At 48.2% G+C, this 71,116-nt stretch overlaps 4 protein-coding genes and 2 long non-coding RNA genes across 6 annotated transcripts; 4 read left to right on the top strand and 2 right to left on the bottom strand.

The window, feature by feature from the left end:
- Window positions 1-9,725: 9,725 nt before the first annotated feature.
- LOC109753576 (flavanone 3-dioxygenase 3-like) lies at window positions 9,726-12,400 on the top strand. The gene is made up of 3 exons (XM_073509316.1): window positions 9,726-10,008; window positions 11,241-11,479; window positions 11,575-12,400. Exons 1-3 carry the CDS (start codon window positions 9,841-9,843, stop codon window positions 12,152-12,154), a joined length of 987 nt encoding a protein of 328 aa, XP_073365417.1. The 5' UTR covers window positions 9,726-9,840; the 3' UTR covers window positions 12,155-12,400.
- Window positions 12,401-15,311: 2,911 nt separating this feature from the next.
- On the top strand, window positions 15,312-16,968 carry LOC120974749 (uncharacterized). Its single transcript, XR_005770092.3, has 2 exons — window positions 15,312-15,578; window positions 16,494-16,968. It is a non-coding gene; the product is annotated as an uncharacterized lncRNA (long non-coding RNA).
- A 24,339-nt stretch (window positions 16,969-41,307) lies between these two features.
- On the top strand, window positions 41,308-41,856 carry LOC141041362 (uncharacterized). Its single transcript, XM_073507501.1, has 2 exons — window positions 41,308-41,575; window positions 41,714-41,856. Exons 1-2 carry the CDS (start codon window positions 41,308-41,310, stop codon window positions 41,854-41,856), a joined length of 411 nt encoding a protein of 136 aa, XP_073363602.1.
- Window positions 41,857-42,961: 1,105 nt separating this feature from the next.
- Window positions 42,962-45,157, top strand: LOC109753588 (flavanone 3-dioxygenase 3). Its single transcript, XM_020312512.4, has 3 exons — window positions 42,962-43,241; window positions 44,064-44,302; window positions 44,409-45,157. Exons 1-3 carry the CDS (start codon window positions 43,074-43,076, stop codon window positions 44,977-44,979), a joined length of 978 nt encoding a protein of 325 aa, XP_020168101.1. The 5' UTR covers window positions 42,962-43,073; the 3' UTR covers window positions 44,980-45,157.
- Window positions 43,775-45,913, bottom strand: LOC141041832 (uncharacterized). Its single transcript, XR_012203553.1, has 2 exons — window positions 45,424-45,913; window positions 43,775-44,878 (listed from the first exon to the last, which is right to left on the bottom strand). It is a non-coding gene; the product is annotated as an uncharacterized lncRNA (long non-coding RNA).
- Window positions 45,914-47,602: 1,689 nt separating this feature from the next.
- Window positions 47,603-60,453, bottom strand: LOC109753594 (2-oxoglutarate-dependent dioxygenase 21, chloroplastic-like). The gene is made up of 4 exons (XM_020312516.2): window positions 60,292-60,453; window positions 50,202-50,440; window positions 49,740-50,118; window positions 47,603-47,827 (listed from the first exon to the last, which is right to left on the bottom strand). Exons 1-4 carry the CDS (start codon window positions 60,451-60,453, stop codon window positions 47,603-47,605), a joined length of 1,005 nt encoding a protein of 334 aa, XP_020168105.2.
- Window positions 60,454-71,116: the final 10,663 nt, after the last annotated feature.

Here is a 71,116-nt window from a genome sequence, read left to right on the forward strand (position 1 = left end):
ATTTTCATGAGATTTTAAAAATACATGAAAACGTTAAAATTTGTTCACCAAATTTGCAAAAGAAATATTCATACCATAAAAAAAAGTGATCATTACATTAAAATAATATTCGTGCATTTGAAAAATATGTTCGTGATTTAGTTTTAAATAGTATGAAATGAAAAAACTGTTCATGTAATTTAAAAAAAACCATTCCATTCAAAAAAATATTCTTGACATTTAAAAAATTATTCACATGTTTAAAAACATGGTCATGATATTTTTGAAAGTTATTCAACATGTGTTTATAAAATATTGAAGGTGTATTTGAAGAATGTTCAACATGCATTTGAAAAATGTGCAAGTTGTGTCAGAAAAATGTGCAACGTGAATTTTAAACAAAATGTTGGCATGTTATGAATTTTTCTGCATGTATTACAAAATCGACTTGTATCTGTAAAAACTATCACATGTATTAAGAAAAGAAAAGAAACAAATGAACCCAATAGTGAATAAAATAAAAACGTGTGGAACCTTCGCAAAACTGGGCGGAAGACTCGTAAAACCAATCTGTACCGGTCTATGGAAGTTTCGAAAAACCACATTGTGGGCCAGTCCAGTAAAGAATACGTTGTAGGCGTGGCTTTCTTTGGTCTCACAATAAGCGAAAGATAGAACTGACGAAGGCTGTGTAGCCCAATTCTAAGACATGCAGTTTTATCGGGCCGGGGTTTTCTACTCGATAGAGGCCCAATTTGTTTTTCACAACTCTTGTTCTTGGGCCCTTTGATTGGCAAATTAATTCACCGCAATTTCGTCTACGACATGTCGTACTCCCTCTGTTCCTAAATATAAGTCTTTGTAGAGATTTCACTATGAATCACATACGGATGTATATAGATGCATTTTAGAGTGTAGATTTACTCATATTTAGAAACGGAGGGAGTACATTTCATACATCTCAAAGCGAAACAGTCTGATCTATCCCCCAAAAGAAAAGCAAACTTGGTAACAAACCAAAAAGTACCTACGGGATGTGAAGATTGGCTTTGTACCTGACACAGACTGATTTAATAAGGGATCCTTCATGGTAGGGGGAGCATCTCTGTAGATCATATTCTTTGCAAGATATATATATCCGTCGTTCTTCTTTTTTATGTGGAGAAGATATTCGTTGTTCTCTATTTTTCTGTGGATAAAACTTTCATGGTAGTTATCATCATGGTGATTCATAAAACGGGTGACGCTCATGCTATGGGACGAGCTGCCTGTTGAAAGGTTTCTTCCATCATGGCAAATTTGCCGGTGGGGGCAATGGCAAAGACTGCATGAGCGGTCTGTAGTGATGGAAACAACCTTCAACGAGGCTGCTCGGCCAATAGCATGAGTGCTACACCGTCCATCCATGAATGCACACCACTGGACGGCAAGGATTAGCGCAACTGAGTTGTTCTTAACCTTGAGCATTGCCAGTTGACGTATCAAGTGGTTAAGGCATGGTTTAGGAAGATGCTACGTGTGGAGGCTTATGAAGATGGCCATTGCTTAGAATAGGAGATGGTCCATGAAGACAACGCGAGGCCACGAGAGCTTCACGGGTATTGTGTGGTGGACGCAAAATTGGCTCCATGCATACATCTCTAGGTGTATGGGCCACCGTTTGGCCCGCCGTATTGACTAAGAACGCACAAGTGGACATTGATCAGATGCCCTTAAGAATTCCTAGGAAGAAGGATTACCATCCATCTAGATAGGCATCCATAATTAGTGAGACCGTTTTGCTCTTGTCTAGATGTACACACTTTTAGGTGTGAGGTCGAAGTGAACTGAAACATCTTAGTAGCAAGAGCAAAAAAACTTAGTATTTATTCCATTGATTATCTGACTGGAATTCCTTCAGTTAATCATTCTAGTCCTTTTCTAAAAAAAGTTAATCATTCTAGTCCTTGTTTGTTTTTTTGGTGGGACCATTCTCAGGCGAGGGTCTCGTCAGAGTCGTCTTGAATTCCGATGCGCTAGTTCCACCGTAGGAAACCTAACCATATAAGCTAGCTTAGTTCATGAAATTATCTAGTTATAATATAAATGCCATCACAAAGGAGCTAAATAGTAATGTTACAACTCATAGTTCAAACGGAAAGAAAGAAAACAAAAAATTGGGAACATCAGTTTTACATAAATGGATACACAAGGCACACACCTGTTAAGCCTTGCCCGGAGTCAACTACCTCACGATTCGCGAAGTTGTTGGATCCAGCACGAAGGGCACAATAAGTTAAGTTTTAATCGTTGAACTTATGATTTTGCATATGAAAAAAATTGATGTTCTTGGTCATGGGTAGCAAGTTTCATTGTTGAAACTTTAAGCAATTTTTTTTGTCGGTCACAGGTACTAAAGTCGTGATTTTATCAGTCGCTTGTACTAAGTCTCAAGAGTTGAATTTAATATATTTTTTCAAAATTCGTCAAAATGTATTTAACATGGATCTTATTTGAAATCTCTCATCACGAAAACCACGAATATGGAAACAGAACTTAATTCGGACTTCTTATTCAAAAGATATGAAAGTTTGAAAAATGAAAGCCAAAAGAAAAAGCACGCGCGAGGGACAAACAGGCACCTGTGTGCCTCAAATCCTCTCCCTATGACCTCTAGGCACAAAACGGCGCTACATGGTTGTGACGCCCCCGATTCAATCGTACACTAATCATGCACGCAAATGTGTACGATTAAGATCAGGGACTCACGGTAAGATACCACAACACAACTCTACAACATAAATAAGTCATACAAGCATCATAATACAAGCCAGGGGCCTCGAGGGCTCGAATACAAGTGCTCGATCATAGACGAGTCAGCGGAAGCAACAATATCTAAGTACAGACATAAGTTAAACAAGTTTGCCTTAAGAAGGCTAGCACAAAAGTAGCAACGATCGAAAAGGCAAGGCCTCCTGCCTGGGACCTCCTAACTACTCCTCGAAGCCGAACTCCATGTAGAATCATCCTCGGGATCTCTAGCTCCTGGACTCCATCATCTGGTTGCGACAACCAGATATAGAAAGGGGAAAAGAGGGAGAAAAGCAACCGTGAGTACTCATCCAAAGTACTCGCAAGCAAGGAGCTACACTACATATGCATGGGTATATGTGTAAAGGGCCATATCGGTGGACTGAACTGCAGAATGCCAGAATAAGAGGGGGATAGCTAATCCTGTCGAAGACTACGCTTCTGGCCACCTCCATCTTGCAACATGTAGAAGAGAGTAGATGGTAAGTTCACCAAGTAGCATCGCATAGCATAATCCTACCCGGCGATCTCCTCCTCGTCGCCCTGTTAGAGAGTGATCACCGGGTTATATCTGGCACTTGGAAGGGTGTGTTTTATTAAGTATCCGGTTCTAGTTGTCATAAGGTCAAGGTACAACTCCGGGTCGTCCTTTTACCGAGGGACACGGCTATTCGAATAGATAATCTTCCCTGCAGGGGTGCACCACATAACCCAACACGCTCGATCCCATTTGGCCGGACACACTTTTCTGGGTCATGCCCGGCCGCGGAAGATCAACACGTCGCAGCCCCACCTAGACTCAACAGAGAGGTCAACACGCCGGTCTAAATCCTATGCGCGCAGGGGTCTGGGCCCATCGCCCATTGCACACCTGCACGTTGCGTACGCGGCCGGAAGCAGACCTAGCCTAGCAGGCGTTCCAGTCCAATCTGGCGCGCGCCGCTCCGTCGCTGACGTCAAGAAGAGCTTCGGCTGATACCACGACGTCGAGTGCCCATAACTGTTCCCGCGTAGTTGGTTAGTGCGTATAGACCAAATGGCCAGACTCAGATCAAATACCAAGATCTCGTTAAGCGTGTTAAGTATCCGCGAACGCCGACCAGGGCCAGGCCCACCTCTCTCCTAGGTGGTCTCAACCTGCCCTGTCGCTCCGCCATAAAGTAACAGTCGGGGGCAGTCGGGGGCCCAGGCCCACCTCTACCGGGATGGAGCCACCTGTCCTTTCAGCCCCCTCATCAGAATCACTTGCGGGTACTCAATGAGCCGACCCGACTTTAGTCACCACATGTTTCATGTATATAAAGTATATAGTATATACCCGTGATCACCTCCCGAAGTGATCACGGCCCAGTAGTATAGCATGGCAGACGGACAAGAGTGTAGGGCCACTGATGGAACACTAGCATCCTATACTAAGCAGTAGGATAGCAGGTAAGGGTAACAACTGTAGCAACAATGACAGGCTATGCATCAGGATAGGATTAACGGAAAGCAGTAACATGCTACACTACTCTAATGCAAGCAGTATACAGAAGAATAGGCGATATCTGGTGATCAAGGGGGGGCTTGCCTGGAAGCTCTGTTGTACAGGAAGAAGGGTCGTCGGTGATGTAGTCGTACTCGGTGGCATCAGCACCGGTCTCGGGGTCTACCGGAGAAGAAGAGGGGGAAGAAACAGTAAATACGGAGCAAACGAAGCATCACAAAACATAACGAGGAAATACACGGTGCTAGGTATGCCCTAACGCGGTAGTAGGTGATACTGGCGAAGGGGGAAAACATCCGGGAAAGTATTCCCGGTGTTTGACGTTTTCGGACAGACGGACCGGAGGGAAAAAGTTCCATGTTCGCTATGCTAGGGACGTGTGGCTGACAAACAGACTACGTATTCGGATTCGTCTCGTCGTTCTGAGCAACTTTCATGTACAAAGTATTTTCATCCGAGCTATGGATTATTTTATATTAATTTTTAAATATTTAATTCATTTTTTAATTAACAGAATTAATTTAATTAGAAAATGCAATTATGACGTCAGCATGATGTCAGGGTGATGTCAGCAGTCAACTAGTCAGTTGACCTAGTCAAATTGACATGTGGGTCCCACTGTCATTGTCTGAGACTAACTAAGCAGGTTTAATTAGTTTAGTTAATTGATTAGGTTAATTAAACTCAATTAATTAAGTTATTTAATTTAGTTAATTAATTAATATTTTTATTTATTTATTTATTTATATCTTTTTTTTCATTTTCGTTCTTAGGGCGTGGGCCCCGTTTGTCATTGGCCCAGCGGCCATACAGGGCGCAGGCGACGGGTTACGGGCGCGCCCCGTTCGGGCGCACGCCCAGGGGCACGCGGGCGTGGGCGCTGGCGGCCACGGCGGGCCCGGCGCCGACCAGGGATGGGCGCAGGGCGCAACCCGCCCAGTGCGGGGGGAGGTTGCCGGTGACGGGGGAGGCCGTGGCGAGGCGGGCAGTCGCTGGTGGGGGACGCCGGGGCCCTAGCCGTGGAGGGCGCGCCGGCGGGGAATGTGGTCGCTGCGGGCGAGCGGCTTGGCGAAGGCCAGAGGGCAGCGCGCGTGGGCCGCCGTCAAGCAGGGGTGCGCGGTTGCGGGCGCGAGCGTGCACGAGGGAAGGAGAGGGCATGGCACAGGGTGGCAAGTGCGGCCCGGAGCGCGAGCTCCGCCACACGGGCTCGGCGATGTGGGTGCGGCTGTGGCCGCGCGAGGGGCGCGCGCGGTCGAAGCCGCCGGGTGGGGCGACGGCATGGCCGACGCTGTGGTGTGCGTGCGCGCAGTCGACCTCGAGCAGAGGCAAGGAAGGGGGAGGACGAGGCCTCACCGCGGGAGCGCAGGGTCAGGGGCAGTGGGGCGCGGGGAGCGACTTGGGGAGAAGGACGAGGACGACGGGGACGGAGAGGAGGCAACGGCGAGGTTGCTCCGGCGACGTCGTCGTGCGGCGAGGGCGAGGCGGCGTCGGTGTTCGGGCGGCGAGCGGCGGCCTCCTCCTCTCGATCCCGATCCAATCGGGGGAGAGGTGGGAAATATTTTCGGGGGAGTGTGGGGTGTCGGTGGCGTTGACCAGTGGAGTGGGGGGGGGGGATTATGGAGAAGGAGTGGGGCGCCGGTTGGGCCGGCCTGGCTAGCCAAGTGGCCAGCTGGGCCGAGGCCCAGTCGGCCAGGGGGCCTTTTCTCGTTTTATTTTTTTGTTTTCTGTTTTGTATTTTCTTTTTCTTTTATTTATTTTCTTTTCTGTTTATTTCAATTTAAAATATTTACGCATTTTCTAAACATGTGTTTTCTTCTCCATAATTAACTATGTAATATTTGGCACAAACCGAACATTTTTGTTTTAATGTTTGAAAACTTTTATCGTTCGACTTAAACTTCAAATTTAAATTTGAATTGGTTTTGAACTACGCGAGATTAACAATAGTAACCGGGGTGACGTGGCATCGTTAACGTGGGATTACTGTAGCCTAATTATCCGGACGTCACAATGGTAGGGTAGATGTCGGTCGGCACGGCTGTCCGTTGAGGGCGTATATCGTGATCCTTTGGATTGGGCGGTGGCGGTGCCTCGAATGTCGTGTCCATCTTGAAGGCACCACTTTGGAGCCCATTTCTTGTCGCGTTTTGGCATCCTCTCTTCGCGATGGCTTGTTCACGATTGAGGGCTCCATTGAATCCATAGTGATGCTTATTATCGAATGACATTTGCTTGGAGTTGTATCGGGTGGTGTTGCCGTTTTTCAACTTCTATGGTTCCAACCTTGGGTGTGTGTGTGTGTGCTTGTGTGTGTTCTGGTGGGTATGTTTGTATCGGGTCATATGATGATCGATGCATTATCTATAAAGCAAATTGAAAGTCTTTTCGATGGATCTGTCTAACCTTGGTCAATGTTGTCGCCGCAGTGCTCTGTCCTTCAGCTTGGCCAACGGCATCCAAAGCTAAAAAAGGACACCGATCTGAACAAGTAATCAGCAGGTTGGCTTGGATCACTTTCTCGATAGCATCCTTGTTGCGGATAAAGCCAAAGTGCCTAGGATTGAACCGCGATAAGACGCCACACTATACATTGTTGCGTTCCTACTGGGGAGGATACTATGGTAGTCGGATCGACGCAAGAGGAAGGGTTCCACGTACACCACAGTCCTTGACGGGCACAGCTCCCTTGGATGGATGGCAGTTGAAGAGGATGTGGTCAACATTTTACTCAAGGCCACATAGGACACATTTGCCATCGCTAGGGCCCTGCCTAACCAGGATATTGGCCGCCACTGGGAGTCGATTTCTCCAAGCTTGACAGTTCGCTGGGAGAGGTTGGCAGTTCGAACATTTTTTCTGACAATTTTAGTTGTTGGGGGTGGGGAGGGGGGGCAGAAAATGTCATGTCGGTCTGAAGAAACTGCCACCTCACACACAACTAAAAATTTCATCAAAACATTCGCAAATGCCACCCCCTCGCAGCGAACAGTCGCCAGATAAGAGGGTCCTAAATTTAAGAGGAATCGGCGCTTTCCAGAATTGTTTAACATGTGTAATAGTAAGACCGGGCGATGGTTTGGCATACATCGACTTGATAGAGAACTTGCCCGAGGGCTCTAGGATCCACAATATCTTGTTGGCGGGGTCATTGAAAACCACCGAGTTCAATTCTCTGCTGAGCTCGACAAAGCTGCAGACGTTCATCAGGGTGCAAGTTGTGCTTGGAGTGGATGTGAAGGTCATATGGAATTGGTTCAACTCTCTTTACTTACTACTACTTAATAAGAGAGTAAGCTATGTCTCTAGTCCTTTCCTTGGGACTAGGAAAAAACAAGATGCCCTAGACCAAAATCAAACATGGGTTCTATCCTTACACCGGCTCCAAAAACATTATGGGATATAAATTGGTATACTAGATTCAGAAGAAAGCGGATGGTTTTATTGAAGAAGAAATCAGTATCCAAATTGGAAGAAAAAATGCTCTACAACCTACACATTACACCACAAGGAAACTGCCACTTGAGGGTATATGTATGCATCCACTTCATCGGATGATCCAACGCAAAAAGTATGCAATTTCTATTCTCTAGCACCTGTCATATATAAAAGGTATCTAGCTCGTCCCTCTAGCGCTCATAAAAGAAAAACTTGTCCAAGAAGGCAGCAGGCAACAACCATCTCTCTGGAACCAGTTGCAAGGCACCAACCCCAATTTGACCGCCGCTACGAAAGCAAAGCATGATTCAACCTTGCGTGGATCGTGGAGACACACACACACCTCTACTGCTCACACGCTCACTTGTATATGTATCGGAGCCACACACACATTTTTTGCTTGCATGTTAGATAGTGCTTGTAGATAAAAATCACCGAGGGCACCAATTGGGGGAACTAGAATTAAGATGCAACTATGTTCTTGATAAAAACAACCGAATTGAAATACAAGGCAAACCAAAATTAAGATACGAGAGGATCGCGACGAGACTAAGCACCAACACCAACACCAACAGATACAAACTACTGCACATGGCCCAAATTTTCATAAACGGCCAAAGTTTTCGTGCCAAGACAAGTGGACAACCCCCGGTGCGGCGTCCTTTCCTGGCACCGTCGCAGAGGATGCGGATAGAGCGAGAGGCAACGAAACACTTTCGTCGCAGAGGACGCGGATGGAGCGAGAGGCAACACAGCACTTGCAGCTCATCTTCACCAGGTAAAAAAAGAAGCAGGAGAGGAAGTTCCTCAATGCTCACATGTACCTGCTACACGCCGAGAGTAGTGGTAGGGATGATGGCTCTTATCCAAAACCAAGCAAAGACGCGGCTCATCCGCGTCCACCCTCTCTGGCCAAGCTATCTGCTATCACAAAAGTATATAACATGGCAGCCTACGAGAACCACCAAAAATAGCCCTTTTCGCCGACTGCAACTGCACCAATTAACTAAGCCAAGCTTCCATTCAGATCAGCAGCAGCAGCACTCCACAGTCTCCATGAGCCCCTCCTGGTCAGGCTGCACCCGAACCACCAGCAGCGAAGACCACTTGCCATACAACATCATCGCCGCTGCACCTAAGAAAATCCCAGCTGCGCCGCACGCGTAAGCGGGGTGAAAATTGCGTGACAGGACATGAGAGGCGTCGCCCTGTGGGAACCGACAAAACTGAACTTTTTTGGGGACCATCCAAAGGGTTTTAACGAGTAGCCCCAGGCTGCGTCTGGGATTCCAGCCTTCATGATCACCCACTGGATAGGACAGCAGCGAAAAAATGGGCAGAAACAAGTTGCATCAGTAAGATATTTTTATTATTGCTGTGTCTCCTAAACAAACACCAGTTGCATAACAGGAACAAAGGAAAGAAGTAGGCGGCATGGAACGTAGGATTAAGATACTCCCAATTTGCTGACACTGCAGGGATAGCCGAAGTTTCCAATGAGGGAATCCATCCAGCCTCTCCATGAAGCAACACCCTGGACAGCACCAGAAACATTGGCAGAAACAACTTGTGTCCGAGAGATACCTTCATTATTGTGCCCTAAACAAAAACCAGTTGCATACCAGGAGCAAGAAATATATAGGCCAAGACACAACTTCATAATTGTGTCCTAAACAACAGCCAGTTGCATACCAGGACGATGGAGCATGTGTGACGAAAGAGCGAATGAGTGGCCCAGAGCGCGGTATTAAGATATTCCCAATTTGCTATGCGGCGGCACACGGGCGACATGAATGAATATTCACATTTTGTCGGGCTCTTCCTGTTCCCGACGTAGGCCCCGCGTAGGAGCTTCCCATAGACAGATAATTATATATATATTGCCAAGTGCATGCACGCATGGACATGAATGGCTTGACCACTTATTTGGAATGAGCAGGCACTGTCCAAGTGAGAAGGATCAGACCATGTAAGATACCAATACCGCTATATCTGAAGAGCGATGCAAAAGAGTGGTTTTCTGCGTTACCTGGAATGAAGCTGCCTATAAGTAGATGCTGCACCACAGAGGAACACTTCATCCTGTTTCTATTCTGAGTAAAGTGGGATACTGCAATTGGACTCTGGTGCTTGTACAGTACTAAGTCAACATGTCTGATGACTCGAGGACTGTCCCTCAGGAGCAGCTCCCGTCTGATGACCTCCACCCGCCGCCAATGCCAGTGATCAACCTGGGTCATCTCAACCTTGATCCAGCGATACGAGCTTGCGTGGTTGAAGATATCACCAAAGCATGCCGTGATCTAGGATACTTCCAGGTATACTCCTTGATAACCTTGCCACGCCTTCGTGTCTTTTTCTTTTCTGCCTTTGCCTTGGCATGTATCTTTTCCAAACTGCAATGGATAACGTTGCCACTTGTGTCCACAATGCTGACCACAGAAGACGACCATACAGGCAGATAAACAAGGAAACCAAACTAAATTTGTAGTTGAAGAACCACTGCAAAAGAGTGACTACAGGAAAATTAGGAGCTATGACGACCTTCGAAATCCCGCGGCTAGCTGTGATAGCATCGTATGTTAGTACTAGTACACGCACCGTAGCTTAGGAGCAAACTGACTATGCTCAGCTAAATAGTTTGATGAGCTCCATCCTCCTTTTGGCCCCCAAAATGAAGAGTATGAGCTGTGTAAACAGTCTATATAAAGTATGCTAGAACACATCACGTGACTGTATGAGGCAACAGGGAGTGGCAAAAACTGTACGATACGCAGAGGACCAGCTACATTTTGTCACTTGGTTAAATGGAAACTGACAAATAACATGAAGCTAACAAGTTCAGTCCCCATTTCGTCCTTCAGTTATCACCGCAATGACATCAGTACTACATTGAAGGTCATTTTAGCACTTGACGGTTGTAGATAATCCCTTTTCCTGTTACATTCTTAATCTTTTTTTATGATGTAACATTTCAGTATTGAGTGCACTTGTGAAGTTTTGATCTGTAATTTAGTCTTCATAAAATTTAGAAAAGATATTCTGAAGTATCTACGCAACATGTATGCTCAAGCATCTCAGTTTCCTTCATTCTTTGTAGTTGTAAATCTGTAACAGGGCCTAAGCCTACTCAATATAAATGTCTGGTTCTAGAGCAACAGGGAGCCGGGGTCGGCCTAAATGGCTTGTTTTAACAACTGCATCATTGTCCTATGGGTACTTGTGGACATAGCAAGGCAGCAAACAGTATTACTAAGGCGTGTTCTCTGACAGGGTGACCTCTCAGTACGAGAAATTACAAATCATTTATACAGGGGGTGCCTTCTGTGCATATAAAATGTTTCCAGCTTCAACTCTCAAATATAAGCAATATCAAGGTTCTCAAGGACCACTACTAAAATTGTAAAACATTAGAGGAGAACTTAAGGCTATGTAGCTACGCTAGAGTTAAGGTATGGCCTTTCATGAACCCTGCTTGGGCACTCTGTCTCTACTAACAAGCAGGTGCAAGGGAACAAAGAAAGCTTACTTGCCTATCTCCATTTTGCAGATTATAAACCATGGGATCAGTCAATCTGTCATGGATGGAGCTGTTGACGCAGCTTCAGATTTCTTCAAACTGCCAAGTGAGACAAAGGAAGAGTTTGCATCAGACGACCTCCGACGGCCTGTTAGATATGACACCAGCTCAAAGGACGGCATTAGTATGTCACGGGCATACCTAAAGCATTATGCCCATCCCCTGAGTGAATGGGTGCAATATTGGCCGGAAAAACCCCCAATCTACAGGCAAAATACTTTCTATAAATCTTCTTGCAATCCTGAACTACAGCACTAATTGTGTAATGTCTGACATAACTCTTTTGTTCATGTATTAAAAACAGGGAGTATATGGGAAATTTTGCTACTGAATTAAGGAGGGTGGCCTTGCAACTAATGGAAGCCATACTAGAAGGCCTAGGATTGGGCAAGGATTACCAGCATGAGAAATTTGAGCAAGGACTGCAGCTAATGTCAGTGAATTGCTACCCGAAAGAATCAGAAGGTGATACAGCGATAGGGCTGGCGCCGCATTCCGATTATGGATTCCTTACCATCTTGTTCACAAGTTGTCGAGGCCTGGAGGTCGTCGACCGCAACAGCAACAGCTGGAAAGTGGTCCAGCCACTCCCACATGCATTGCATGTCCACGTAGGAGACCACATGGAAGTCCTGAGCAATGGCAGAATCAAGACTGTTGTGCACCGAGCTGTTCTGAATCCTGAAGAGGCAAGGATCTCCATGGCTAGCATTAATGGTTTCGCAATGCATGAGAAGGTCTCCAGTGCCAGAGAGCTCGTGAATGAGCAGAATCCTGAAAAGTACACCGCGAGCAGTTTTAATGACTTCCTCAACTATCTCACAAGCAATCTGGACAATAAGCACCGGAACTTTCTTGAGAGCCTTAGGGTGCGAGGAGCATAAAAGGGGGTAAAATGATGAGCTCTATGCCTACAACAGTGCTTCATCCCTATGTGTTCCGGACTACTTATCTGTTATAGTGCTATGTAAGGAATCTGTATTACTTGCCTTGATCTATGAAGTTGTTGTTTGCTGTCCTGTTGTTTTCCCTTTTCTGGGTCTGTAACTAGGTAATGAGTTATTCTTCACTTCATTCCAATCCTTTAATTACAGAATGGGACATATGCCACTGCTGAGATTGGAATTCCAGAGCATGCTACTTGTAACTGTGTAGAGTGCATTATTGTGTCATTCTGCCATTTTCTCCTATTCTAGCTCAGTCTCCGGTTTAGTCGCTTACAGAATTATGACATGCCGGAGGGGAACAAATCCACAGTTCAACGCTGGAAAAATTCAGTACGGAAGCAGTTGGGTGAACCCATCAGATCCAAGCTCGCTGCCCAACTTGCGCCTGTTGCAGAATCAAATTAGCAAGGCCAAGGTCGAACTGCGGCTCCTCCATGGGAACGAGATCGAGATGGAAGAGGAACCAACCTTGGCAGCGGCAGGTAGGAGCCCAAGCCCCTCTCTGCTGCGGCGAGGACGAGGAGCTCATGCGGCGGCGGCGACGAGTAGAACGTGCGAGGAGATGTCACGCGCTGTCTCTGTCAGCTCTAGGCGTCTACAAGGTTGCTCTGCATCACAAGTCAACGTCAATTATAGCTATGTTGACAATTACTCCCATCGTCCAATAAGATATTCTTTTTGACGGGTATAAAAATGTCTTACATTATAAGATGGAGGAGTAATTTTCTTTCTTTTTTTAAAATGACATGGATCTATATAAAAGTTCATATAGAACACCCAAATTACATTGAGGTCATGGATCACCGAACAATTGCCACCGTTGCCGGAACGAGTGTCAATGTGTCACTCTCATTGCTGCTCTACTGAAGGCGGTTAGTATACTCAAGATGTGAAACCCTAACCTCGCCACTCGAAGTAGACGACGGAGCTTTATCGACACTATATCGACGGACGAACTTGATGATGATCGAAGCTGAGAAGGCCAACTTGAAAATGAAGCATCACCATCCGCCTAGGCACGGTAAAGACTAAAAAAATCTTAACATAAACTAATATTTGGAACCAAGGCATCGAGATCCCTTCCCAGCCACCGACCATGAGAGCGGCAGATAGCAGGGAACCGAATTCACAGCCTCATCGACAGATCTTGGAGGGGACGAGTTCTTCGCCCTAGCCATCGTTTTCACATGAGAGGGAGCGAAAGAACTCTCTTGGCCATTGTTGGTTCTATCTAGTATGAGATATGTGTGGTGCCATGTATACTTATCTCAACTTCAACGTACGACTAGTCAACATAGTTTCGCCACAGATAGTAAACGATACCTTGCACATTGTTGCAAGGACGTCTTTTTGCAATATATTTCAATGAGATATGATTGAATGGAACATGAATATTTGGAGTAATAATATGAGAACTAAAACTAAAAGTACATATGATTTATTGCATTTGATTCATTAATGTTTAAAAAATCATTAAATGTAAGTAAAATAATAGGATGGAAAATATCATACTTGATGAGGTGTCTTTTTCCTATGCATAGTCCTCTGTTGTGGTGGACCTTCTCCATGCATGTTGTAAGTTAAGATGACATGCATCCATGTTGACAGAAATATGTAGTGTGGTTAGTAATTTGGATATAGAAGATATGGCATGCCAACATATGACTTTGAACAAATACTTCTTGTAATTCTTTTGGTACATATATCAAAATTGAAAAAATGAGATACCATACAATAGTTTTTCCTTTATTCTCTTGCTACATACATCAAATTTTTAAAAAAGAAGCTACCATAAAAGAGTTTTGCCTCTCCGAGATTGTTTGGTCATCCCACGTGGCACCTCCTATGGTGGCACGGGGGTCAAAACCCTAGCCCACCCCCCCACCCCCCCATGTGACACCCTTGTTGTCGTCAGCTTCAGTCGTAGTGGTGGTGGGCCTCGCTCCCAAATGGACAAGGGTCTTGTAGGATCAAAAGTATGTCTAGAGGGGGGGGGTGATTAGACTATTTGACAAAATAAAAAATTATCATTTTCTAATTTTAATTGTAGGCAAGTTTTAGCAATTCTATCAAGTCAAGCAACACCCTACACATGCAAATCTAAGAGTTAATCAGCGGAAAGTAAAGACTTTGCATATGAACGTAAAGGAGAGATCAAAGAAATCAAACACAATGAAGACACGGTGATTTTTTGCGTGGTTTCGATAGGTAGTGCTATCATACGTCCACGTTGATGAAGACTTGAACCCACGGAGGGCTCCACCCACGAAGGGTTCACGAAGAAGTAACATTGTCTATTCCATCATGGCTTACGTCCATGAAGAACTAGCCTCACTCGGGTAGATCTTCACGAAGTAGGTGATCTCCTTGTCCTTACAAACTACTTGGTTCTTTTTTTTGCGGGAATACAAACTACTTGGTTCAACTCCACAAGATCTTGGAGGCTCCCAAGTGACACCTAACCAATCTAGGAGACACCACTCTTCAAAATGTTATGTAGAAGAGGTGGAGAAGATTAAAAAGGTCATTAGAGGGGAATAACTGTGGTCGGAGCCATCCATGTGGGATCGAGAGCATCGCACTGGCCTGAGCTGTCGATTCAAGCGCTTTCAGCTATACAGTATTTGCATATAACCAAACAGCCCAACATAAAAAAATACTACATCCAGCGGATCTGGTTGGAATATATGTTGTCTACTAAACGCGCCCCGTGGCTTGGATTTGACTTCCCAGAACCTGCATGTCTATTTTACTGGCAACCAAACACGCTCTAAACTTCTGTGCCAGAACAAGCGGACCGACGAGTTGAATGGTGGGTGGACCGTGGACACATCTGCTCCAAGATAAGCATGGATGGCACACTCCTACTCACCTACATCCTACAGAGTTTATTTAAAAAAATGGTAACTGGACAACCTACGATCCAGAACCTGCCACAACAACAAACAAGCTAACCAACGGGAGCAACTACAATAGAAAACATGCTTGTGGTAGAAAAATAGAAAAAATAGATCTAGACCACCCGATGGGAGACTGATGGCCCAGATTTAGGTGGAGCGATCTGTCTGCATAATTTGCAAAAAGGTCCTTTGCTGCAAGCAAATTCAGTCTCGATGGCTTCGTCGTTCAATCCCAATCGCATACAGAGCGGCATCCCCAACGCTGGCGGCCGCGGCGGCGGCGGCCCAGATCCATCCTCAAGCTAGGCGAAGTCAGAAAATCTCCGATGGCTCCTGACTGTCATGTCGCCGGCGGCGCGGTTTGAGGCAGACCAAATCAGATCTCCTCCGCTACTATGCTCCACCCCGCAGTGTGCTCGTACAGGCTCGCAACCTCTCATCTGAATCTTCGGTAGCTGTCGGTTCGTCGCCTCCTCTCTCTCTCTCTCTCTCTCTCTCTCTCTCTCTCTCTCTCTCTCTCTCTCTCTCTCTCACGCACCAGGATCACCTCGTGTCCTCCTCCCCCTTGTCAGCGGCAAATAGATGTTAACTTTGTTTGCTATTTGTGTTGCATCCCAGTTTAATTTATCTGTACAGTTCTATTTTCCTGCACTTGTTCATGTCAAATCTGCTTGTGTGTGCATGATGCATTTAGTAACTTCGATTTGATGGTGTATTGCTCCTGTTCTTGGTGGTTTCGTACTCTAATTTGGAAATTTTGTTTCACTGTTAAGTACTCTGTAGAACTAAGTTGGAAGGTTGAGGACGGTTGGATAGTCTTAGGGTCTTGAAGTTTACGATAATTCACTAAAAATTTCAGTACCCGCAGTTTGATATACAGAGTCATTAGCTTGACAAGCTTGAAAGGAAGTAAACTGATTGTACTAGACAGAAAAAAAATGAAATTGGTCCATTTATCGGCATATCCAAATTTGGATTCATGGTACTTTGGATCTTTCCAGTAATAACATGTTCCAGTTATATGTAAAACTAGCTCTCAAAGTATTAAAGATGACGGTATACATCCATTTTAATTGTGAGTACACACTTTGAGAGCAGTGCCAAGTAAAAATGACAACATTAGCACGCCAGGACCGGCAAGTAAGATATGTGGGCCATGCATTTCTTCATAAATCATAATCAACATTATACTGTTTTAATACAGATTAAACAAGGATATATGTAGCTGATGTGCTATACCAAGCACTAATATTTGAGAAAGCAAAACATAGTGCACAAAAAGTATTTTAACAGGGAACAATAGGAAGTGTCCTAGTATATAGATTCTATTTCTTGCCTTGTGATGTAAACTATAATTGTTTTTCTTGTATTTGTAGATGGATGATGCTCTGACAACGGGAAACATCAGGACTACAGATGGACAAAAGAAGATTTTCTCAAAGTCTTCCCTTCCTTAAGATTGCAAGAACTTCTCTGCATACGCCGGTTTGTAAGGGCCTTTTGTCCCGGTTTTCGAACCGGGACTAAAGGTCGTTACTAAAGCCCTAACCCTTTAGTCCCGGTTCTTACATGAACCGGGACAGAAGGTCCTTCACGTGGCCGTTGCTGCCAGCCCAGGCAGGGGGGCCTTTGGTCCCGGTTGGTGCCACCAACCGGTACCAATAGGCAGGGCCTTTTGTCCCGGTTGGTGCCACCAATCGGGACCAATAGGCATCCACGCGTCAGCTTTTCAGGGGCTGGGGTTTTTGTTTTTTTTTGAAGGGGGGGTTGGGTTTTTGGGGGGTTAATTTAGGTGTTTCATATATTGTGTTAGCTAGCTAATTAATAGAGAGAAGTGTCCTCTCTTATCTCCGTGCTTGGTCGACGCTACGTACTATATACGTATGGAGAGGACTAGACACGCTAGCTAGTAATCAAATGAAGGAAACAGAAGATCGTCATGAACATATGCATACGGAGAGAAGTGATATCGACCACCTCTCCTTCTCCGAGAGATTGGTCGAACAACAAGTTCTCGTATATCTATCCGACACTACCGGCTACATATATACAATAATTATCTCTTACAACACAATCTCCTAATTAAATTGTAAGAACACAGGGTCCACATAGTATTCTCCGTTTTCAGCGATCACGTGGTGAAGGAAGAATGCCGCCAATTCCTCTTGAATTGCTCGCATACGATCTGGTGCTAGGAGTTCATCCCGCTTCCGAAACATCTAATTTGAAGAAGGGGGTCAATACATATATATATGAATAAATGAAACTCAACAGAAATGATGGTAATAAAATAAAATTGTGAATATTATTGCTTACGCACTTCATATTGTTCGTCAGAGTAGCCTCGCTCACAGGTCGTGTAGCGGATAGACTCGCAAACGTAGTATCCACAGTAATTATTCCCGGCTTCCTGCCACAACCACTTTACAAGAAATAGAGGTCAATCAAACTGATAAGCAAGCATGCTAAATGGTATTGATGAAACTAGCGCTTGAATCACTAGGAGATGCGCGGAACATGCTACTATAGTACTTACTTTCGGGTGTTTAAATTGCAGCTTCTTCGGCAGTCCCGGAGCTTTTGTGGTGAATTTTCTCCAAACCCTGCCAGACAAAGAAAACAATTACTTGATATCAGGAAATGAACAAAGTTGCTGATATGGTGGATAATGATTGATTTAACTTACTTCTCGAGCATTTGAGTCATGTTCGCATAGTCCTGGGGATCTTTTCGTCTCGAGTCTAAGACGTTTACTACTCCCTGCTCAAGCTTAATCTCTAGGAGAATATAGTGGAAGTTGCGCATGCATGCATAAGTCATCAATACATTACCATAACCTGGACTAATAAGGGAAACCGAATATGCACAAGACAGTAACACTCACTTGAAGTTGTAAGGAAAGAGTATTATATCTTTGTTTTGATTTAATACCAACGATCGTAGCAAGTTGGCCTCGGCTTCTTTGGCATGTTTTTCAACCGTATATGCATCTATGAGATTTGTGTTAATGAACCCAATATCACCGATTTGTCTTTTCTTCAGTTCGGCGATCTTCAATCTGCATAATATAGTGAGGATAATTATAAATACATGCAATGAAAGAGCTGACCTATATAGAGAAACTTAATGACAGAAGTAGTACTACTTACAGACAGTAGCAAGTGATCGTTGTTTTATCGAGGGCCTTTTGATTGTAAAACTGGAAGAAATCCTCAAATGGAACATTCAGCAGATCAATTCCAACGAGGTCATGCTCCGGTTTAACTCTCAGCGTCAATGTATTCATCCCATCAGACTCTCTGCAGGTTTTCATGTACCAATCATGTAATCTTCGCATCATCGTTGATAGAGATCTTTCATCTTTGACGAGAGGCTTCCCGTAATGGTATTTGTGTTCGTCGACCTTCATGATTTCATAACGTACATCGTCGGACAGGTAATCTCCAAGATTGCTATAACCGGCCACCATCCTCGGATCATTAGCGACGATGTCGCTAGACTCCTTGAGCGGGGGGCACGATTGGTTCGCTTGTTCGCCGAGCTGGGCAATTTTTTTCCCGGTTCGTCGTTCTTTTAACCTTTGATCACTGACAGTACTTTCCGACCGCTCCGCTCGGCATATGTCTTTGCAAGAATGCGCTCATAGTTGCCTTTCGGCGGAGACTTCGGTGGTTTTGTCAGGGCAGCCAGAGTGCGCTTTGCTTTCACCGGATCTACCTTCTCCTCCGGAGGTGGATGTTTCTTTGCTTTCACCCCTTCAAAGAAGTTTGTCACTTCGGCTCGCACGATCTTCCTGGTTTCCTCCTCGGTCCTCTCGTATGGTAACTTCTCTGGAGTCTTCAGAGAAGGACCGAATCTGTATTGCCTCCCGCCTCTGGCAGCTGTACTGCTAGACGCCGGCAGAGCAGACGGAGCGGCTGCGGCTGTCATCTTTCCTTGCTTACGAGGCGGAGGAGAAGGACTACGACGCGCCGGAGCAGGCGGAGCGGCGGCGGGTCTCTTCCGCCCTTGCTGACGAGGCGGAGAAGGAGGAGGCTGGCTGCTCTGGCGCGCCGGCGCAGGCGGAGAAGGAGGCGGAGTGCCGCCACGCGCCGGAGAAGGAGGCTGAGTGCCCTGATCACTCGCCGGAGGAGGAGGCGGAGGCAGAGTGCCGCCACGCGCCGGAGAAGGAGGCTGAGTGCCCTGATCACTCGCCGGAGGAGGAGGCGGAGGAGGAGGCGGAGTGCCCTTACTCGCCGGAGCCGTCCAGTTCGGAAGATTGATGAGCTCCTTCCGCCATAGGCATGGAGTCTTCAGAGCAGAACCCAGCCGAGTCTCCCCTTCACCGGTAGGGTGGTCAAGCTGGAGCTCCTCAAATCCCTCCGTTATTTCATCCACCATCACCCTAGCATATCCTTCTGGAATCAGCCGGCAGTGGTAGGTTGCGCCGGGTTCCGGAGGTAAAACAGAGCCAACAGCCGCCTTGACTTTGAAGTTCTGCCATTCCGCCATAAGGTGGCAATGTTGAGACTCCGTGATAGCATCCACGGGGTAGCTAGCAGGAGCCGTCAAGACATGCTCCAGCTGAAGCAGCTCGGTGGAAGCCACGCTGCTTCTCCGCTGAGATGGCGGTGTAGCTTCGGGGGTAGTTTCGGCATGTTGATTGCCGTCTCGTTCCTCTAGCGCTTGAACCCTTTCGTGCAGCTTCTGAATTTGGATCTGCTCCACTTTTTCCCTCCTCTCCTGGCTTTCGTAACCGCCCGCGTCCGGAAAACCAGCCTTCCACGGAACGGAGCCTAGCGTGCCTCGTGTCCGTCCAGGGTGCTCAGGATTCCCGAGGGCCATTGTGAGCTCGTCGTTCTCTCTGTCTGGAACGAACGTCCCTTCCTGCGCTGCATCGATATATTGTTGAATCTTCTTGACTGGTATTCTCAAAAGCTCATTCGTCCAAACGCACCTCCCTGATACAGGGTCCAAGGTTCCGCCCAGCCCCGAAGAACCAAGTCCGGCAACGGTCTGTCCAGTTCATTGTCTGTGGTTCGATCCCTTTTTCAAGCAGATCATTCTCAGCCTTGGCCCACTTAGGTCGGGCTTTGAGGTAGCCACCTGACCCCGTGCGATGGTGAAGCTTCTTCTTCGCAGCATTCTTCTTGTTTGTCGCTGACATCTTCTTACTCTTTTCCGATGTCTTGTGGGCCACAAATGCGGGCCAGTGATCTCTGATCTTCTCATACCGGCCGATGAATTCTGGTGTCTCTTCTTTGTCGACAAACGTTTTTAGCTCATTCTTCCACCTCCTGAATAGGTCTGCCATCTTCTTAAGAGCATGAGACTTGATTAATTGCTCTTTAAATGGCTTCTCCGGATCCTCCTCTGGCGGTAGGGTGAAATTTGCCTTCAGCTCAGTCCAAAGATCATCTTTCTGCATATCATTGACATAAGACACCTCAGGGTCTTCCTTCTTAGGCTTATACCATTGCTGGATGCTGATCGGGATCTTGTCCCTAACTAGAACCCCGCACTGAGCAGCAAATGCATCCTTTGTCCGGATGGGTTCAATCGGTTGGCCGTGGCGCGCGATTGCTGTGATCTCAAACCTTTCATCCGAGCGCAACTTTCTCTTCGCGCCTCGTCTCTTTACCGCAGTTGTGCTCGATCCGGAGGGCTAGAAAAAAGAAGAAAGACGGGTGTTAATTAATATGTGTACATACCAAAACAATGAATGCATCAATTAGCTAGTCAGCACAGGCTTAACTAATATATTTACCTGGCCGGACTCTGTTCGGTCACCGGAGCCGTCACCACGGGCTCCTTCTTGCACCAGCATTGGGTCACCGGAGCCATCATAATCATGTCTTTCCTCCTCCACTCTTCGATCACCGTAGCCTGCTTCTTCACCCTGTTCTTCCAGACCATCATTGTCGTTAAGATACGACAAGATATCACCTCCGGCTAAGATTATGTCCCCCAACACCTCTGAAAGATCGTGTATGTCGCCTAGAGGGGGGGGGTGAATAGGCGCTTTAAAATAATCACGGTTTAGGCCTGAACAAATGCGGAATAAACCTAGCGGTTAATTTGACAAGCACAAAACCTACAACGACTAGGCTCACCTATGTGCACCAACAACTTATGCTAAGCAAGATAAACAACTAAGTGATAGCAAGATATATGACAAGAAACAATATGGCTATCACAAAGTAAAGTGCATAACTAAAGGGCTCGGACCGAGGCACGCGGAGACGACGATGTATCCCGAAGTTCACACCCTTGCGGATGCTAATCTCCGTTTGGAGCGGTGTGGAGGCACAATGCTCCCCAAGAAGCCACTAGGGCCACCGTAACCTCCTCACGCCCTCGCACAATGCAAGATGCCGTGATTCCACTAAGGGACCCTTAAGGGCGGTCACCGAACCCGTACAAATGGCAACCCTTGGGGGCGGTCACCGAACCCGTCAACTTGCTCGGGGCGATCTCCACAACCTAATTGGAGACCCCGACGCTTGCCCGGAGCTTTACACCACAATGATTGAGCTCCGAACACCACCAACCGTCTAGGGCGCCCAAGCACCCAAGAGTAATAAGCTTCTCAACTTGTAACTTCCACGTATCACCGTGGAGAACTCAAACCGATGCACCAAATGCAATGGCAAGGGCACACGGAGTGCCCAAGTCCTTCTCTCTCAAATCCCACCAAAGCAACTAATGCTAGGGAGGGAAAAGCGAGGAAGAACAAGAAGGAGAACACCAAGAACTCCAAGATCTAGATCCAAGGGGTTCCCCTCACATAGAGGAGAAAGTGATTGGTGGAAATGTGGATCTAGATCTCCTCTCTCTTTTCCCTCAAAAACTAGTAAGAATCCATGGAGGGATTGAGAGTTAGCAAGCTCGAAGAAGGTCAACAATGGGGGAAGAACACGAGCTCAAAGGATAAGGTTCATAGGGGAAGAAGACCTCCTTATATAGTGGGGGGAACAATCCAACCGTTACCCCCCACACCAGCCCCGCAGAGAGCGGTACTACCGCTTGGCCAGCGGTACTACCGCTTGGCCAGCGGTACTACCGCTCCCCCTCGCGGTACTGCCGCTGGGCCCAGAGCGGTACTACCGCGGTGGTCAGGGCGGTACTACCGCATACGAGCGGTACTACGGCCCCCACTGCCGCGGCTAGTACCGTAAAACCCGACACGAAAAAAGACCCCTCGAATCGAGGCGGTACTAGCACGAGACCGCAGCGGTACTACGGCTGGGGGCTACCAGCGGTACTACCGCTCTGGAGCGGTACTATCGCTCTAGAGCGGTACTACCGCTTGTAGCACCCAAGCGGTACTACCGCTCGGGCCCGCGGTACTACCGCTGGGACCAAAACTGCCATAACTTCTGCATATGAGCTCCGAATTGAGCAAACTCAAGCTTGTTGGATAGAGGAAGACGAGTGAAACCTCCAACCAAGAAGAACCGGCATAACCTCCAACATCGAAAACATCATAGAAGATGCGAGTGAACTCCGTTTTCGATGAACTCGAGCTTGTCATCAAGATGACCATAAGCTCCAAAACTCACAAAGAGAAGAACCAAACAAGAACCAATAAAGATGATGCAAGGATGCAATGGTTTGAGCTCTCTATGAACGATACGATCAAGCTACTCATCGAGAGCCCCCCTTGATAGTACGGCAATCGATCCTATAACCCGGTCTCCCAACTACCATCATGAGACCGGTAAAATAGAAAACCTATCAAGAGCAAACCTTTGCCTTGCACATGGTCCACTTGAGCTAGATGATGACGATCTTGACTCCCTCAAGTTGGACCACCTTTCTTGGTTGCGTTGGCTCGATGAAGACTAGTTGATTGCTCCCCCATACTCCACTATGGGTGAGCCACTCTTCCGCACATCTTCACAAGTCCATTGTCACCACAATGGACGGCGAGCTTCAAGCATTTGATCTCTTCATGATGCTTCACTTGAACTTGCACACCGCAACATCTTCACAAGTCCATTGTCACCACAATGGACAGCAAGCTTCAAGCATTTGATATTTTCATGATGCTTCACTTGAACTTGCACACCGCAACCTAACCCCACAAAGAACTCTCACGAAGACCATGGGTTAGTACACAAAGCGTAATTGACAATGCTTACCATACCATGGGATCGCTTGATCCCTTGGTACATCTTGTGGGCTTTGTGTGTTGATCAACTTGATTCACTCTTGACTTAGTCTTGATCAACCTTGACTCTTTCCAACTCTCTTCATTTGGATGATGTCTTGAAGGTAAACATGAATGATCACACAATCTTCTTCTTCAAGACATGCTTGCAATAAGCTCAACTCTCACATGACCAATCTTTGGATAATTCCTTAATAACACATTGATCACCACATAAACTCCTTGAAACCACCACATGGACTTCAAGAAATGCCTATGGATAAATCCTTTAAATATAACTCAAGGCAACCATTAGTCCATAGAGATTGTCATCAATTACCAAAACTATGGGGGCACCGCATGTTCTTTCAACCTCTTCTGCTTGCTCGTCTCGTCCGTGCTCCATTGTTTCTGCAAATATTACAACATGGCAATTATTACACAAACATGACAGCAGGTGGATATATTAGTGCAAACGTAGACCTAGCTTATTCCGGGTTTGGGGTGGCCTCGGCAACGCTTCAAGGGTAGGGGCGCGGCGGGAGGGGGTAGGAGACCGACATCTTTTTTTCTAGGGTTTGGGTGTCCTCGAGAGTTTTGGTCGAGCGAGAGGGCCGGGGGGTGCTCCCGTGGTATAAGTTATCACGGTCGAGAGGGGGTATAAATATCGACCGTCCATCATGTCGAAGTTATCTGGGAGGGAGTTATATATATCGACAACGACGACATACATACATGGGAAAATAATGTTATCGGGGAGGGGGTATATCGACCCCCCCCCCACATGTTGAAGTTATCGGGAGGGGGTTATATCGACAACGACGACATACGTACATGGGAAAATAATATTATCGGGGAGGGGGTATATCGACCCCCCCTCGTGTTGAAGTTATCGGGAGAGGGGTATATCGACGACGACAGACCCGATAAAACATAAGAAAACGAAGAAGAAATAAAAAGAGGAGAAGAAGAAAAGGAATAGAGGAGAAGATCGAAGAAAAAAGGAAGAAAAAAAAGAGGAGAAGAAGAAAGGAATAGAAGAGAAGAAGAAAAAATAGAATTTTTTCTATTTTTTCTTCTTCTCTTCTATTCCTTTCTTCTTCTCCTCTTCTTTTTCTTCTTTTTTCCTCTTCTTATTTATTTCTCCTCTTCTTCCTCTCCTCTTCTTCTCCTTTCTTCCTCTTCTTATTTTCCTTTTTCCTCTCATTCATAAAAAATGTTCAAATAGAAAATTTCGAAAAAAAGTAAAGGTTTTGCCTAATGCATTGTTCATATGAATATACAAACATTTGCATATTCTACAATAATTAATATCACCAAAAAAATCTATACAGAAAAAAATCCTAAATTTTCTAAAAATCTATCTTTTGCATATATACATGAACATATATATACACAGAGAACATATATACATACATATACTCATACATGAACATATCATCATATATATGAAAAAACAAGCATATATATAAAAAAACAAGCATATATATGAAAAAAGGGCGCCGGCCGGACCAAGGTGAGGAGGACCGCGGGGTCGGCGGCGAGGCAGTGGGCGCGCGCTCGGGGTAGGGGCGACGGCGGCGAAGGGCGGGGCAGGGCGACGGCGACGACGGGGACGGGCCGGGGCGGCGCGCGTCGGGGCAGGGGCGTGGCTGACGGCGAGGGCACGGGCAACGGCGACGGCGACGACGGGCACGGGCGACGGCGACGGCAGGAGCGGCGGGCGTCGTCGGGGCAGCCGGGCGGCGTCGGGGCGGCGGGCGGCGTCGGGGCAGCCTGGCGGCGTCGGCGTCGTCGGGGCAAACTGCAGATGAACTCTGAAAAATTTCCTAAGTGTTTGCTTATATAGCAAAGCCTTTAGTCTCGGTTCGTGGCACCAACCGGGACTAAAGGTAGGCATTAGTCCCGGTTGGTGCCACCAACCGGGACCAAAGCCCTCTTTTCAGCAGTGCAAAGGGCGGGAAGCGGCGGCCTTTGGTCCCGGTTGGTGGCACCAACCGGGACTAAAGGGGGGGCATTGGTCCCGGTTGGTGCCACGAACCGGTACCAATGCACCCCTTTAGTCCCGGTTGGTGGCACCAACCGGGACCAAAGGCCTCTTGCTGCCCGCGTCGTGGCCAAAAGTTTAGTCCCACCTCGCTAGTTGAGAGGGGCTCGGAGTGGTTTATAAGCCCCGCTGTGGCTGCTGTCTTGAACTCCTCTCTATAGCAGGCGTCTGGGCCTAACTTTGGCGCGCTGCCCGTTGAGCCCTCTAGCCCTTCTGGGCCTGTATTTGCAAACCCGAGGGTTGGAGGGCCCAGCGGGCAGCGCCCCAACAATTTTTTTGCTGTATTTAGTTTTTTGTTTCTTTTTTTGCTTTATTTATTTTGTTTTGTTTCCACTTACAACAAAAAACTTATTTATTTTATTTTATTTTGTTTCTAATTACTTATTTATTTTACTTTATGATAATTCTTTTTGCTATTAAAGTTTCTATCAAAAAAAGTTCTTTATGAAAATTCTTTTTGCTGTATTTAGTTTTTTTGTTTTCTTTTTTGCTTTATTTATTTTGTTTTGTTTCTACTTACAACAAAAAACTTATTTATTTTATTTTATTTTGTTTCTAATTACTTATTTATTTTACTTTATGATAATTCTTTTTGCTATTAAAGTTTCTATCAAAAAAAGTTCTTTATGAAAATTCTTTTTGCTTTTAATGATTTTGAACAGAAAATACTTCGATAATTTTAGTTGCATCAATTTTATATGATTTTAGTTTCAATAATACTAGAGGTTTCTTATAATGTTTTGAACAGAAAATACTTTGTTAATTTTAGTTTCATAAATTTTATTAAAGTTTATTTTATTTTGTCAGAACACAAGAAGTCCGGAGTTGTAATAAGTTATTAAAAATAAAAAAGAGGCGCAATGCTCGTTGATTTGCTTCAAGCCTTTCGGAATAGTGTAGACTGCACTGCACATAGCTCCATGCAGTCTACCTTATTCCTCAAGGCTTGAAGCTAAGCAACGTGAGCATTGCGCCTCTTCTTCATCGTCTCTGCACTCAGGGCTTATAAACCGCTCCTAGTGCCTCTCAGCTAGCGAGGTGGGACTAAAAAACTGCTTAGTAAGAAACTCTAGTACCGGTTCGTGCCACGAACCGGTACTAAAGATGCTCGTGGGGCCACAGCCTCATTAGTACCGGTTCGTGGCACCAACCGGGACCAAAGGGTGGAATTGGTCCCGGTTCGTGCCACCAACCGGGACCAATGGCCTTGCACATCGGCGTGGTGGTGGGAGTTTAGTCCCACCTCGCTAGCTGAGAGAGAGCCGCACCTGTTTATAAGGTGCGGTGCGCCTGAGCTGTCGAGCTCCTCTCTAAAGCAGGCTTACGGGCCTAACCTCTCTGTACATGCCTGTGGGCCTACTGGGCCTTCTGCGGGCCTGAATCCTGACCCATGGATGGGTTTCTAATCGTATTCAGGCCGTGGTGGCCTAGTAGGTGGCATAATTTTTTATTATTGGCCTGTTATTTTTCATGCATTTACTAATTATTTTGAGCTATAAGACCCTAAAATTGAAAAGCATTTCAAATGAACTCTGAAAAGGTTGAAAGTTGGCATGGTATCATCATTTCATCCACATAGCATGTGCAAGAAAGTTGAGAGGGTTACGGCAAAAACTAGATGCACTTCGTGTACAAAACGGACAATGGTATCATACTCGTCTGTTACAAAGTTGGCATGGTATCATCATAATAGTTGCGGGAGAAAGTCTTCACTTTTTCTTCGCTTGTGTCATTTGCTTATTGCGCCGTAACCATGGATAATCTTCATCGTTTATCAGGATGCTTGGGTCAGCCTTGACTTTGAAGGGAGGAATTTCATGAAGCTTTTCATAATCTTCAGACATGTCTATCTTGCCCTCCACTCCCACAATGTCCCTTTTTCCTGAAAGAACTATGTGGCGCTTTGGCTCATCGTATGATGTATTCGCTTCCTTATCTTTTCTTTTTCTTGGTCTGGTAGACATGTCCTTCACATAGATAACCTGTGCCACATCATTGGCTAGGACGAACGGTTCGTCAGTGTACCCAAGATTGTTCAGATCCACTGTTGTCATTCCGTACTGTGGGTCTACCTGTACCCCGCCTCCTGACAGATTGACCCATTTGCACTTAAACAAAGGGACCTTAAAATCATGTCCGTAGTCAAGTTCCCATATGTCCATTATGTAACCATAATATGTGTACTTTCCCCTCTCGGTTGCTGCATCAAAGCGGACACCGCTGTTTTGGTTAGTGCTCTTTTGATCTTGGGCGATCGTGTAAAATGTATTCCCATTTATCTTGTATCCTTTGTAAGTCAATACAGTCGAAGATGGTCCCCTGGACAACGAGTACAACTCATCACAAACAGTGGTGTCACCTCTGAGACGTGTTTCCAACCAACTGCTGAAAGTCCTAATGTGTTCACATGTAATCCAGTCGTCACACTGCTCCGGGTGTTTGGAGCGCAGACTGTTCTTGTGTTCATCGACATATGGGGTCACCAAGGTAGAGTTCTGTAGAACTGTGTAGTGTGCTTGAGACCAAGAATATCCGTCCCTGCATATTATTGAGTCCCCTCCAAGCGTGCCTTTTCCAGTCAGTCTCCCCTCATACCGCAATTTAGGGAGACCTATCTTCTTAAGGCCAGGAATGAAGTCAACACAAAACCCAATGACATCCTCTGTTTGATGGCCCATGGAGATGCTTCCTTCTGGCCTAGCGCGGTTACGGACATATTTCTTTAGGACTCCCATGAACCTCTCAAAGGGGAACATATTGTGTAAAATACGGGCCCCAGAATGACAATCTCGTCGACTAGATGAACTAGGTGTTGGGGAACGTAGCAGAAATTCAAAATTTTCTACGCATCACCAAGATCAATCTATGGAGTAATCTAGCAACGAGGGGAAGGGGAGTGCATCTACATACCATTGTAGCTCGCGATGCGGAAGCGTTGCAAGAACGCGGATGAAGGAGTCGTACTCGTAGCGATTCAGATCGCGGTTGATTCCGATCTAAGCACCGAAGAACGGTGCCTCCGCGTTCAACACACGTGCAGCCCGGTGACGTCTCCCACGCCTTGATCCAGCAAGGAGAGAGGGAGAGGTTGGGGAAGACTCCGTCTAGCAGCAGCACGACGGCGTGGTGGTGATGGAGGAGCGTGGCAATCCTGCAGGGCTTCGCCAAGCACCGCGGGAGAGGAGGAGGGAGAGGGGTAGGGCTGCGCCAAAAGAGAGGAAGTCTCATGTGTATGGCAGCCCCAAAACCCCACTATATATAGGGGAGGGGGAGGGGCTGCGCCCCCATCTAGGGTTCCCCCCCCAAGGGGTGCGGCCAGCCCTAGATGGGACTTGGGGGCGGCCAAAGGGGGAGACAGGGGGGCGCCCCACTAGATGGGCCTTAGGCCCATCTTAGCCTAGGGTTTCCCCCTTCCCCCCTTCCTACGCCCTGGGCCCCTTGTGGAGGCGCACCAGCCCACCTAGGGGCTGGTCCCTTCCCACACTTGGCCCACGCAGCCCTCTGGGGCCGGTGGCCCCACCTGGTGGACCCCCGGGACCCTCCCGGTGGTCCCGGTACGTTACCGATAGCACCCGAAACTTTTCCGGACCAAAACAGGACTTCCCATATATAAATCTTTACCTCCGGACCATTCCGGAACTCCTCGTGACGTCCGGGATCTCATCCGGGACTCCAAACAACATTCGGCAACCACGTATATCTATTCCCTATAACCCTAGCGTCATCGAACCTTAAGTGTGTAGACCCTACGGGTTCGGGAACCATGCAAACATGACCGAGACGTTCTCCGGTCAATAACCAACAGCGGGATCTGGATACCCATGTTGGCTCCCACATGTTCCACGATGATCTCATCGGATGAACCACGATGTCGGGGATTCAATCAATCCCGTATACAATTCCCTTTGTCTAGCGGTATAGTACTTGCCCGAGATTCGATCGTCGGTATCCCGATACCTTGTTCAATCTCGTTACCGGCAAGTCTCTTTACTCGTTCCGTAACACATCATCCCATGATCAACACCTTGGTCACATTGTGCACATTATGATGATGTCCTACCGAGTGGGCCCAGAGATACCTCTCAGTTTACACGGAGTGACAAATCCCAGTCTCGATTCGTGCCAACCCAACAGACACTTCCGGAGATACCTGTAGTGCACCTTTATAGCCACCCAGTTACGTTGTGACGTTTGGTACACCCAAAGCATTCCTACGGTATCCGGGAGTTGCACAATCTCATGGTCTAAGGAAATGATACTTGACATTAGAAAAGCTCTTAGCAAACGAACTAAACGATCTTGTGCTAGGCTTAGGATTGGGTCTTGTCCATCACATCATTCTCCTAATGATGTGATCCCGTTATCAACGACATCCAATGTCCATGGTCAGGAAACCATAACCATCTATTGATCAACGAGCTAGTCAACTAGAGGCTTACTAGGGACATGGTGTTGTCTATGTATCCACACATGTATCTGAGTTTCCTATCAATACAATTTTAGCATGGATAATAAACGATTATCATGAACAAGGAAATATAATAATAACCAATTTATTATTGCCTCTAGGGCATATTTCCAACAGTCTCCCACTTGCACTAGAGTCAATAATCTAGTTCACATCACTATGTGATTAACACTCACAGGTCACGTCACCATGTGACCAACATCCAAAGAGTTTACTAGAGTCAACAATCTAGTTCATATCACTATGTGATTAACACTCAATGAGTTCTGGTTTGATCATGTTATGCTTGTGAGAGAGGTTATTAGTCAACGGGTCTGAACCTTTCAGATCCGTGTGTGCTTTACGAATATCTATGTCATCTTGTGGATGCTACCACGCGCTACTTGGAGCCATTTCAAATAACTGCTCTACTATACGAATCCGGTTTACCACTCAGAGTCATCCGGATTAGTGTCAAAGTTCGCATCGACGTAACCCTTTACGACGAACTCCTTTTCACCTCCATAATCGAGAAAATTCCTTAGTCCACTAGATACTAAGGATAAGTTCGACCGCTGTCATGTGATCCATTCCCGGATCACTTTTGTACCCCTTGACCAACTCATGGCAAGGCACACTTCATGTGCGGTACACAGCATAGCATACTGTAGAGCCTACGTCTAAAGCATAGGGGACGACCTTCGTCCTTTCTCTCTCTTCTGCTGTGGTCAGGTCTTGAGTCTTACTCAATACTCACACCTTGTAACATAGCCAAGAACTCCTTCTTTGCTGATCTATTTTGAACTCTTTCAAAATCATGTCAAGGTGTGCGTTCTTTGAAAGTATCATTAGGCATCTTGATCTATCTCTATAGATCTTGATGCCCAATATGTAAGCAGCTATATCCAGGTCTTCCTTTGAAAAACTCCTTTCAAATAACCCTGTACGCTTTCCAGAAATTCTACATCATCTCTGATCAACAATATGTCAACAACATATACTCATCAGAAATCCTATAGTGCTCCCACTCACTTCTTTGGAAATACAAGTTTCTCATAAACTTTGTATAAACCCAAAATCTTTGATCATCTCATCAAAGCGTACATTCCAACTCCGAGATGCTTACTCCAGTCCTTAGAAGGATTGCTGGAGCATTGCATATTTGTTAGCATCTTTCAGGATTGACAAAACCTTCTGGTTGTATCACATACAACCTTTCCTCAAGAAAATCGTTGAGGAAACAATGTTTTGACATCCTATCTGCAAGATTTCATAAATAATGCAGTAACTGCTAATACAATTCCAACAGACTCTTAGCATCGCTACGAGTGAGAAAGTCTCATCACAGTCAACTCCTTGAACTTGTCGGAAAACATCTTAACGACAAGCCGAGCTTTCTTAATGGTGACACTTACCATCATTGTCTGTCTTCCTTTTAAAATCCATCTGCACCCAACAGCATTACGACCATCAAGTATTTCTTCCAAAGTCTATACTTTGCTTTTATACATGGATCCTCTCTCGGATTTCATGGCCTCGAGCCATTCTTCGGAATCCGGGCCCACCACCGCTTCTCCATAGCTCGTAGGTTCATTGTAGTCTAGCAACATGACTTCCAAGACAGGATCACGCATTACTCTGAAGTAGTACGCATCCTCGTCGTCCTACGAGGTTTGGTAGTGACTTGATCCGAAGTTTCATGATCACTATCATAAGCTTCCACTTCAATTGGTGTAGGTGCCACAGGAACAACTTCCTGTGCCCTGCTACACACTAGTTGAAGTGACGGTTCAATAACCTTATCAAGTCTCCACCATCCTCCCACTCAATTCTTTTGAGAGAAACTTTTCTTCGAGAAAGGACTCGTTTCTAGAAGCAATTACTTTTGCTTCCAGATCTGAAATAGGAGGTATACCCAACTGTTCTGGGTATTCTATGAAGATGCATTTATCCGCTTTGGGTTCGAGCTTATCAGCCTGAAACTTTTCACATAAGCATCGCAGCCCCAAACTTTTAAGAAACGACAACTTAGGTTTCTCTAAACAGTGTCGTCTCAACGGAATTGCGTGGTGCCCCTTTTAAAGTGAATGCGGTTATCTCTAATGCCTAACCCATAAACGATAGTGGTAATTCGATAAGAGACATCATGGTATGCACCATATCCAATAGGGTGCAGTTATGATGTTCGGACACACCATCACACTGTGGTGTTCCAGGCGGTATTAATTGTGAAACACTTTCCACAATGTCTTAATTGTGTGCCAAACTCGTAACTCAGATATCTCTATGATCATATCATAGACATTTTATCCTCTTGTCACGACGATCTTCAACTTCACTCTGAAATTACTTGAACCTTTCAATAATTCAGACTTGTGTTTCATCAAGTAAATATTCTCAGCATCTACTCAAATCATCTGTGAAGTAAGAACATATCGATATCCACTGCGTGCCTCAGCACTCACTGGACTGCACACATCAAATGTATTACTTCCAACAAGTTGCTCTCTTGTTCCATCTTACTGAAAACGAGGCCTTTCAGTCATCTTGCCCATGTGGTATGATTTGCATGTCTCAAGTGATTCAAAATCAAGTGAGTCCAAACGATCCATCTGCATGGAGTTTCTTCATGCATATATATACCAATAGACATGGTTCGCATGTCTCAATCTTTTCAAAAACGAGTGAGTCCAAAGATCCATCCACATGGAGCTTCTTCATGCGTTCTATACCAATATGACTCAAATGGCAGTGCCACAAGTATGTGGTACTATCATTACTATTTTATATCTTTTGGCACGAACATGTGTATCACTGCGATCGAGATTCATTTTAGGTGCAAGACCATTGAAGGTATTATTCAAATAAACAGAGTAACCATTATTCTCCTTAAATGAATAACCGTATTGCGATAAACATAATCCAATCATGTTTATGCTCAACGCAAGCACCAAATAACAATTATTTAACACCAATCTCGATGGTAGAGGGAGCATGTGATGCTTGATCACATCAACCTTGGAAACACTTCCAACACATATCGTCATCTCACCTTTAGCTAGTCTCCGTTTATTCCGCAGCTTTTATTTCGAGTTACTAACACTTAGCAACCGAACCGGTATCTAATACCCTGGTGCTGCTAGGAGTACTAGTAAAGTACACATTCATATAATGTATATCCAATATACTTCTGTCGACCTTGCCTGCCTTCTCATCTACCAAGTATCTAGGGTAGTTCTGCTTCAGTGACCGTTCCCCTCATTACAGAAGCACTTAGTCTCGGGTTCGGGTTCAACCTTGGGATTCTTCACTAGAGCAGCAAATGATTTGCTGTTTCATGAAGTATCCCTTTTGCCCTTACCCTTCTTGAAACTAGTGGTTTTACTAACCATCAACAATTGATGCTCCTATTTGATTTCTACTTTCGCGGTGTCAAACATTGCGAATAGCTCAAGGATCATCATATCTATCCCTGATATGTTATAGTTCATCACGAAGCTCTAATAACTTGGTGGCAGTGACTATGGAGAACCATCACTGTCTCATCTGGAAGATTAACTCCCACTCGATTCAAGCGATTGTGGTACTCAGACAATCTGAGCACATGCTCAACGATTGAGCTTTTCTCCCTTAGTTTGCAGGCTTAAGAAACTTGTCAGAGGTCTCATACGTCTTGACGTGGGCACTAGTCTGAAATCCCAATTTCAGTCTTCGGAGCATCTCATATGTTCTGCGACGTTTCAAAAACGTCTTTGGTGCCACAATTCTAAACCGTTAGCATTACGCACTGAACTATCACGTAGTCATCAAAACGTGTATGTCAGATGTTTCGTAACATCTACAGACGACGCTCGAGGTTCAGCACACCGAGCGGTGCCTTAAGGACATAAGCCTTCTGTGCAGTGATGAGGACAATCCTCAGTTTACGGACCCAGTCCGCATAATTGCTACAATCAACTTTCAACTAAATTTTCTCTAGGAACATATCTTAACCAGTAGAACTAAAGCGTAAGCTATGACATAATTTGCAAAGACCTTTTGACTATGTTCATGATAATTAAGTTCATCTGATTATTTAATGAACTCCCACTCAGATAGACATCCCTCTAGTCATCTAAGTGATACATGATCCGAGTCAAACTAGGCCGTGTCCGATCATCACGTGAGACGGACTAGTCATCATCGGTGAACATCTCCATGTTGATCGTATCTACTATACGACTCATGTTCGACCTTTCGGTCTCTTGTGTTCCGAGGCCATGTCTGTACATGCTAGGCTCGTCAAGTCAGCCTAAGTGTTTCGCATGTGTTCCGAGGCCATGTCTGTACATGCTAGGCTCGTTAACACCCGTTGTATTCGAACATTAGAATCTATCACACCCGATCATCACGTGGTGCTTCGAAACAACGAACCTTCGCAACGGTGCACAGTTAGGGGGAACACGTCTCTTGAAATTTTAGTGAGGGATCATCTTATTTATGCTACCGTCGTTTTAAGCAAATAAGATGTAAACATGACAAACATCACATGCAAATCATAAAGTGACATGATATGGCCAATATCATCTTGCGCCTTTTGATCTCCATCTTCGAGGCGCGGCATGATCACCTTTGTCACCGGCATGACACCATGATCTCCATCATCGTGTCTTCATGAAGTTGTCTCGCCAACTATTACTTCTACTACTATGGCTAATGGTTAGCAATAAAGTAAAGTAATTACATGGCGTTTTCATTGACACGCAGGTCATACAATAAATTCAGACAACTCCTATGACTCCTGCCGGTTGTCATACTCATCGACATGCAAGTCGTGATTCCTATTACAAGAACATGATCAATCTCATACATCACATATATCATTCATCACATCCTTTTGGCCATATCACATCACAAAGCATACCCATGCAAAAACAAGTTAGACGTCCTCTAATTGTTGTTGCATGTTTTACGTGGCTGCTATGGGATTCTAGCAAGAACGTTTCTTACCTACGCAAAAGCCACAACGTGATATGCCAATTTCTATTTACCCTTCATAAGGACCCTTTTCATCGAATCCGATCCGACTAAAGTGGGAGAGACAGACACCCGCTAGCCACCTTATGCAACTAGTGCATGTCAGTCGGTGGAACCTGTCTCACGTAAGAGTACGTGTAAGGTCGGTCCGGGCCGCTTCATCCCACGATGCCGCTGAATCAAGATAAGACTAGTAACGGCAAGTAAATTGACAAAATCGACGCCCACAACTACTTTGTGTTCTACTCGTGCATAGAAACTACGCATAGACCTAGCTCATGATGCCACTGTTGGGGAACGTAGCAGAAATTCAAAATTTTCTACGCATCACCAAGATCAATCTTGGAGTAATCTAGCAACGAGGGGAAGGGGAGTGCATCTACATACCATTGTAGATCGCGATGCGGAAGCGTTGCAAGAACGCGGATGAAGGAGTCGTACTCGTAGCGATTCAGATCGCGGTTGATTCCGATCTAAGCACCGAAGAACGGTGCCTCCGCGTTCAACACACGTGCAGCCCGGTGACGTCTCCCACGCCTTGATCCAGCAAGGAGAGAGGGAGAGGTTGGGGAAGACTCCGTCCAGCAGCAGCACGACGGCGTGGTGGTGATGAAGGAGCGTGGCAATCCTGCAGGGCTTCGCCAAGCACCGCGGGAGAGGAGGAGGGAGAGGGGTAGGGCTGCGCCAAAAGAGAGGAAGTCTCATGTGTATGGCAGCCCCAAAACCCCCACTATATATAGGGGAGGGGGAGGGGCTGCGCCCCCATCTAGGGTTCCCCCCCCCAAGGGGTGCGGCCAGCCCTAGATGGGACTTGGGGGTCGGCCAAAGGGGGAGAGAGGGGGGCGCCCCACTAGATGGGCCTTAGGACCATCTTAGCCTAGGGTTTCCCCCTTCCCCCCCTTCCTGCGCCCTAGGCCCCTTGTGGAGGCGCACCAGCCCACCTAGGGGCTGGTCCCTTCCCACACTTGGCCCACGTAGCCCTCTGGGGCCGGTGGCCCCACCTGGTGGACCCCCGGGACCCTCCCGGTGGTCCCGGTACGTTACCGATAGCATCCGAAACTTTTCCGGTGACCAAAACAGGACTTCCCATATATAAATCTTTACCTCCGGACCATTCCGGAACTCCTCGTGACGTCCGGGGTCTCATCCGGGACTCCGAACAACATTCGGCAACCACGTATATCTATTCCCTATAACCCTAGCGTCATCGAACCTTAAGTGTGTAGACCCTACGGGTTCGGGAACCATGCAGACATGACCGAGACGTTCTCCGGTCAATAACCAACAGCGGGATCTGGATACCCATGTTGGCTCCCACATGTTCCATGATGATCTCATCGGATGAACCACGATGTCGGGGATTCAATCAATCCCGTATACAATTCCCTTTGTCTAGCGGTATAGTACTTGCCCGAGATTCGATCGTCGGTATCCCGATACCTTGTTCAATCTCGTTACCGGCAAGTCTCTTTACTCGTTCCGTAACACATCATCCCGTGATCAACTCCTTGGTCACATTGTGCACATTATGATGATGTCCTACCGAGTGGGCCCAGAGATACCTCTCCGTTTACACGGAGTGACAAATCCCAGTCTCGATTCGTGCCAACCCAACAGACACTTTCGGAGATACCTGTAGTGCACCTTTATAGCCACCCAGTTACGTTGTGACGTTTGGTACACCCAAAGCATTCCTACGGTATCCGGGAGTTGCACAATCTCATGGTCTAAGGAAATGATACTTGACATTAGAAAAGCTCTTAGCAAACGAACTAAATGATCTTGTGCTAGGCTTAGGATTGGGTCTTGTCCATCACATCATTCTCCTAATGATGTGATCCCGTTATCAACGACATCCAATGTCCATGGTCAGGAAACCGTAACCATCTATTGATCAACGAGCTAGTCAACTAGAGGCTTACTAGGGACATGGTGTTGTCTATGTATCCACACATGTATCTGAGTTTCCTATCAATACAATTTTAGCATGGATAATAAACGATTATCATGAACAAGGAAATATAATAATAACCAATTTATTATTGCCTCTAGGGCATATTTCCAACACTAGGACGTGCGTCATGATATTGAAGAAGGATGGTGGGAACACCAGCTCGAAACTGACAAGACATTGCGCCACATCACTCCTTAGCCTTGGTATGATTTCTGGATCGATCACCTTCTGAGAGATTGCATTGAGGAATGCACATAGCTTCACAATGGCTAATCGGACGTTTTCCGGTAGAAGCCCCCTCAATGCAACCGGAAGCAGTTGCGTCATAATCACGTGGCAGTCATGAGACTTTAGGTTTTGGAACTTTTTCTCTGGCATATTTATTATTCCCTTTATATTCGACGAGAAGCCAGTCGGGACCTTCATACTGAGCAGGCATTCAAAGAAGATTTCTTTCTTTTCTTTCGTAAGAGCGTAGCTGGCAGGACCCTCATACTGCTTCGGAGGCATGCCGTCTTTTTCGTGCAAACGTTGCAGGTCCTCCCGTGCCTCAGGTGTATCTTTTGTCTTCCCATACACGCCCAAGAAGCCTAGCAGGTTCACGCAAAGGTTCTTCGTCACGTGCATCACGTCGATTGAAGAGCGGACCTCTAGCTCTTTCCAGTAGGGTAGGTCTCAAAATATAGATTTCTTCTTCCACATGGGTGCGTGTCCCTCAGCGTCATTCGAAACAGCTAGTCCGCCGGGACCCTTTCCAAAGATTACGTGTAAATCATTGACCATAGCAAGTACGTGATCACCGGTACGCATGGCGGGCTTCTTCCGGTGATCTGCCTCGCCTTTGAAATGCTTGCCTTTCTTTCGACATTGATGGTTGGTCGGAAGAAATCGACGATGGCCCAAGTACACATTCTTCCTGCATTTGTCCAGGTATATACTTTCAGTGTCATCTAAACAGTGCGTGCATGCGTGGTATCCCTTGTTTGTCTGTCCTGAAAGGTTACTGAGAGCGGGCCAATCGTTGATAGTTACAAACAGCAACGCGTGCAGGTTAAATTCCTCCTGTTTGTGCTCATCCCACGTACGTACACCGTTTCCATTCCACAACTGTAAAAGTCTTCAACTAATGGCCTTAGGTACACATCAATGTCGTTGCCGGGTTGCTTAGGGCCTTGGATGAGAACTGGCATCATAATGAACTTCCGCTTCATGCACATCCAAGGAGGAAGGTTATACATACATAGAGTCACGGGCCAGGTGCTGTGATTGCTGCTCTGCTCCCCGAAAGGATTAATGCCATCCGCGCTTAAACCAAACCATACGTTCCTTGGGTCAGCTGCAAACTCAGCCCAGTACTTTCTCTCGATTTTTCTCCATTGCGACCCGTCAGCGGGTGCTCTCAACTTCCCGTCTTTCTTACAGTCCTCACTGTGCCATCGCATCAACTTGGCATGCTCTTCGTTTCTGAACAGACGTTTCAACCGTGGTATTATAGGAGCATACCACATCACCTTCACAGGAACCCTCTTCCTGGGGGGCTGGCCGTCAACATCACCAGGGTCATCTCGTCTGATCTTATACCGCAATGCACCGCATACCGGGCATGCGTTCAGATCCTTGTACGCACCGCGGTAGAGGATGCAGTCATTAGGGCATGCATGTATCTTCTGCACCTCCAATCCTAGAGGGCATACGACCTTCTTTGCTGCGTATGTACTGTCGGGCAATTCGTTATCCTTTGGAAGCTTCTTCTTCAATATTTTCAATAGCTTCTCAAATCCTTTGTCAGGCACAGCATTCTCTGCCTTCCACTGCAGCAATTCCAGTACGGTACCGAGCTTTGTGTTGCCATCTTCGCAATTGGGGTACAACCCTTTTTTGTGATCCTCTAACATGCGATCGAACTTTAGCTTCTCCTTTTGACTTTCGCATTGCGTCCTTGCATCGACAATGACCCGGCGGAGATCATCATCATCGGGCACTGGTTCCTCTTGATCTTCAGCAGCTTCCCCCCTTGCAGCATCATTGGGCACATCGTCTGGTTCCTCTTGATCTTCAGCAGCTGCCCCCGTTGCAGCATCACCGTATTCAGGGGGCACATAGTTGTCATCATCCTCTTCTTCTTCGCCGTCTTCCATCATAACCCCTATTTCTCCGTGCCTCGTCCAAACATTATAGTGTGGCATGAAACCCTTGTAAAGCAGGTAGGTGTGAAGGATTTTCCGGTCAGAGTAAGACTTCGTATTCCCACATATAGGGCATGGACAACACATAAAACCATTCTGCTTGTTTGCCTCAGCCACTTCGAGAAAATCATGCACGCCCTTAATGTACTCAGAGGTGTGTCTGTCACCGTACATTCATTGCCGGTTCATCTGCGTGCATTATATATAATTAAGTGTGTCAAAAACCATTACAGAACATCATGAATAGATAATTAAGTGACCAAATTAACAGAAGTTCATCATCACATTAAAACCAAAGTACATACATAGTTCTCATCTAACAACATATATATAGCTCTCCAGAGCATCTAATTAATTAAATCATATATTGAAACTATGTAAAACATTTCAATGCGAAAACAAATGCGATCATAATCACAACCAAGGTAACAATTGATCCAACGGCATAATGATACCAAGCCTCGGTATGAATGACATATTTTCTAATCTTTCTAATCTTCAAGCGCATTGCATCCATCTTGATCTTGTGATCATCGACGACATCCGCAACATGCAACTCAAATATCATCTTCTCCTCCTCAATTTTTTTTATTTTTTCCTTCAAGTAATTGTTTTCTTCTTCAACTAAATTTAACCTCGACAATAGGGTCGGTTAGAATTTCCGGTTCAACCACCTCCTAGATAAATAAAATCTATGTCACGTTGGTCGGCATATTTGTCCTAAACCCTAAACCTCGTGCAAGGAGCAACAAACCCTAGACAGAAGGACCTCGTCAAACTCCAACACCGGCGACTAGTCCGGGTTGCCAGCCCATTGCCAGCGAACATACCCGGGAGAGGCGGGCGCCGCCCCATCAGATCGGACCCAGATCCAGATGGGAGGCCGCCCATGGCAGTCGGTAACTCCAGCCGCCGGACAGTACCACACCCATGCCGACCCCGTCTCCCATCGGCTCCCCACGTAAGATTCCGCCACCACCGGCCAAGGCCCAAGTCTCCGCCAACCACACACTGCTCCGCCTCCCCATGCCCGCGGCAAAGCCGCCGACCATCACCGCTATCAGCAGCAGCCGCCCCGCCGCGCCACGCCTAGCCCTCGCTACAAGGGACCACCGCGCCAGGTCCACCGGCACCACAGCCCGCCCCGCACGAACCACCGCCAACCGCGCCACCCGAAGCACAACCACCGGTCCACCGCACGAGCTCCATCCCGAACGCCAGCCCGCCATCGCAGCGCCCGCCCCGCGCCCCTGCTGGAGAGACCGACCCGCGCCACTCCCTTGCCCGCTAAGGAACAAGAGAGCCCCGCCGTGTTAATTTCTAAAGTCACGTGAGAATTTTCTCCTGTAGCACTACAATTCTCCCCGCTGCATCATTGCCATGTCTCGAATACACAACATTTCTTTTTGAATAAAAGAAGGGCTTCTCCTTCCGATTTCCATTAAGAGAAACCATATGGTTCGGTAAGGCCAACTCCGGCGCGCGACCCCATCCCGTCCGGGTGCGTCCGTTTGGGGTAGAACGGACGAATAACGCGGCCCAACGTGTGGCCCCAAACAGACAAATGTCCGGATTTCGTCCGTTTTCGACCCATTCACGGCCCAAACTTGCACCGAGTTTGGGGTGAAACGGACATCGCGCGGACGGGCTGGACGCACGCCCTTGTCCCCCCGTGGCCTGCCTGTCGGGGACACTAGCAGTCCATTCGCTTCCAATGCCTCACCCGCTCTCCCCCGCCCCACCCCACCGCCAGCGCCGCCACTATTCTCCGGCCGCCTCCTCACTGCTCACCCCCCCGACAATCCATACCAAACCACGTCTCGACATGGCCGCCACCACGCCCGCACTTTCGTAGGAGTTTTGGCCGTCGCTTGAAGGATATTTGGCCGTCGTCGTCGTAGCCGGTGCCAGATGGGATACGTCCGCCGGCGACGGATATGGACCACGTCAGCTTCCGTCGAGTGCTCCAGAGCGGCCAGTAGCCGGCCGCCAACCACCCCTGCTGCATCGAGGTGATCATCGCGGCCTCTTTGCCACCACGAACGCAAGGTGTTTGACACTTTGCCCACAAAGGTATGGACAGTGGAGATGGATTTTTCTTCCACCACTTCATTTATTCATCGGACGATTCGTCCTCGGATGATGAAGATCTTGTGGTGGTTGCACTGGTCGTTCACGACCACATTAAACGGCAGCTTCCTCGGTACAGGGGGTCAGTCCCTGGCCGTGCTCCCAACCTGAACCACAATAGGGAGAGAGGCCACGCCCTGCTCTATGCCGATTACTTTGCGAACACCCCGCTCTTCAAGCCGGATAAATTCCGTCATCGTTTTCGTATGGCAAGGCATGTGTTCAATCATATCCGAGAGGGAGTGGTTGCTCATGACCCATACTTCGAGTGCAAGACGGATGCCCCTTGGCAAGCTTGGATTCTCCTCTTACCAGAAATGCACTGCGGCCATCCGCATGCTTGCATATGGAATTCCAGGCAATCTGGTGGATGAGTATGTGCGTATGAGTGAGTTCACATGTCTGCTGTCACTGTACAACTTCTGCAAGGTCGTAATGGCAGTGTTTGGCCCTGAGTACTTGAGGCAGCCAAATGCCGCTGATACAAAGAGATTGTTGGCGAGCAACGCAGTTAGAGGCTTTTCAGGCATGCTTGGCAAGATAAATTGTATGCACTGGGAGTGGAAGAACTGTCCATTTGCTTGGTAGAGCCAGTACAAGGGGCATGTTAAAGCGTGCACTGTCATATTAGAAGCGGTGGCTTTGCAGGATCTTTGGATATGGCATTCTTTCTTCGACATGGCAGGTTCTCACAATGATATCAACGTGTTGCAGCGTTCTCCAGTCTTCGCAAGGCTTGTAGAAGGTCACTCCCCACCTGTCAACTTTGAGATCAACGGCCACCAGTACAACAAGGGATACTACCTAGCTGATGGTATATATTCTTAGTGGTCAACTTTTGTGAAGACAATCTCGAACCCCCAAGGTGAGAAGAGAAAGAGATTTGCCCAAATGCAAGAGAGTGCTAGAAAGGATGTGGAACGTGCTTTTGGTGTGCTTCAATCCCGATGGGGTATCTTTCGAAACCCTGCACTAACATGGGATGAAGGGAAGCTAGGTGATGACTGCTTGTGTGATCATGCACAACATGATCATTGAGGACGAGCGTGATAACAGCATCTTCGACCAAGGATTTGATTTTCAAGGTGAAAATGTTGAGCCCCTGCATTTTGAAGATCCAAATGAGTGTGCCAATAGATATATTGGTTCATTATGTTCATTCAAGACAATTTCGATTTGGTTGTAAAACTATTTTATTAGAGACAATTTCGATTGGGTTGTAAAACTATTTTTATTTCCAGACAATTAATATTTGAACGTGCAAACTTGTTTTTGAACATTGAAATATGAATATATGGGCATTTTTGGCCGTGGCAGACAGGATGGGGCCAAAGGATGCGTCCGCGCGCTGGGCGCACGGCCACCGCATCCCAAGACAGACCCGGACACGACCCATTGCCCTGCCCAAACGGACAAAATTCGGGCAAAACGGACGTCCGTTTGAGATCGCGCTGAAGTTGGCCTAAGAGGACACTCGAATACACAACATGGCAGTTCTCTCTGCCAGTAACATCGTCAAATCATGGCAATTCTCTAGTCGTGTGTAGGAGGAAGGGATGAGGACGTGTCTTCGTCGTTGGCGGGAACCTCCTCTCCCTATGCGTCAGTGGGCATCATGTCTGCCGTACGAGGGTCCAAATAAAACCAGGTTGCATGAGAGGCCTGGAGCGGCACACAGCCGAAATGCCTACTCATATCCTGCGGCTGTTCCCAACGCAGGCCCCACGCAGGAGCTTCCCGTGGACCAAAACAAACCAAGTGCACGCCATGCACGATGGACAGAAGAATGCCCTTGGCGAGTGGCGACCCCTAGCAGGGCTAGCACTGTCCAGGGGAGAGGGATGAGATGTCCAGAGGCAGTACATACCGCAGCCCAGGATATACCGGCAGAGGGACGCAAAAAATGGTTTTCTGTGTTACCTGGAATGACGCTGCCTATAAGTAGACGCTGCCCCCACAGTGCTGCTGCCAACTTCACCCTCTTCTGGTACCGCCACACTGGATAGCAAGGCTGCACTCCGCTGCCTCTGCAGTGGCCGGCCGACATGTCGGACGAATCGAGGATTGTCCCCCGGGAGCAGCTCCCGTCGAACGGCCTCCACCCGCTGCCGATGCCGGTGATCAACCTGGGCCACCTCACCCTTGAGCCCGCAATACGAGCTCGCGTGGTCCGAGATATCGCCAAGGCGTGCCAGGATCTCGGGAACTTCCAGGTATGCTCCTCGACAGCAATATTGCGCGACACCTTGGCATTATTTGATGAAAAGGGGTTTTCCCCCGCCCCCATTTTTATTAGAAACGAGGCACACACCTTGGCATTTGTTTTCCCTTTACATCAAGCAAGGAATGTGCGGTGTATGTGGAATATAACAGAGCACACAGGTGAGAATATAACAGAGCAGACAGGTGACTGAATGAGGAAATGACAATTGTCTAAAACTAGACGATATGGAGAAAGCAGAGAAGTTTAATGCCAATTTCACCTTCAGTAGTTCAGTATTCCTTAATATGACAATGATACTAGTTCAAGCTAACCAGAGTGCATTCCGCTTCATGTAAATCACCCTTGATCTGTACATTAGTTTTCGCTAATTCAGAAAAGATAACTGAAAGTGCCTACGCAGTCAATTTGTACAAGCACATACTTTCTCCATTATTTGTCTATACAGTTGATCAAAGTTGGAAACTTGTAACGAAGTCTAAGCCTACTCGTTAATGGCTGGTTACTATGGTATTGACCTTGCAGTAAAGGAAACAAAAACTTATTTGCTTTTGTGCATAAAAAATGCTCAACCATTAAGTTTCAAATATAAGCAATGTGAAGGTTCTCAAGGAACTACAAACATAAGTTGGAGAAAATAAAAGGATCCGTCAACATGCTTTTTCTTCTAATTAAGTGACTACTCCCTCACCCTAAAAAAAAGTAACTAGGAGTAGTACATAAGAGGATTACTTAAGCTACTGCCTTTACTGAACCCTTGTTGGTAAGCAAACAAAGAAATCCCACTTGCCTATCCAATCTCTGATGATTACAGGTTATAAACCATGGGGTCAGCCAATCTGTCATGGATGGTGCTGTTGAAGCAGCTTCAGATTTCTTCAAACTGCCAAGTGAGATAAAGGAAGAGTTTGCATCAGAGGACATCCGACAGCCTGTCAGATACCACACCAGCTCAAAGGATGGCATTAGTTTGTCACGGGCATTACTAAAGTTATATGCCCACCCCCTCAGTGATTGGATGCAATATTGGCCAGAAAAGCCACCAATCTACAGGTAAAAGACCTTCCTACAAAACCTTGTTACAATCTCGAACAACAGAGATAAATCTGTGTGGTCGTAAGAGCCGACATAACTCCTTTTTTTTGTTTACTGAAAGCAGGGATTGTATGGGAAATTTTGCAGTTGAAGTAAGGAGGGTGGCTTTGCAACTAATGGGAGCCATACTTGAAGGCCTAGGATTGGGTAAGGATTATGAGCATGACAAATTTGAGGAAGGATTGCAGCTGTTGTCAGTGAATCGCTACCCAAAAGAATCAGAAGGTGATTCGACGATAGGGCTGGCAGCACATTCTGATTATGGATTTCTTACCATTTTGCTCGCAAGCTCTCAGGGTCTGGAGGTTGTTGACCGCAACAGCGACAGTTGGAAGGTGGTTCCGCAACTCCCACATGCATTGCATGTCCACGTAGGAGACCCCATGGAAGTTCTGAGCAACGGCAAAATCAAGACTGTTGTGCACCGTGCTGTTCTGAATCCTAAAGAAGCCAGGGTCTCCATAGCTAGCATTCATGGTTTTGCACTTGACGAGAAAGTCTCCAGTGCCAAAGAGCTGGTAAATGAGCAAAATCCTGAAAAGTACAACGAGAGCAGTTTTAGTGACTTCCTAGATCATCTCACGAGCAATATGGACAAGAAGCCCAGGAACTTTCTAGAGAGCCTTAGGAAGTGATCTTAAGTTACTGAAATTGTTTTGTGTTGTCATGTTGTTTTTCTCTTTCATCCCACTAAAAGATACTCCCTCTGTAAACTAATATAAGAGTGTTTAGATCACTACGAGGGAGTAATGAGTCTGTATATTAGGTAAAGAAAAAATCACGCTGTAAAATTTATCCAGTAAGGCGTGTTAATTAACCAAGTGTCCATGGTACACATGAATGAAAGCTTGGTGCCTCATTTCTCGCTTTCCAATCTGTTAGCTCTAGAATGCGACGCCTACAAATTTCAGTTAGGAAGCAGTCGGTGCTTCAATTAGCAGGTTGTTGGAACACTTTCTCTGCAAGGTTGGACACCATAATGCACAATTTAACTGGTGAGAGGAACAGGGTTGCATTGCGGTTCCTCCATGGATGGTTTGGAAATGAAATCGAAATGGGGGAGGGGGACGAGGAGGAACCTGCCGAGCAAGCAATCCAAGGACCATGCCATCCACCGCAATCTTATACGGTCGAAGCCCGCCATGGCAACACCACCACAGCCCTCCATGCGCGCCCTCCGTGGCTCCGTCCACCTTCCTCACACAAGTCCAAGCCATCTCCAGACCACCTCCTCCTACTAGCCCGTGGCCGATATCGACGCGGCACCGGCGCCTCGAGTAGTGCCCTGCGACGGCGGCGGCCAGAGCCTGCGCCGAGGATGAAGGTGGGCATGGGCGGAGACGCGCAGCTCCGGCCGCGGAGCGCCGCCGGCACACAGGAAGGGCAAGGTCGCCGGTCACCACGCACCCCGCCGCGGCAATAGGTCCCGTCCCGAACCGGAACAAGAGCGCGGCGGTGGGGTGGTGGGTTGCGCCTCCGGCCCGTCTCCGGGGATGCCCTCGCGCACCGTGAGCCTCAAAGAGATCAGGGGCGGTGGCGGCGGCGCGGCAGGTGGGTCCAAGCGCGGCCGTCCGGTCAACTTGGGTTGGGCACGTCTCGCCTCCATACACGGAACGGCCCACCAGTAAACTTTACAGGCCTGTATAAGCGGGCCGTGCCGGGCCGACACGAGTGCCTCGCCTCGCGGCCCAAAAGACAGATGAACTAAATGGGCCAGCCCAGTTGGGCACGTGTGCCAGCCGTCTCACTTGCTTTTTGAGCCAATCTGGGCTGTTTTTAACCTTTTGGGCTGTTATGGGCCAATATATCAGATTTTTTTTAAATAAACAGGCTGGCATGCGGGCCTCACCCAGGTATCCTAGGCGCGTTGTGGGCCAGACACACCCGCTTAGCCGAGTGTTGGGCCAAGCCCTATACGAGCTGAGCACGCATGCTCCCGTGTCGGCTCGCAAAGCATGAGCATGTTGGACAGGTCTGCTCATGTCGCACAGTCGCCCCATGGTACACCTAAATTTGGCCTTGGAGTTTGGGTCACCCTACCCCTGGCTAGTGTTTAGTCTGGGTGTGTAGCTGAATGCCGCTCTTTTTAGGCGCACCACTACTTCGACACCACTGCGCCCATGCTAACTCGGCGCCCCCTTGCGCCCGCGGCTCCATGACGACTTCCTCGACACCGGCCACCCCGACTCGACATCGACCACGGCATTCTTCGCACGGCTACCTCGACCACGGCTCCACCACCCACGCTCTCGGCTACATTGACAAACGGCACAAAGGGCTACCACCTGCTTGAGCAACCTCGTCGGTTTTCACTCCAGCCACGACTCCGCGATGCATCGACCGTTCCGACTATGGGGAGGGGGGGGGGGGGGGGTCCGTCGGCTTGCCTTCGGATTCTTCTCCAGTTTCACCATCTGCGTCGCTACCGTTGTGACTGCGGGGGATGTTGAGTATAAGGATTATTAGGAAGTACTAGGATAGACTAGGATTTGGTCCTGCCTTGTCTTGTACTTCAAGTTGGTCTTTATACTCCTATATATATGCCCACGAGGCTCAAGCAATACAAGAATTATTCCACCTAATCCTTCTCTTCCTTATAACAATAACAATTGCTACTACTTTTTTTACACTACAACTACTTTTTTTTGCGAATACAACTACTTAGTTTATGTTACAGAAGAAGTACACTGGTTTTCCGGATGTTGTTTACCCCTTGCTCGAACAACTTCATCGAAGGTCATGATAAATTTCAATGTGAGGCATAAGAAACATGTATTCAACACACTAGCGTTATCTTTCTCAGTATGTCAAGCAAATGCCAAACAGTAAATTGTATTTAATATATCTCATGAGAAAGTAAATTTCAATAGGTGAAATAAACTGACACACATATAGGACTGCACTGACCAACACATGGTTGTAGGCACCAAAGAACCGGAAGAACTTGGCAAGGTTCCTTTGATCCTCCTTTTGATGGAAGAGACACGCAGACATACTGCATTTCCCCAAAAAAAGAAATGGAGAGAAAAAAAAGGCACCCTGCTAATCACACACCTATCCAGCTCTGCTAATACCATACTCCCTTATTCGTACTGAGAAATCCGAGATACTTGGTAATGGAGGCATAATTAAACAGCAATTTGGTTCTTCAGCTAGCAACAAGACTGACACAACTAAATGGACACTTATCTGCAGAGTCTCATTCAGCTATGAATGTCTTAGTGGAGCTGAACCAATGTAGGAATACTTGTTTCCCGTTTAAGCACTGCCTCCGATCTTGAGGGTCTCAACGAACCTCCGGTACGCCTTGACGTTGGTGGGCAGGAAGTCGAGGAAGTCATGGAAGCTGCTCTCCCTGTATATCCTGGGGTGGCGCTCATCGACGAACTCGTCGGCGCAGCCGACCTTCTCGTCCATCGCCGCGCCATGGATGCTGGCGATGGAGATCCTCGCCTCATCCGTATTGAGGATTGTTGGAATAAGCTATGGCGTCTGGTGCGGTCGGGCTCGTCGGGCGTGTCAGGTGCGCGCGGGACGTGCGGGACGCTGCGCCGTGGCGAGTGTGCATGCTGCGTGAAGCTGCGGTGCAAGTGCTGAGGCCAACAGGATGTACTAGTACTAGCCGAGGGAATTGGTGAATCAGTTTAGTCAGCATGCATGCAGTGTGGTTAGTTAGCTGCATAGAGTTCGCTTGGTGGAGGTAGTAACCGAGCTGAGTCAAGTTAGTTAGCTGCATGCAGAGTCATGTGGGCTGAGAAAACAATGTAGTGCTTGTGGGTGCCAAGGGAGAGTCTCGGCAAAGCCTGTGTGTTCTTCCTTGGTGTATATGCGTGTGTGTGTAAAGTTCATCATCATGTGTGCGTTTGTGAGAGAAGAGAAGAGAGAAACCTCAAGAGAGTTGTGAGATGCAACGAGAGGAAGGAAGACGACGCGGCGTTGCGAGGAGGCGGCGCCAACATTTGGTATCAGGGCCAAGTTCGAGGGGCGGCCGTGGCGCGCGGCGGCGTCCGCGCAGCTTGCAGCGTACATGGAGGCTGTGACGCGCGGAGAGCGCGTGGCGACTACGACGGGCGACGAGTCCGCGGTGGTGCGGCGTGATGCCGTGCACGCGACGAGGAGCGGCGGTCGCGGAGGCGAGGAGGTCGCGGAGGAGCTGCGTGGTTGCGCAGAGGCCGCGGCAGCTCGGCGCGACGGCCGTGGAGGCGCAGTGGCGCGAGTCACTGAGACGCGGCACGGCGGCGCACGGAGCTGCGGGTTTTGGCGGCGGCAGTGAGTGGCGCTCGACGGGGCGCAGCGCGGCGGTAGCTGCATCGGCGGCGGTGTGCGACAGTGGCCGGCGAGGTGGCCGCGTTGCACGACATCTGCGGTGGCTCGTGCTGGAAGAACACGGCGGCGTCGGACGACAGCAACCATGGCGATGAGCTTGTCGCGTCAGGCGCGTGTATGGGAGCGCGCCAGGCGCGCTGGGCGCGTCGGGTCCACGGCGGGTCGTGCGTGCGGTGTGCACGGGCGTGTCTGTGCATGAGTGCAGCTTGTGTGCGTTCTGTTGGCGAGATCGGGGGGAGCGTGGAGTTGGTCCTAGGCGGGCTCGCACGACCCGGACGTGTGCGTGCATGTCGCGGGAGTGGGCAGAGCGGGCCGGACCAAGAGCTCAGCGTGGACTAGGGCGTAGGGTACGTGCCCTGGCGCGCCCCAGGGTCTAAGAAACCCCGTATGCATTGTAACAGGTGTGGCTCGAGTTCGTGCTTGAGGAAATCGGCCGTAGTTGCGGCCGGCGGCGTCAGTGCGCCGAGAAGAGAAGCTGCGGCGTTTGTCGCCGGAGGTGAAGAAGGGCGTTCTCCGTGGCAGTCGACGAGAGGCCGGAGTCCTGTCAGGATGGACGGCGAGGCCGTGGCTTAGGGGGTGTGTGTTGGAATAAGCCACGGCGTCTGGTGCGGTCGGGCTCGTCGGGCGTGTCAGGTGCACGCGGGACGTGCGGGACGCTGCGCCGTGGCGAGTGTGCGTGCTGCGTGAAGCTGCGGTGCAAGTGCTGAGGCCAACAGGATGTACTAGTACTAGCCGAGGGAATTGGTGAATCAGTTTAGTCAGCATGCATGCAGTGTGGTTAGTTAGCTGCATAGAGTTCGCTTGGTGGAGGTAGTAACCGAGCTGAGTCAAGTTAGTTAGCTGCATGCAGAGTCATGTGGGCTGAGAAAACAATGTAGTGCTTGTGGGTGCCAAGGGAGAGTCTCGGCAAAGCCTGTGTGTTCTTCCTTGGTGTATATGCGTGCGTGTGTGTAAAGTTCATCACCATGTGTGTGTTTGTGAGAGAAGAGAAGAGAGAAACCTCACGAGAGTTGGGAGATGCAACGAGAGGGAGGAAGACGACGCGGCGCTGCTAGGAGGCGGCGCCAACAAGGATGGCCCGGTGCAGGAGGGACCGGAGCCGGCCGTTGCTGAGCACCTCCAGGTGGTCGCCGAGGTGGACGTGGAGCGCCCCCGGGATGACCGGGACGGGCGTCCAGACGCCGCCGTCGTCGTGGTGCGTCACCTCCAGCCCCGGCGAGCTCTGCAGCAGGATGGTGATGAAGCCGATGTCGGAGTGCGGCGCCAGCCCGACCGTGTCGCCCGCCCGCGACGACCCCTGCGGGTAGTTGTTGAGCGCCATGAACTGCAGCCCTGCCCCGAGCTTCTCCTGCAGGTGCATTGGGCATAGCCCCAGCCCCTGCACGATGGCCCCCATGAGCTGTATTGACAGCCTCTGTATTTCCACGGCATACGTCCCCATCTTCTTCCTGCCGATCAGCATTTGTTCGGTCAAAAGCTGCTGGGATGATTCATCGGTCGATCTTGTAAAAGTTGATGTCCAAGTACTTACGTGTATGTTGCCGGTTGTGTTGGCCAGGAGTCGACCCAGTGGTCGAGGGGATTGGCGTAGTGCTTGAGGAAGGACCTGGCCTTGCTGATCCCGTCCCGGGAGCTGGTGTCGTACCGGACCGGGTTGCGGATGTCGTCGCAGGCGAACGCCGCCTTGCGCTCGGCGGGCATGTCGAAGAACTCCGACGCAGCCTTCAGGGCGCCATCCATGGCGGACTTGCTGACGCCGTGGTTTACCACCTTCAGGTACGTACGTGTCAGCACTCAGCACTGGCATACGAGCCGGAACAGAGGAACGGCGGTTGCACGATCCTATCTAGCAGGAAGCCAGCAACACGAGCTAGGCTAGCTGAAGTTTTTAGACGCCTGCCCTCCCGACCCCCGCGTCGTCCCAGGGCGGTTCGGGGGAACCCTAGGTACGCCGCCGCTGTTCCCCTCTACATCACGTCCCCTCTCCCGCCGCCGCCGGGTGAGTCCGCCGGGCGAAGCCTGTTGGAAATATGCCCTAGAGGCAATAATAAAATGGTTATTATTATATTTCCTTGTTCATGATAATTGTCTATTGTTCATGCTATAATTGTGTTATCCGAAAATCGTAATACATGTGTGAATACATAGACCACAACATGTCCCTAGTGAGCCTCTAGTTGACTAGCTCGTTGATCAACAGATAGTCATGGTTTCCTGACTATGGACATTGGATGTCATTGATAACGGGATCACATCATTAGGAGAATGATGTGATGGACAAGACCCAATCCTAAGCATAGCACAAGATCGTGTAGTTCGTTTGCTAGAGCTTTTCTAAATGTTAAGTATCATTTCCTTAGACCATGAGATTGTGCAACTCCCGAATACCATAGGAGTGCTTTGGGTGTGCCAAACATCACAACGTAACTGGGTGGCTATAAAGGTGCACTACGGGTATCTTCGAAAGTGTCTGTTGGGTTGGCACGAATCGAGACTGGGATTTGTCACTCCGTATGACGGAGAGGTATCTCTGGGCCCACTCGGTAATGCATCATCATAATGAGCTCAATGTGACCAAGTGTTTGGTCACGGGATCATGCATTACGGTATGAGTAAAGTGACTTGCCGGTAACGAGATTGAACAAGGTATTGGGATACCGACGATCAAATCTCGGGCAAGTAACGTACCGATTGACAAAGGGAATTGTATACGGGATTGATTGAATCCTCGACATCGTGGTTCATCCGATGAGATCATCGTGGAACATGTGGGAGCCAACATGGGTATCCAGATCCCGCTGTTGGTTATTGACCTGAGAGTCATCTCGGTCATGTCTGCATGTCTCCTGAACCCGTAGGGTCTACACACTTAAGGTTCGGTGACGCTAGGGTTGTAGAGATATTAGTATGCGGAAATCCGAAAGTTGTTCGGAGTCCCGGATGAGATCCCGGACGTCAAGAGGAGTTCCGGAATGGTCCGGAGGTGAAGAATTATATGTAGGAAGTCCAGTTTCGGCCACCGGGAAAGTTTCGGGGGTCACCGGTATTGTACCGGGACCACCGGAAGGGTCCCGGGGGTCCACCGGGTGGGGCCACCTATCCCGGAGGGCCCCATGGGCTGAAGTGGGGAAGGGAACCAACCCCTGGTGGGCTGGTGCGCCCCCCTTGGGCCTCCCCCTGCGCCTAGGGTTGGAAACCCTAGGGGTGGGGGCGCCCCACTTGGCTTGGGGGGCAAGCCACCCCCTTGGCCGCCCCCCCTTGGAGATGGGATCTCCTAGGGCCGGCGCCCCCCCAGGGACCCTATATAAAGGGGGGGGGGGAGGGCAGCCGCACCCAAGCCCCTGGCGCCTCCCTCTCCCTCCCGTGACACCTCTCCCTCTCGCTGAGCTTGGCGAAGCCCTGCCGAGATCCCCGCTGCTTCCACCACCACGCCGTCGTGCTGCTGGATCTCCATCAACCTCTCCCTCCCCCTTGCTGGATCAAGAAGGAGGAGACGTCTTCCCCAACCGTACGTGTGTTGAACGCGGAGGTGCCGTCCGTTCGGCGCTCGGTCATCGGTGATTTGGATCATGACGAGTACGACTCCATCAACCTCGTTCACTTGAACGCTTCCGCTCGCGATCTACAAGGGTATGTAGATTCACTCCTCTCTCTCGTTGCTAGATGACTCCATAGATTGATCTTGGTGATGCGTAGAAAATTTTAAATTTCTGCAACGATCCCCAACAGTGGCATCATGAGCTAGGTCTATGCGTAGTTTCTATGCACGAGTAGAACACAAACTTGTTGTGGGCGTAGATGTTGTCAATTTTTCTTGCCACTACTAGTCTTATCTTGTTTCGGCGGCATCGTGGGATGAAGCGGCCCGGACCGACCTTACACGTACGCTTACGTGAGACAGGTTCCACCGACTGACATGCACTGTCTGTCTCTCCCACTTTAGTCGGAACGGATTCGATGAAAAGGGTCCTTGTGAAGGGTAAATAGAAATTGGCATATCACGTTGTGGTTTTGGCATAGGTAAGAAACGTTCTTGCTAAGAAACCTATAGCAGCCACGTAAAAACTTGCAACAACAATTAGAGGACGTCTAACTTGTTTTTGCAGCATATGCCTTGTGATGTGATATGGCCAAAAGGATGTGATGAATGAAACATATGTGATGTATGAGATTGATCATGTTCTTGTAATAGGAATCACGACTTGCATGTCGATGAGTATGACAACCGGCAGGAGCCATAGGAGTTGTCTTTATTTTTGTATGACCTGCGTGTCATTGAATAACGCCATGTAAATTACTTTACTTTATTGCTAAACACGTTAGCCATAGAAGTAGAAGTAATCGTTGGCGTGACAACTTCATGAAGACACAATGATGGAGATCATGATGATGGAGATCATGGTGTCATGCCGGTGACGAAGATGATCATGGCGCCCCGAAGATGGAGATCAAAAGGAGCAAAATGATATTGGCCATATCATGTCACTATTTGATTGCATGTGATGTTTATCATGTTTTACATCTTATTTGCTTAGAACGAAGGTAGCTTAAATAAGATGATCCCTCGCAATAATTTCAAGAAAGTGTTCCCCCTAACTGTGCACCATTGCGAAGGTTCGTTGTTTCGAAGCACCACGTGATGACCGGGTGTGATAGATTATAACGTTCGAATACAACGGGTGTAAGCCAAATTTACACACGCAATACACTTAGGTTGACTTGACGAGCCTAGCATGTACAGACATGGCCTCGGAACACGGAAGACCGAAAGGTCGAGCATGAGTCGTATAGAAGATACGATCAACATGAAGATGTTCACCGATGTTGACTAGTCCGTCTCACGTGATGATCGGACACGGCCTAGTTGACTTGGATCATGTTTCACTTAGATGACTAGAGGGATGTCTATCTGAGTGGGAGTTCATTGAATAATTTGATTAGGTGAACTTAATTATCATGAACTTAGTCTAAAATCTTTACAATATGTCTTGTAGATCAAATGGCCCACGCTAATGTTGCCCTCAACTTCAACGCGTTCCTAGAGAAAACCAAGCTGAAAGATGATGGCAACACCTATACGGACTGGGTCCGGAACCTGAGGATCATCCTCATAGCTGCCAAGAAAGATTATGTCCTAGAAGCACCGCTAGGTGACGCACCCATCCCAGAGAACCAAGACGTTATGAACACTTGACAGCAGCGTGCTGATGATTACTCCCTCGTTCAGTGCGGCATGCTTTACAGCTTAGAACCGGGGCTCCAAAAGCGTTTTGAGCAACACGGAGCATATGAGATGTTCGAAGAGCTGAAAATGGTTTTCCAAGCTCATGCCCGGGTCGAGAGATATGAAGTCTCCGACAAGTTCTTCAGTTGTAAGATGGAGGAAAATAGTTCTGTCAGTGAGCACATACTCAAAATGTCTGGGTTACACAACTGCTTGACTCAGCTGGGAGTTAATCTCCCGGATGATGCGGTCATTGACAGAATTCTTCAGTCGCTTCCACCTAGCTACAAGAGCTTTGTGATGAACTTCAATATGCAGGGGATGGAAAAGACCATTCCTGAAGTATATTCAATGCTGAAATCAGCGGAGGTGGAGATCAAAAAGGAACATCAAGTGTTGATGGTGAATAAAACCACTAAGTTCAAGAAAGGCAAGGGTAAGAAGAACTTCAAGAAGGACGGCAAGGGAGTTGCCGCGTCCGGTAAGCCAGTTGCCGGGAAGAAGCCAAAGAATGGACCCAAGCCTGAGACTGCGTGCTTTTATTGCAAGGGAAGTGGTCACTGGAAGCGGAACTGCCCCAAGTACTTAGCGGACAAGAAGGCCGGCAACACCAAAGGTATATGTGATATACATGTTATTGATGTGTACCTTACCAGCACTCGTAGTAGCTCCTGGGTATTTGATACCGGTGCGGTTGCTCATATTTGTAACTCAAAGCAGGAGCTGCGGAATAAACGGCGACTAGCAAAGGACGAGGTGACGATGCGCGTCGGGAATGGTTCCAAGGTCGATGTGATCGCCGTCGGCACGCTACCTCTACATTTACCTACGGGATTAGTTTTAAACCCCAATAATTGTTATTTAGTGCCAGCTTTGAGCATGAACATTGTATCTGGATCTCGTTTAATGCGAGATGGCTACTCATTTAAATCCGAGAATAATGGTTGTTCTATTTATATGAGAGATATGTTTTATGGTCATGCCCCGCTGGTTAATGGTTTATTCTTAATGAATCTCGAACGTAGTGTTACACATATTCATAGTGTGAGTACCAAAAGATGTAAGGTTGATAATGATAGTCCCACATACTTGTGGCACTGCCGTCTTGGTCACATTGGTGTCAAGCGCATGAAGAAGCTCCATGCTGATGGACTTTTAGAGTCTCTTGATTACGAATCATTTGACATGTGCGAACCATGCCTCATGGGTAAGATGACCAAGACTCCGTTATCCGGAACAATGGAGAGAGCAACCAACTTATTGGAAATCATACATACTGATGTGTGCGGTCCAATGAGTGTTGAGGCTCGCGGTGGCTATCGTTATGTTCTCACTCTCACTGATGACTTGAGTAGATATGGGTTCAACGTTATGTCTACCTAATGAAACACAAGTCTGAGACCTTTGAAAAGTTCAAGGAATTTCAGAGTGAGGTTGAGAATCAACGTGACAGGAAAATAAAATTCTTACGGTCAGATCGTGGAGGGGAATATTTGAGTCACGAATTTGGCACACACTTAAGGAAATGTGGAATAGTTTCACAACTCACGCCGCCTGGAACACCTCAGTGAAATGGTGTGTCCGAACGTCGTAATCGCACTCTATTGGAAATGGTGCGATCTATGATGTCTCTTACCGATCTACCGCTCTCATTTTGGGGCTATGCTTTAGAGACCGCCGCATTCACTTTAAATAGGGCTCCGTCGAAATCCGTTGAGACGACACCGTATGAATTATGGTTTGGGAAGAAACCTAAGCTGTCGTTTCTTAAAGTTTGGGGATGCGATGCTTATGTCAAGAAACTTCAACCTGAAAAGCTCGAACCCAAGTCGGAAAAATGCGTCTTCATAGGATACCCTAAGGAAACCATTGGGTATACCTTCTACCTCAGATCCGAAGGCAAGATCTTCGTTGCCAAGAACGGGTCCTTTCTGGAGAAAGAGTTTCTCTCGAAAGAAGTGAGTGGGAGGAAAGTAGAACTTGATGAGGTGATAGTCACCCCTTCCGAACCGGAAAGTAGCGCAGCGCGGGAAGATGTTCCTGTGGTGCCTGCACCGACTGGGGAGGAAGTTAATGATGATGATCATGAAGCTTCAGATCAAGTTACTGCTGAACTTCGTAGGTCCACGAGGACACGTTCCGCGCCAGAGTGGTACGGCAACCCTGTCTTGGAAACCATGTTGTTAGACAACGGTGAACCTTCGAACTATGAAGAAGCAATGGCGGGCCCAGATTCCGACAAATGGCTAGAAGCCATGAAATCCGAGATAGGATCCATGTATGAAAACGAAGTATGGACTTTGACTGACTTGCCCGATGATCGGCGAGCCATAGAAAATAAATGGATCTTTAAGAAGAAGACAGACGCGGATGGTAATGTGACCATCTATAAGGCTCGACTTGTCTCTAAGGGTTATCGACAAGTTCAAGGGGTTGACTACGATGAGACTTTCTCACCCGTAGTGAAGCTGAAGTCCGTCCGAATCATGTTAGCAATTGCCGCATTCTATGATTATGAGATATGGCAAATGGACGTCAAAACGGCATTCCTTAAGGAAGAATTGTATATGATGCAGCCGGAAGGTTTTGTCGATCCTAAGAATGCTGACAAAGTATGCAAGCTCCAGCGCTCAATCTATGGGCTGGTGCAGGCATCTCGAAGTTGGAATATTCGCTTTGATGAGATGATCAAAGCGTTTGGGTTTACACAGACTTATGGAGAAGCCTGTGTTTACAAGAAAGTGAGTGGGAGCTCTGTAGTATTTCTCATATTATATGTGGATGACATACTATTGATGGGAAATGATATAGAATTCTTGGAAAGTATAAAGGCCTACTTGAATAAGTGTTTTTCAATGAAGGACCTTGGAGAAGCTGCTTATATATTAGGCATCAAGATCTATAGAGATAGATCAAGACGCCTCATTGGTCTTTCACAAAGTACGTACCTTGACAAGATATTGAAGAAGTTCAATATGGATCAGTCCAAGAAGGGGTTCTTGCCTGTATTGCAAGGTGTGCAATTGAGCACGGCTCAATGCCCGACCACGGCAGAAGATAGAGAAAAGATGAGTGTCGTCCCCTATGCCTCGGCCATAGGGTCTATTATGTATGCCATGCTGTGTACCAGACCTGATGTAAACCTTGCCGTAAGTTTGGTAGGAAGGTACCAAAGTAATCCCGGCATGGAACACTGGACAACGGTCAAGAACATCCTGAAGTACCTGAAAAGGACTAAGGATATATTTCTCGTTTATGGAGGTGACGAAGAGCTCGTCGTAAAGGGTTACGTCGATGCTAGCTTCGACACAGATCTGGATGACTCTAAGTCACAAACCGGATACGTGTATATTTTGAATGGTGGGGCGGTCAGCTGGTGCAGTTGCAAGCAAAGCGTTGTGGCGGGATCTACATGTGAAGCGGAATACATGGCGGCCTCAGAGGCAGCACAAGAAGCAATCTGGGTGAAGGAGTTCATTACCGACCTAGGAGTTATTCCCAATGCGTCGGGCCCGATAACTCTCTTCTGTGACAACGCTGGAGCTATTGCCCTTGCCAAGGAGCCCAGGTTTCACAGGAAGACCAGGCATATCAAGCGTCGCTTCAACTCCATTCGTGAAAATGTTCGGAATGGAGACATAGATATTTGTAAAGTACATACGGACCTGAATGTAGCAGATCCGTTGACGAAACCTCTCCCTAGAGCAAAACATGATCAGCACCAGAACTCTATGGGTGTTCGATTCATCACAACGTAACTAGATTATTGACTCTAGTGCAAGTGGGAGACTGTTGGAAATATGCCCTAGAGGCAATAATAAAATGGTTATTATTATATTTCCTTGTTCATGATAATTGTCTATTGTTCATGCTATAATTGTGTTATCCGGAAATCGTAATACATGTGTGAATGCATAGACCACAACATGTCCCTAGTGAGCCTCTAGTTGACTAGCTCGTTGATCAACAGATAGTCATGGTTTCCTGACTATGGACATTGGATGTCATTGATAACGGGATCACATCATTAGGAGAATGATGTGATGGACAAGACCCAATCCTAAGCATAGCACAAGATCGTGTAGTTCGTTTGCTAGAGCTTTTCTAAATGTCAAGTATCATTTCCTTAGACCATGAGATTGTGCAACTCCCGGATACCATAGGAGTGCTTTGGGTGTGCCAAACGTCACAACGTAACTGGGTGGCTATAAAGGTGCACTACGGGTATCTCCGAAAGTGTCTGTTGGGTTGGCACGAATCGAGACTGGGATTTGTCACTCCGTATGACGAAGAGGTATCTCTGGGCCCACTCGGTAATGCATCATCATAATGAGCTCAATGTGACCAAGTGTTTGGTCACGGGATCATGCATTACGGTACGAGTAAAGTGACTTCCCGGTAACGAGATTGAACAAGGTATTGGGATACCGACGATCGAATCTCGGGCAAGTAACGTACCGATTGACAAAGGGAATTGTATACGGGATTGATTGAATCCTCGACATCGTGGTTCATCTGATGAGATCATCGTGGAACATGTGGGAGCCAACATGGGTATCCAGATCCCGCTGTTGGTTATTGACCGGAGAGTCGTCTCGGTCATGTCTGCATGTCTCCCGAACCCGTAGGGTCTACACACTTAAGGTTCGGTGACGCTAGGGTTGTAGAGATATTAGTATGCGGAAATCCGAAAGTTGTTCGGAGTCCCGGATGAGATCCCGGACGTCACGAGGAGTTCCGGAATGGTCCGGAGGTGAAGAATTATATGTAGGAAGTCCAGTTTCAGCCACCGGGAAAGTTTCGGGGGTCACCGGTATTGTCCGTTCGGCGCTCGGTCATTGGTGATTTGGATCACGACGAGTACGACTCCATCAACCTCGTTCACTTGAACGCTTCCGCTCGCGATCTACAAGGGTATGTAGATGCACTCCTCTCTCTTGTTGCTAGATGACTCCATATATTGATCTTGGTGATGCGTAGAAAATTTTAAATTTCTGCAACGATCCCCAACAAAGCCCACACCGGAGGACGGTGGCAGTGGGGATCTGCGCGCTCTCGGCGGCCTAGGTTGCCGGCGTGAGCCCGTGGTGGTGGGAGTCTCGTCCTCGGCGTCTCCGGCCGGCGTGGCGGCTGCCCGGCGCTGCGTCCTCATCCTCTCGCGGGTGATGGGCTGCCGGCTGCTCGTGGCTGCCTTGATGCGACGGCGTCCCGAGGTTTGTGATCTGGCCGTGGCGGGCTCGGCCGATCTGGCCCATTAGCTTCGGCCGGCGGTGAGGTTGGTGGTCGTGCGTGGTGATGGCGCCGCCGCCGCGCAAGAGGTGCTTGGGCTAGTTGGTTCGCATGCTGGCGGCGCTGGGGTTCCCCCATCCTCGTCCGGCAGCGTGAGGGTGCGGAGGTAGGGTTGCCCCGGGCGAAAGCCGACGACGCGGTGTCTGCGGATGTCGCTCTCCTCCTGGGGGCCGTTGTGGAGTTCTCCGACCTCCTCCGCTATCGGGTCACTTTCTTCGGGTGAAAGCCCAGGACCTGCGGTGCAGGACCAGACGATGGCGTGATACGTCGCTTCCCCTCCTGAGGGCGTCGTCTTGAAGATCGTGATTCCCTGCGTGCTTTCCCAGAGCTGGACTTGCACGACATCGCGACAGGTGGCCGGCGATGCGGCCAGAGGTGGAGCGGTGTTTTCTCCTCCGCATCAAAGACGGCGGATCTCGGCGGCGTGGCGCAGCGGAGACTCGGCGCCCGATGCGTGTAGATGGACTCGCGCAGGAGGAGGTGGCTGTCTGGTGTCATGATGGCGTCGATGGCAGAGTGGCCTGACAAGGTAGAATCCTCAATATCTGCTCTGAAGACGGACCTGTGAAAGATGGCGGCGACGACACATGTGAGTGCGTCAGACCGGTTTGTGCCCCAGACCCGGTATGTGACTCGGCTGGGGCTTCCGGCTTTTGATGATAGGTTTAGGTGAGTGGTCTGGGTATTTGGCCCAGCTAGCATCCCTTCATCATATGGATAGGAGTAGTGGCATATGTTGCCAAGATGGCGGATTCAGGCATATTGTTGTAATACTTTGTAAGGTCTCCAAAAATAATCAATAAAGTGGCTGCATGCATCTCCCAGATGCAGAGGCCGGGGGTCATCCTCCTTTTTAAAAAAAAAGCACTGGCATGTCGATCGGTATATATATGCATGGTTTGTCGCTTGTTTTGGAAACAGTTAACTTACTGCCAGGTCACTGTCAGTATAAAAATGGGTGCATCCACGTCAACACGTGTAACTTGTAACCCTATCCTTTTTCTGAACTGACCGTGCAGCGGAGCTGTTGTTCGCTTGAGGACCGTACCAGAGGATGCAGAGCAGGAGAGGAGTAACAAGCAGAAGCAGAGCAACTAACGACACGAACCTGGAAGCATCCCCGGTCGCGGCACGCCCGGGCGATGTCCTGGACGACGAGCGCCCGCGCGGCGGGGTCCTTGTCGTTGAGCCGGCCAATGTTGATCACCGGCAGTGCCCCCGGCGCCGCCGCCGCCCCTCCTAGCTGCTGGTTTTTGTGGTGGCTCGCCATGCTCCTCGCCAAGAGGCACCCAGAGACGGTAGCAGGCATGCCTCACCAACAGACAGAACGGATATCCTTCCTTCTTGCCGGCTCTTCTTCTGCTTCTTCTTCTAAGATGGTTCCCGAGCGCTAGTGGGATTTATAGGGCGGAATCTCGCAGAGCAGGAAGCAATCAGCGATCAGCAGCACACAAGAAGCATGGGAGGCAGACGCGATGCCACCGGGCAAGCAAGGGATACCAGATCCCGTGCACGTAGATCTTTTGAATGCCAGCCCAAAACCGCTTGTTTTCTTTTTTCCGGTCCAGGAGCAGCCGCCCAGTTGGGTTGGGCATGTAGTACGTAGGAGTACGTACGCCGTGATGTAGTATCTGCGTCCAGGTGAGGCAAAATTTCGTGTTTTGACCCTTTTTGCAAACAAAATCAGGATCTGACCCCGTTCGAAAATATTTCGGGATCTGACCCTTTTGCCTACCTCCAGGGGGTCTGGCGGTAGGCTTGCACGTCCTACCGCCTTCCCCTCTGGCGGTAGGTCCTTTGACGGTGAATGACGGTCGTTGGGCAGCTGCTGACGTGGAAAAGGGCCCACCGCCATCGGGTACGGCGGTAGGTTACTGAAGCCTACCGCCAGACCCTCTGGCGGTAGGGTCCTGTGTGGTGGATAAGGTGGGGAAGGGCTGGATTGTGGACCCCACCACCACTCTTCTTCCCCACTCATCTTCTTCCCCGTGCTCAGCTCCTCTCCCCCCTCACAAACCCCCCTAGATCCACTCCACTTGCTTGAGGTTTCATCGATGTATCCGGAGCATTTTCATCACCCAAGGTACCTCCCCCATTCCCCCTCCTTTTGATTGGTTGAGATTTTTGTTTTGTGTTGATTTGGTCAATTTATTGCAAACCCTAGGTGTTGATGTTGTTGTGTGCATTTATGATGCATTTATGGTTAGGGTTATTGTTATGTTAGGGGTTAGGGTTATGGTGGTTATGTTGGGGGTTAGGGTTATAGGGGTTATGGTTAGGGTTATGGTTAATGGTTAGGTTAACTTTAGTATGAATAGTAGTTACTTGTCCAATTTATGCAAATTTTAGTTCATTTGTCCATTCGTGTTGGCTGGATGACATATATGGATTGATTATATTGTTTCCAATTTCTTAGATGCATAAGCTCGTACATGTTCATTATTTGGACAAGTCGACATTTATGCTTGGAAATGACGATGGAGGGGAAGAGGCTATGGTTTTTAACACAAGTCCAAGCTTCGATGATCTTGTAGTTAAAGTGAGAAGTGTTTTACATTGGAATGACTCAAATGCCGTGGTTAAGCTTATTGGGAGGTATGACGTTGGATTGGGAGTAAAGTCCCGATTAAAGAGTATGCCCATCACCTCCCAATTGCATTGGAATGTGTACAAGGAAAAAGTAGACGCATCACAAGACAAGTCTCTTGAGATCTTTTCCACAAAGGTTGATCCTCCTCCTCCTTTGCAAATTGATCTCAACCGCAATGCATCCTCCCCCGTACATGATGATAGTGCCGAGGTGTATGTCCCAAATTGTTCTAGCCAACCACCAAGTAGCCAACCCAATGAAGATCATATCAATGCTAGCGCCATAGTACTCCGTCATGATGCTATTCCTCATGTTGAAGAAGATGCTAGTGGTCATGTTGATGATGACGCTATTGTTGCTCAAGAGGATGCTTACTCGGAGAATGAAGAGATCCATTACAATCCAATTGGTAACTTGGACGTCATTGTGCGGCAACAAAACATGGACCGTACCCTCCCTTATAACCGTATGTGTGGGTATAACTCGGATGACGAGGGTCCGGAGGAATAGTTGGACGAGGATGGGTTGACTGCGCAAGAAAATGAAATCTACAAGAAGGTGACCGGCAAGGAGAGAGGGCCGCCGTTGTTTAGGGATGTGAGTCTTGCGGACAATGCCGTCGTTGACGGTGGGCTGAGATTCTGGTTGTCTGAGCCAACGCCGTGCCCCAAATTCAGTTATCCTCGACCAGAAAATGAGGATGAGAATGCTCATTTGAAGAAAGGCATCAAGTTTGGTTCTTTGGTAGAGTTCAAGATATGGTTGTGTGACTATGCCATTAGGAACCATAGACCATTTGTTGTTGGTCATTCGAATCAAAAACTTCGGTACACAGTCAAATGTGACCAAGAAGGTTGCAAATGGATGGTCCGCGGTAGAAAAATCAAAGAAACCGGGCAATGGGTGTTGAAGAGTCATGTTGGCACTCACACGTGCGTACCCCCGGACAAGGCCGACCGAAGCAAAGGACACCGTCAACTCATGTCTGAGTATCTAGGATACAAATTGTTGCATCAAATAGCACATGATCCAACCGTGAAGGTCAAGTTTCTCATGTCTTCGATTGAGGAACTTTCTGGATACCCGGTCAAGTATGGGAAGGCATGGATGGCGAAGGCAAACGCTATTAGGATGTTGCATGGTGATTATGAGGCCGCATATAACATTCTTCCCAAGATGTTGGCAGCCATTGCTCATCGAAACCCAGGAATGCGCCATCGTGTGGAGTCAATTGACGGAGTGTTTCGTCGTGCCTTCTGGAGCTTTGGACAATGCATTGAGGCATTCACGTATTGTCGCCCGGTCTTGTCTATAGATGGTACATTCTTGACCGGCAAATACAAGGGCACATTGATGGTGGCGATGGCCCACTCTTCAAATGATAACGTGTTGCTGGTGGCATTTGCCTTGGTGCCTTCGGAGCACGATGATAATTGGGAGTGGTTCATGGGGCATGTGAGAACCAAGGTGATAGGCAAGCGAGAGGTATGCATTATATCGGATCGCCATCATGAGATTCTCAAAGCAATAGACGTTGATATTCCCGGTCTTCCAAAGCTTCAACACCGTTGGTGCATGAGACACTTTGTTGCAAACTTTTACCGGGCATGCAAGAGCAAGGAGTTTTGCAAAGACCTTACCCTTGTTTGCGTTGCATTCAACACCGACACATTCAAAAGCCGATACGATAAACTCCTCAAGGCTTTGGAGAAGAACAAAGGGGGAAAAGAACTCTTGCTTAGGCACGAGCCGGATAAAGAAAAGTGGTCACGCGCTTACGATGAAGGAGGTATGTGATATGGGGACATGACAAGCAACATGGTGGAATGCTTCAACAATTGTTGAAGGGTGTTCGTTCCTTGCCGGTGACCGCAATACTCAAGTACACTTTCATCAAGCTCAATGAGTACTTCCTAAAGCATTCTGAAAGCACGGCCAAGTGGATTGGCGAAAAGATGGACTATCCATTAAAGGTTCATGATTGGTTGTTGCATCAAGCGCGCAAGTCTGCCAAACAACAAGTGATCAAATATAATGAAAAAGAAATGATCTATCAAATCGATGAGCCGGGTGGGACAACAAGGGATGGTAGGTCTTATGGCGGAGTTGCTTACGAGGTGCGTCTGAAAAACCGTTGGTGCCAGTGTGAGAGGCCACACAAGTATCATTGGCCTTGCTCGCATTTGATGACCGCAACACGGGCGAGAAACGTGCGCGTATCCAATGGCACAACGGTGCGGTTGCACGAGTTCACATTGGAACGAACAAGGTTGACATGGGCGCCTCGGTTCAATCCTTTCCTTGATGCCTCACAGTGGCCTGAGTATGTTGGGCCAGACATTGTGCTAGATCCCGCACTCATGGTGCCTATGAGGGGAAGAAGAAGAAATAAGATATTCCGGAGTGACATGGATGATCTAGCTGGATACACCGGAATGAAGCAATTTGGTAGTGGTCATTTCATGGAGCCACCGGAGAACAACAACTATGGAGAATGCAACGACACAGGACACAACGTTAGGACATGCAAGAAACCTAGAACCAACACGGGCACTAGTCAAACACGTGGACGGAGGACTAGCCTTGGAGGTGGCCGTGGCCGTGGAGGAAGAGCTAGCCTTGGAGGGGCCCGTGGCCGTGGAGGAAGGACTAGCCTTGGAGGTGGCCGTGGAGGAAGGACTAGCCTTGGAGGGGGCCGTGGCCGTGGATCCGGTGTTTCTAGGACACGTCGGGTTGATAGGGGAAGGCCTATCGACGTGTTGCTCAATCCGGATGGTTGAAATAATGTGAATGGTACTACTTTTAATATGTTCATGCATTGTTGATATATTTGCCTCTTTACATGTCAATGTGTTCATATTTTGACTTAACATCTTTATTTGTTATAGGGCATGGCTTCATCCGGTTCCATGAGGAGGCCACCGTGTGCTCACCAAGAAGACATGCCACACAAGTGGAAGGACGCATCTTTGGACAAGGTGAAGGAGAAAGATGTGAAGATTCCGCCATGTTGGTGTGGAGATGTTTGCAAGGTGAAGGAGTCCACCGACCGAAAGAAGTCATGGACAGAAGGAAGGAGATATCTTGTTTGCCCCAATTATGCTTACTATCGTGCGCTTCCAACTAACGCCTATGACCTTCCACCGGTATGCTAGAGAAGTAACATGTTACTCTAAAATGTGTGTCAACACTAACATCCGTTTTATATGCAGTCACCGCCTCCTTTATGCAAGCACTTCAGCTGGATAGATCATGAAGTGCCAAAAGATATCCAAAAGGACCAATTAGAAGATTGTCTTAGGCGCCAGCGGCTGTTCGAAGAAAGGTTTCAAAGAGGCTTGGAGGAAGAGCGTCGTCAGAAAGAGAGGATGGAGCGGAAGCAACGCGAGGAGGAGAGGGCATGCCAAGCGAAGCTTGCTCGTGAGGAGGAGAGGGCAAGAAAGCTTGCAAAAGCTCGCAAGGCAGAAGAGGAGGATGAGGCACGTGACAAGAAGGGGAAATGGCCCCGTATGACTCAGTAAAGCCTTCGCTTCGGTGGACTCGTCATGTAACCGGATGAAGCCATGCCAAATTTATCATGAACTATGTAATACTAAGGCAAGAAGCCATGTGTCGTGAACTTGTCGTGAATGAATTTTCCATTTGTATTGAATTTGGTGTGAAAATGTTTGATAGGTGTCGTGAATGAATTCAGTTTGTCATCATATTCTGTGATTTGTCATGATTCTTATTGAAAAACTGTTGTGTTGGGAAGAGAAGAGGGATAGAACAGAACAGAGTGCTCTGTTTTTAGAGTTCACAACCCTATCGCCCGAGGCCCTGGCGGTAGGGTGCTGTACCCTACCGCCAGACCCCGTGGCGGTAGGGGGGTGCATATCTTCTGTACCGAGAAATGCCAGCGCCCTGGCGGTAGGGTTGATCCTACCGCCATAGGCCCTGGCGGTAGGCTGCTGTACCCTACCGCCAGACCCCGTGGCGGTAGGGGGCGTATACTTTCTGTAACGAGAAACGGTAGGCCCCTGGCAGTAGGGTTGACCCTACCGCCTGTGGCGGTAGGGTTTGTTCCCTCCTGCTCTCCTCTGTTCTCCTCTGTTTTGCCCCATTTGTCGAATATTAGCATAATATACCCAATTCTATCAAATATTAGAATGATCATCTCGCAAGCACATACATAACTCAACTCAACATAGTTCATTACATTCATGAATAACACATGTTCAAACTTATTAAAACATGACCCGGTTCGGATGACATCAGTTGAAACTAATGACTCATGCTCAACGGCACATTTTCTAAACAGGTAACATATTTCTCATACTTATCAGACGTTCAATTTGATCGTCACGTGCTTGAGTACGCTTCAGTTGAAAGTCCGTGGATCCTGCCCAATGACCCAACACACCATTCGTTTCACGGAACCAAGCCCATGCAGCACGGCGAGCGGGATTCTCTGACACGCCTTGTTTGATTGCCCATCCTATGACCTGGCCGGGTTTCCTCAAGTCCATCTCACGGAATTCTTCTTTGCTTGCAGTGAACGCAATCTCAACTGCTAAAGCGTGTCTGCAAGCATATTCCCGGTCTTGCAGCTCATCAAGCATCCTCTCTTTCTCCTTCACAAGCTTTCGGAAAGCTTTTTTCTTCTTAGCATCAGAAGGTTCCTCTATAAAGTGATACTTGCTGAAATCCTTCATGGCCGCATTTGCCTCATCACAACTCTTCAACCATGCTTCACATTCCTTCTTCAAGCAACGGTGTCGCTCCGCCATGATCTTCTCACACGCTATGTTCATAGTCATGGATTGACTGTCCATCCTACATGAATATACGGGTTTAAGATGACATAAACCAAAACATAAAATAAATTCAGTAGAGTACAACACTTGGTTACTTGATATGACATACAACACCAAGTTCTTAATGATTTCAAATGTTAAGGGTACAAGTCATAGTAGTTCAAATGACGACCAAGCATAGGGTACATGTCATTACAGTCCAAATGACAAAGATTACATAGCCTCATGCAATTCTATGCGGCGTACGGTCCCGGGTTGCAACAAATAACATCATTTGTTTCTTTGACCCATGCCCAACGAGAAGCCCGGTTCTCGTCCGACGAGAATGGTTGGCGAACTAACCAATCAATGACCTGACCATGATTGCCCATGTCTATCTCAGCATATTCTCCCCTTGTCACACACAATGCAATTTGCATTGCAAGATCACGCCTACAATTTTTTTCCGCCGTCTTGAGCTTCTTCATCTGCCTCTCCTTTTTTGTTATAAAATTTTCGGAACGGTCTTTATTGAAATAATTATATGAAAAGCCCCTACACTCCGCATTCAACGCATCAATGGCTTCGATCCACAAGTTCATCTTTTCCTCAATCAATTTGCGTTACGGTTCGCCGCCGCCTTAGCAGAAGTTTCAAAGAAAACGAACGGTGCCATCCTACATTTCAGAAAATTGCTATTAAAGTAACTTAGCTTTAATTGCTTTCTTAAGCCTAACCCAACCCCAATTATGTACATTAAGACTAGCACTAGATCTAGGTACACAAACTATTCTACAAGCAATTCTAAGCACATAATACATAAGGAAATCACAAACATAAACCTAAATGGATCATAGTAATTGATTTGACCACACCAAAATAATGAGCTAGGGTTTGCAATCAAATGAGCAAATGCAAAGTAAACAAAAATCTCAACCAATCAAAATGAGGGGAAATGAGAGAGCCACCTTGAGTGATGAAAATGGTAAGAATCCACCGGAGAAATCTCAAACAAATGAGAGAGATTTGGGAGGCTCTTGTGCTTCAAAGAAAGAGGGGGGAGAGTTGAGCTCGGTGGAGAGGTGAAGTGGCCTGAATGAGTGGTTGAGGAGGGGGAGGAAATATCCAGCCCCTTCCCACCTTATCCAGCACACATGACCCTACCACCAGAGGGTCTGGCGGTAGGCTTCAGTAACCTACCGCCGTACCCGATGGCGGTAGGCCCTTTTCCACGTCAGCAGCTGCCCAACGGCCGTCAGTCGCCGTCAAAGGACCTACCGCCAGAGGGGAAGGCGGTAGGACGTGCAAGCCTACCGCCAGATGCGCTATGAGGATGGGCTGGAGCAAGCCCTTGCCCTATCGGCGACGGGGGACTCCGTCCACACCCCGCTCTTCGTGCCGCCACCGCCACCGTCGCCACCCGTCCAGGCCAAGCTGGAGCCGGAGCCGACGCGTAAGCGCTCCCCGCCTCCACCCACTTGGCCGGAGGAGGCCTACTCGTGGACGGGCCAGTACCGCGAGTGGGTGAGCGCGCCTCCCGTCCACTTCGCCGCGACGCCGGAGTAGGAGGCGGCCCACCTCGAGCGCTAGAAGGAGCACTGGCTCCGCCAAGAGCAGGCCGATGGCAAGGCGCAGATGCGCTACGAGGCCATGCTCCAACATGACGCGGAGGCTCTCCGGCTCGAGGAGGAGGAGGAGGAGCGCGCGCGGCTGGCCGCAATGCCGCCGCCCCAGCAGACGCCGGAGGAGGCTGCCCTGGCAGCGTACCAGGCGGTGTTCGCGTGGGCAGGCCCTGCTCCGGTCTTCATCGACCTCATCGACGACGGCGGCGTCGACGGCAAGGGCAAGGGCAAGGCCGACGACGTCTAGGGCAGCGTGCGGGGCGGCAGCATGCGGGCGCAGACTTTTTTTTAATGTTTTATTTAATGTTTATTAGATTTAGGTGGACTTTGGCCGGCGTTTGACCGGCCACTTTATGTTTAATTTTGTTTATTTCGTGCAACTTGTTAATTTTTTTCCACACCGGCACATTTGGGTCGGCCTCCCTGTTGGGCGGTCAAGCCGACTCATTTTAAAATGCGGACGCGCACGTCCACTTGGCCGACCCAAACGGACGAAAAGCGGACAAAGCGCGCGTCCGTTTGGGTCGCCCCGTTGGAGTTGCTCTGACAACGGTATGGTCGTCCGGTACAAGTTGTAGGATTTTTTTTCTAGTTTTTAGTTAACGGTCGAATATCGATATTTTTATGTATAATTCAAACCATCGCCCGCAATACAAACAAATTGGAATATAATTCATGTAAACACAACGAAATTCATGTAAACCTTCGCCGCCGGAAGGACCACTCCGACGATTTTGATGTAGATGATGCCACCGATTGCGACGGAGGTGCTGCTGGCCAGTCTGTCCAGACATACGAGATCACCGTCCTTTCTAGATTAGTTATGTACTTTTAATTTTTTACCATGCAAAAAAAAGTACTTTTAATTTTTAGTTGAGCAAACCAAATATCAAAATCGTCGGAGTTGTCCTTCTATCGGCAAAGGGCGCCGGAAAACCCAGGTGAAAACATAAAACAAAAAGGCAGAACTGGTCAAAAACAATGAATACTATAGATAAAAGGCTTAGAGCATCTCCAACACGAACCCCCTAAAATGGACATTGCATCTGTCCGCGGACTTGTCCGGACCGGTGTCCGGACATTAACACGCGAGGCGTCCATTCAAAGCTAACCACAAATGCCGGCTACATTTTGAACGTTATTTAACAGAAAGAAACAGAGTTGATGCAAATTTAGACAAACTAGACGATTTTTATTCAAAATTAGATAGTTTTCACATATAAAACTGGACGTGAACTAAAACTAAAAAGAAAAAGTAAATGTAAACTACTGTATACTCCTATACTTTATGGTGGCTTCGTACACCATGTCGGGCTGGTTGCGGCACCTTACTCCCCATCGGAGTCGGGCTTCGAGCGGCGGAAGGGTGCGGGGTCACGGTAGGGCCTCCCGACCCTCGCCTAATGCTCACGGATGATCTTCTCCGCTTGCTCCTGCGTCGTGCGCAGTGCGGCCACGACCATCACGGACGTGGGCGGCAGGGGGGGGGGGGGAGACGGGCGGCGGGACTTGCCGGAGACGATGACGGTCTCGCGAAGAGACCACTCCTCGGCTTGCTTCACCATTTCCTCATCGAGGCGACGGAGACGACGCTTGCTCATCTCCGTTGTGGTCTTCAACCAGTCGAGGACCCAAACCATTGAGAGCCCCGAGTCATTGAAGATTTGTGGCGGCAGGACGTCGGAGTCTGTGAACTCCGCCGGCGCGCGGCGTTGCGCTTGTCCTCCCGTCGCCACTCCCTGCCCGCGAACTCCTGGACCGTTAACACGCTTCGGGAGGACGAATTGTCACCACTACTGCCTCCATGACCGCCGCCGAGGTAGTGGAGTATTTGCCCGCATGCCTATGCGGCGATCACACAAGGTGGGTGGGACGCCACCGGTGTGGCTAGGCTAGGCGGTGGCGACTGCCGCTCCTCCTTGATGAGGCGTGGCGGTGACGACTACGGCTCGTCCTTCACGCGGTTTGCGATTTGGGCGCCGCGGTTACGCGAGGGAAAGCACGGAGGGGGAGGAGGCTCTGCCTTCACTAGTCGGTGAGGTGGCGAATGAGGTTCCGGCTTGACGGCGTGGAGAAGCAGCTTTGGTGGTGCCGCTTGGTCCGTGGTCGTGGAGAGCTCCAACTGCTCCTCGTACTCGGCGTCCATCACCTCATCCTTCAAGAGGACGGGCAGTTGCTGCTGCCGCGCGGATCCAAACAGACGTGGACGGACGAAATAGGTCGCGGCGTTGGAGTTGGCCTTATACCCCATGATTCAGGACTCCCACGAGCACGATCAGCCACCCGTTACTCACGCCTAGCAGGAATTGAAAAGCAGCACGGCCAGCCAGCAGGTGAAATGTGTTGCCTGTTGGCTTGCAACTGGATCACCAACCCACCATGTTCTCTTCTCATGTCTTCCCTTCACTCCCAGTTTTGAGGACACAGCTCGGCCGATGGATGAACCTGCCGCTGCTGGGCAGGGGGGCCTCACCTCAGCCGCGCGTGGGTTCCAGACTTTCGATGCCGAATCGCGCCAAAATTAACCTTTTCCGGCTTCTCCACTCCTGTCGGCAGATCCACCCAACGCATCGTATCAGCACTGTATTACTCTTACTAGTAACACTACTAGTTGTACTAGTCGTCTACTACTACTACCACCACCACAGTGCCGTTGCTGTGAGCCACTCGTTAGTAGGGAGTATTTTTCTTTCTGATCCGGACGTTTTTGTCTATGTGTGTTAGTCATGGATAGAGCAACACTGCCAAAGCAGTACTCTACTTCATATATGTATGCTACAGCGTTCAAGTAGCGAGAAATGGACGGTCATATCGCTTAAGTTGAGACTTGCAGTATTATTAGCCCTCCATGATCAAGATGAGACTTGACTGTCATCGACCCAACATGCCCGAAAATAGCATGCCAACCGTGGAAATCGCGGGATACAGACTCCACTTGTCGAGACC

The sequence above is a fragment of the Aegilops tauschii genome, chromosome 2 (genome assembly GCF_002575655.3).
Source record: "Aegilops tauschii subsp. strangulata cultivar AL8/78 chromosome 2, Aet v6.0, whole genome shotgun sequence".
Classification (NCBI taxonomy): domain Eukaryota; kingdom Viridiplantae; phylum Streptophyta; class Magnoliopsida; order Poales; family Poaceae; genus Aegilops; species Aegilops tauschii.

Bases quoted from the DNA above. Each gene is read 5' to 3' on its own strand.
- LOC109753576 (XM_073509316.1), top strand. From the start codon at position 9,841: ATGTCTGATGACTCGAGGACTGTCCCTCAGGAGCAGCTCCCGTCTGAT. The intron at 10,009-11,240 runs GTATACTCCTTG...TCCATTTTGCAG, and splicing joins GTGATCTAGGATACTTCCAG to ATTATAAACCATGGGATCAG. The intron at 11,480-11,574 runs GCAAAATACTTT...TATTAAAAACAG, and splicing joins GAAAAACCCCCAATCTACAG to GGAGTATATGGGAAATTTTG.
- LOC141041362 (XM_073507501.1), top strand. From the start codon at position 41,308: ATGCCCCTTGGCAAGCTTGGATTCTCCTCTTACCAGAAATGCACTGCG. The intron at 41,576-41,713 runs GTATGCACTGGG...TCGACATGGCAG, and splicing joins CATGCTTGGCAAGATAAATT to GTTCTCACAATGATATCAAC.
- LOC109753588 (XM_020312512.4), top strand. From the start codon at position 43,074: ATGTCGGACGAATCGAGGATTGTCCCCCGGGAGCAGCTCCCGTCGAAC. The intron at 43,242-44,063 runs GTATGCTCCTCG...TGATGATTACAG, and splicing joins AGGATCTCGGGAACTTCCAG to GTTATAAACCATGGGGTCAG. The intron at 44,303-44,408 runs GTAAAAGACCTT...TACTGAAAGCAG, and splicing joins GAAAAGCCACCAATCTACAG to GGATTGTATGGGAAATTTTG.
- LOC109753594 (XM_020312516.2), bottom strand. From the start codon at position 60,453: ATGGCGAGCCACCACAAAAACCAGCAGCTAGGAGGGGCGGCGGCGGCG. The intron at 50,441-60,291 runs GTTCGTGTCGTT...ACGTACCTGAAG, and splicing joins GCGACCGGGGATGCTTCCAG to GTGGTAAACCACGGCGTCAG. The intron at 50,119-50,201 runs GTAAGTACTTGG...GCTGATCGGCAG, and splicing joins ACACAACCGGCAACATACAC to GAAGAAGATGGGGACGTATG.